Source organism: Entelurus aequoreus, linkage group LG24, assembly GCF_033978785.1.
Source record: "Entelurus aequoreus isolate RoL-2023_Sb linkage group LG24, RoL_Eaeq_v1.1, whole genome shotgun sequence".
Taxonomy (NCBI): domain Eukaryota; kingdom Metazoa; phylum Chordata; class Actinopteri; order Syngnathiformes; family Syngnathidae; genus Entelurus; species Entelurus aequoreus.
In genome coordinates, this window is record NC_084754.1 from 22,425,720 (window position 1) to 22,497,808 (window position 72,089).

Sequence of the window (72,089 nt, forward strand, 5' to 3'; positions counted from 1 at the left end):
GTGGTAATCTGACACAAGTAATCGCAGAAGTTTTAGTGATGTTTACATTTGCCATGTTTAACAACATGTTTAAAGGTCACAGGAGTGTCCAAACAGTGATGCATTGTAATGAGTTATAGAAAAATAAATACAATTGGAAAAATAGAGCATTAAGGCACATTGTAAAGACAACACGCTGAAATGTTGATATACTTAGAACAAAAAATAACACAAAGATTTGTCTTTAAATATGTACGATATAGATACAATATTATGTTGTTTTTTTTAGCCTTTTAATAAAAATATGCATCATAACAAAAAGGGTAATATTAAAAAAAATGGATGGATGTTGATAGTCCAACTCATACTGACTGGTATACACGAGCTATGGAGCTGATATCAGTAGAAAAAACTGCATTTAGTTTAGACAATAATTAGTCATATATTGGAATATGGGATCCATTATTTAAATTTGTTTTAACTACTAAATGAACGTAAAATCTTCTTTTATCTTTGTGGAACATATTGGACACAATGTGTTGTCAAATTTATGAGATGCGATGCAAGTGTAAGCCACTCTGACACTATTGTTCATTTTTTAAATGTTTTTATAATATAAATGAGGGATTTCTAATCACTGCTATGTTGGAGTTCTCATTAATATTGATACTGTTGTTGATATCATTGGTTTTTTGTTTGACTACTTTTGGATTGTTTTGTGTCATGTTTGTGTGTCCTCTCAATTGCTCTGTTGATTGCTATTCTGAATGTTGCTGGGATGGGTTTGGTTGTGGAATTGGAACTGTATTATTATGGTATTATTGTGTATTATTTTGTTGGACTGATAAATAAAAATGAAAAAATAAATAAAAAGATAAAAATAAAAATTTAATAAATACAGTAATATCTTATCGTGCGCCCTTAATTGGTTTTGTGATGGAGCTCTTAACTCAAAACACTTGTAACTCAAATTAACGTCTCATATTGAAATTAATTTAATTGGTGCTTGTCCCACCTTCCAATTTTTTTTAACATGTAACCTTTTGAAAATAAATCTAACTTTTTCATAAGAAATTAGCCACATGTTTGACCTGGTCTACTTTAATGTTTTACTGATACTTGTATTTTAACATCTCTTTACTTTTCTCTGTTCTTATGTTTATTAAGTACTATTATGTGTTTTTATATATGACAATGACAATTTCAGTGCCATCTGTCTCCTGTCTTGGTGAGCCAAAGACAATTTTCCCCTGCGGTGGACATTCATCCATCCATCCATTTTGTAACGCTTGTCCCTCCTCATTGCAGGGCCAATAAAGATTTATTCTTATCTATTCTAAATATTCTATGCAAAACAATATAATAGAACAATGGCTCTCCAAGTACCACCATAATGACCAACATTAAAATACAGTAGCGTAGTAGGCCCAAGTATTCATGAAAAACAAGGCAGAGGTTTTATTCAACAAGTATATTTAATGTTTTTGGCCACTTTAACGTTACCCAAAGTTTGAACAGTAACACTGTGTTTGAACTGGTCTACTTTAATGTTTTACTGATACTTTGCCCTTTGAGACATTTGTGAGTAAGGGAAACATAAGTAAACTTTGATTAAATGATTGATATTGGAAAATGAAAACACTAATCACTTAATTAAATGATTATTTGCCAAACCATTAGATGGACCCTGCGTACCACTACTGGTACCGTACCACAGTTTGAGAACCACTGCAATAGAATATACTACTAAAAACTACAGTAGTTGCGGCTCCAGACAGATTTTTTTTTTTGTATTTTTGGTCCAGTATGGCTCTTTCAACATTTTGGGTTGCGGACCCAAAATGTTTTTTTTGGTTAGATCCTATGGGTTTCACTGTGACATTTGTTACGCCAACTAAAGGCGGGTATGCTTGTAACTGAAATGTTTGCTTGTAACTTAAAGCATAACAGTTAGACAGAAGCAGCTCTTATTTCAAAACATCCTTAAGTTAAGGTATTACTGTATATCAAATTATCTAATATATGTGCCCCCCCCCCCGCATCCTTTAATGTTTCCGCATGTTATGTAACACATTTCTATAGTCAGAATCAGAATAGTTTTAGTCAATCAATCAATCAATGTTTATTTATATTGCCCTAAATCCCAAGTGTCTCAAAGGGCTGCACAAGCCCCAATGACATCCTCGGTTCAGATCCCACATCAGGGCAAGGAAAAACTCAACCCAGTGGGATGACAATGAGAAACCTTGGATAGGACCGCAGATGTGGGGGAATCATTTTTGGTGATTTAACCCCCAATTCCAGCCCTTGATGCTGAGTGTTAAGCAGGGAGGTAATAGGTCCCATTTTTATAGTCTTTGGTATGACTCGACCGGGGTTTGAACTCACGACCTACCGATCTCAGGGCATATTGCCCAATATGTGGCAGAAAATGAATAAAAACGTTAGTACCCTCATTAAAGACATTTTGCATGGTATTATTTGCATGTGTAAATACAGACTGTCCACATGTGTTTGATTCTACAGGTGGTCCTTGTTTCATGACTGTTGCGTTTCAGTGTTTGTCTGGACCCTGGGGTGCAGAAACATCGGGCAAGTGCAGAAAAGAAGCCCTTTTTATGAAGGAAAACAGATAACACACAAAAAACAATGATGTTCAGCTCTGGGGTGCACACAAAGGGCTGGCATAAAAAGGCATCCTTATTGGCAACGAGGGACAGGTGTGTCCTGATTGCCAATCAGGGACAGATGAGGAGGCCAGCGCTCAGACCACAGGGGTGGTGGCAAATGGAGGCAAACAGAAAGTGGAACGGAGAGTAAATAATACACAAAATACAAGAAACAAATTATAACTGTTAGGGCTGTGAATCTTTGGGTGTCCCACGATTCGATTCAATATCGACTATTGGGGTCACGATTCGATTCAAAATCGATTTTTTTTCAATTCAACACGATTCGCGATTCAAAAACGATTTTTCACCGATTCAAAACGATTCTCTATTCATTCAATACATAGGATTTCAGCAGGATCTACCCCAGTCTGCTGACATGCAAGCAGAGTAGTATAATTTTGTAAAAAGCTTTTATAATTGTAAAGGACAATGTTTTATCAACTGATTGCAATAATGTAAATTTGTTTTAACTATTAAATGAACCAATAATATGACTTATTTTATCTTTGTGAAAATATTGGACACAGTGTGTTGTCAAGCTTATGAGATGCGATGCAAGTGTAAGCCACTGTGACACTATTGTTCATTTTTTATTTTTTATAAATGTCTAATGATAATGTCAATGAGGGATTTTTAATCACTGCTATGTTGAAATTGTAACTAATATTGATACTGTTGTTGATAATATTCATTTTTGTTTCAATACTTTTGTTTTGTTCTGTGTCGTGTTTGTGTGTCCTCTCAATTGCTCTGTTTATTGCAGTTCTGAGTGTTGCTGGGTCGGGTTTGGTTTTGGAATCGGATTGCATTGTTATGGTATTGCTGTGTATTGTTTTGTTGGATTGATTAATTTAAAAAAATAAATATATATATATATATATATATATATATATATATATATATATATATATATATATATATATATATATATATATATATATATATATATATATATATATATATATATATATATATTTTAATAAATAAATAAATAGATTTTTTCAAAATGACAATCGATTCTGAATCGCACAACGTGAGAATCGCGATTCGAATTCGAATCGATTTTTTCCCACACCCCTAATAACTGTGTTGTGAAAACATGACAACAACGATCTGTAGATACAAACGCACTGTCAAAAAATATTTTTAAGTGTACAAAAATAAGAACAGAACTATTTACGTTGCCGTGACCAATGAATATCTAAGCAGAGTAATACATTGACTTAGACTTCCTTTTACTGTCATTCAAATGTGAACTTTACAGTACAGATAAGAACAACATTTTGTTGCATTAGCTCATTGTTGTGCAGGATAAAAGAGCAGTAAAGTGCAGATATACACTACCGTTCAAAAGTTTGGGGTCACCCAAACAATTTTGTGGAATAGCCTTCATTTCTAAGAACAAGAATAGACTGTCGAGTTTCAGATGAAAGTTCTCTTTTTCTGGACATTTTGAGCGTTTAATTGACCCCACAAATGTGATGCTCCAGAAACTCAATCTGCTCAAAGGAAGGTCAGTTTTGTAGCTTCTGTAACGAGCTAAACTGTTTTCAGATGTGTGAACATGATTGCACAAGGGTTTTCTAATCATCAATTAGCCTTCTGAGCCCATGAGCAAACACATTGTACCACTAGAACACTGGAGTGATAGTTGCTGGAAATGGGCCTCTATACACCTATGTAGATATTGCACCAAAAACCAGACATTTGCAGCTAGAATAGTCATTTACCACATTAGCAATGTATAGAGTGTATTTCTTTAAAGTTAAGACTAGTTTAAAGTTATCTTCATTGAAAAGTACAGTGCTTTTCCTTCAAAAATAAGGACATTTCAATGTGACCCCAAACTTTTGAACGGTAGTGTAAATAAATAGATAACTGTACAGATAAATACATTGCACTTTTGCATCTGCATCCACGTTAATGGATGTATGTTATATTATATTAAATTTTCCTGAGGGAACTCTCCCGAAGGAATCAATAAAGTACTATCTATCTATCTATCTATCTATCTATTGTCTTTATATTCAAGCGAGTTAATCCTTTTTTTGGGGGGGAATTGAGGGAATTATTTTGATGTGCTCTAGAGTCTTATGGCCTGAGGGAAGAAGCTGATACAGTAGGACTCATTTGTAAAAAGTCACTTTTGTTGTTTTTAATTGACTTTGTATCTCCAATGTTCTCCAAAGACTATCTGTATTTCATGAGTCATCTCCCACCTCCAAAGACATGCACCTGGGGATAGGTTGATTGGCAACACTAAATGGTCCCTAGTGTGTGAATGTGAGTGTGAATGTTGTCTGTCTATCTGCGTTGGCCCTGTGAAGAGGTGGCGAATTGTCCAGGGTGTACGCCGCATTCCGCCCGAATGCAGCTGAGATAGGCTCCAGCGCCCCCCGTGACCCCGAAAGGGACAAGCGGTAGACAATGGATGAATGGATGGATCTTAAACTACACAAGGCCACAGTCATGCCAATAACTTTGATCAAAGCAGGCTGATACAACTGACAATCAAGCCAACTGGTTGTGCAGGAGTTTATTTGAAACATGTACAGTATATCAACAGATGTACACCATATATACACCGTGGACCGTCACCATCTTTCAAGTTCAAATGTCCATGCTTCTCTTGTCACTGCACATCCCAGATCTCACAGAGAAGCGGTGTGAATTTGTGATCGTTCATCCTCCAGGATGTAAGCATTTTTGCATGATAGTGATTGAGCGTTCTCAGCTCGGTCAGCCGGCCCAGAAGACGTGCAAAGTACTGAGGCTCCTGCGGATGCTGCAGGACGCACAGCTTCTTCAGCACGTCCAGCATGGGCTCCTGTAGTCTTTCCACAGCCTGTTGATCCTTCACGTAAGGCCGATCTAGGGGAGGGTTTTAGGGTCTGTTTAGTTCAGGGGTGTCCAAACTACGGCCCGTGGGCCAAGTGCGGCCGTCACAAGTTTAATAAGGAATTTGGGAATGTGCCTCCAACTTCATTTTAAAATATCTGACACAATAAGTAGCACTATTTTGTGAACATCGTGAGTCATCCAGGTTAATGACCATTAATTGCAATTAGAAGTGCACACAGCACAGCATTTTTACATATGATGCAATCCTAAAAAACGTTCCCTCTCATGGTTTAAATAAACTAACACAAAAAGTCAATATGCATGGTCACACATAACACAACCTGCTCACTGAACTTTGTAGATGTTATAAATAGTGTGGAAATAGTGTCAAAGCGCTTTGAGTTCCTTAAAAAAAGGTAGAAAAGCGCTATACAAGTACAACCCATTTACCATTTACCATTTTAAAAATGTCCAATCCCAACACATAATTCAAAATGACACCCATTTAAATCCCCTACAATGCATGATGGGAAAATGCAAAACACTCTCTCGTCACTTATCCATGTTTGGTACATTTTAGCTGCTTGATATTTCTCAATTAGTACCGAACTTTAAGGAGGACGTCACAGAAGTTAACAAGGTATATACTTTTAATATCCAATTATATTAGTTATATGTCCATGATACTAATATATATATATATATATATATATATATATATATATATATATATATATATATATATATATATATATATATATATATATATATATATATATATATATATATATATATATATATATATATATATATATATATATATGTGTGTGTGTGTGTGTGTGTGTTTATCCCTACATCCCTACAAGCCTGTTTTGCAGGATTCTTTGCTCTTCAGGGGATTTTGTGCACTGTCTAGAGCAGGGGTTGGGAACCTTTTTAGCTGAGAGAGCCATGATAGCCAAATATTTTAAAATGTATTCCCGTGAGAGCCATATAATATTTTTCAACACTGAATACAACTAAATGCGTGCATTTTTAAGTAAGACCAACATTTTTAGAATATAATAAGTCACTTATTCTTTTTAATAACATTGTTATTCTGAAGCTACCCAATAATACATCAAATTCTTCTTACCATTAATGCGACTTTGTGAACTGGTGCGGTAGAAAACGGATGGATGGATTAAAATGCATGAGAATGTTTTATATTTTAAACGTTATTTTTAACAGTGTGATTACCAGCGGATTCATTCATTACTTATCGTGTTAAGCAATGTCAGCTACGATATATCTGAGAGACGGATTCAGTCATCAAAAGAGACACATCTGGCTTGAGTGCCATAGATTCCCTACCCCTGGTTTTAACGGACAAACCACCCGGCCAAATTTTTTTTAGCCCATTGCAGTTCCTAAGTCAAAAAGCTTGGACACCTTTGGTTTCGTTAGACATCTGAGCTCTGCAACACAAAAACAACTACGGTATGTGAATAGCAGCTCACCTGCTGTCAGGATGGTTATAGCGGTGAGGAGAGCCTTCTCCTCCTGCAGCATGTGGAGCTCACCGATGCTTTTGTAAAAGTTGAACATCGGTGTGATGAACTCCTCTGATATACCTGAAAGACAAAGGTACTATACTGTAAATGCAGCAGTGCAGAATTCTCTAAAGGGCGCAACAAAGATAAGAGGGAAAAAAGATTCATATTCATTTGAGCTTAAGGCGCACAGTATACAGTATGTGTGTCCTGGCATTGCATATGCACTTACCGTATTTTTCGGACTATAAGTCACAGTTTTTTTCATTGTTTGGCCGGGGGTGCGACTTATACTCAGGAGCGACTTATGTATAAAATTATTAAAACATTACCGTAAAATATCAAATAATATTATTTAGCTCATTCACGTAAGAGACTAGACGTATAAGATTTCATCGGATTTAGCGATTAGGAGTGACAGATTGTTTGGTAAACGTATAGCATGTTCTATATGTTATAGCTATTTGAATGACTCTTACCATAATATGTTACGTTAACATACCAGGCACGTTCTCAGTTGGTTATTTATGCCTCGTATAACGTACACTTATTCAGCCTGTTGTTCACTATTCTTTATTTATTTTAAATTGCCTTTCAAATGTCTATTCTTGGTGTTGGGTTTTATCAAATACATTTCCCCCAAAAATGCGACTAATACTCCAGTGCGACTTATATATGTTTTTTTTCCTTCTTTAGTATGCATTTTCTGCCGGTGCAACTTATACTCCGGAGCGACTTATACTCCGAAAAATACGGTATTTATGCATTTATTCATGAATATACTATTACAGTAAATTAAGAATGTATTGTTGTTGTTTAAGGAGGTTTAATTTCCATTTTGGCGTAGACTAAAATTCTAAACATTAAAATAACATATTGGGCACTAACTGTTTTATACCAAATGACTGTGTTAAATTTGATTGAGTGCAATGGTATAAACAAATATAATACAATAAGACTTGTATTATAAACAATTCCTTAGATAACATGAGCAAACAAAAATTGAGGAAGTTATTGAGTAATTTTTCCAAGCATCAATGTCATATTTTTTTTAATCAATTTCATATGACAGGCACCTCCTGTTTGACTGTAATAAATAAATTCCCGCAAAGTTTGAGTTTGAGTTTGAGTTTGAGTTTATTTCGAACATGCAAGCATACAACATGATACTTCACAATTTCCAGTTTCTCTTTTCAACATGTTCGAAAAGGAGTAGGAAGAAGCAGAGCTTATTTAATCCTACCCCTTTTCTTTACATAACAGTTGCAATACTTTTTGTTCACTTCCTGTTCACAATTTATTCACAATAAACTCCATAAGTAATCACAATAAAAATAAATAAATAAATAATAGTTAGAATTTAATAATAATAATTGGTGAAGTAAGTCATATTTCATATGATGAGATAAGTAAGATTACTTTAAGAATGAATGAATGAATTGAGAATGTTTGTCATGGTTCTTCTTCTTTGTACTTTGTAAACACTTTAAGTTTGAAGAGTTTCTTGAAGTGGATCATATTAGTACATTGTTTGATTGTTTTGCTTAATCCATTCCATAATTTAATTCCACATATTGATATACTGAAGGTCTTAAGTGTTGTACGTGCAAACAAATGTTTTAAATTACGTTTTTCTCTAAGATTATATTTGTCCTCTTTTTTTGAGAAGAATTGTTGTATATTCTTGGGTAGCAGGTTATAGTTTGCTTTGTGCATAATTTTAGCTGTTTGCAAATTCACTATGTCGTGGAATTTCAGTATTTTTGATTCAATAAATAAAGGGTTTGTATGTTCTCTATATCCAACATTATGTATTATTCTAACTGATCTTTTTTGTAACACCGTTAATGAATGAAGTGTACTTTTGTAATTATTTCCCCATATTTCTACACAGTAGCTCAGATATGGTAACACTAGTGAGCAGTAGAGAATATGAAGGGATTTTTGGTCTAGAACATGTTTTGCTTTATTCATTATTGACGTGTTTCTTGCAACTTTATGTTGTATATTTTTTACGTGAGATTTCCAGTTCAATTTATCATCAATCATTATACCTAGAAATTTGGTTTCATTTACTCTTTCAATTTCTATTCCGTCTATTTGTATTTGTGTTTGACTTTCTCTTCTACTGTTACCAAATAGCATTATTTTAGTTTTACTGAGATTCAAAGATAGTCTGTTTTTGGCAAACCATCTTTTTAATTTGTTAATTTCTTCTGTTATTATTTGTATTATCTATGGATTTAAAGTAGGAATCATTGATTATAAATAATAATTTATATGAATACAAAATATGAAAATGAATTTTAAAAAAACAAACATACATTTTATAGCTAGAGCATAGGAGACTGTTTACAACTCTCCAAAAATGTTTTTTCAACATTATGAAAGCCCTTCAGATATGAACTAACACCCTTTAGTCACCATTACACTCTTTAATCCATAATATAAGTTTTGTCTGAGGCTGAGCCAATCAGTAGCGATGATACTGAACAGGGACTGGGATGGTTTGGTCTCATCTAGTGCAGTGGTCCCCAACCACCGGGCCGATTGGTACCGGGCCGCACAAGAAATAATAATAATTATTTTTTTTTTTTTAATGAAATCAACATAAAAAACACAATATATACATTATATATCAATATAGATCAATACAGTCTGCAGGGATACAGTCCGTAAGCACACATGATTGTATTTATTTATGGAAAAATTTGTCCCACGGACCACCGGTCATTTTCAAGCGTTGACTGGTCCGCAGCTACAAAAAGGTTGGGGACCACTGATCTAGTGGCCAATACTACCGTAGTATTGATATTTTTAGTTCATGTCATACTTGAAAATTCTTAATTTAGGACCAAAAATTGTAGATTATGCTTAAAAAATTATATCCCAAAAAATTCTGCAATGCTGTGAACTTGCAATATTTAAAGCATGATGTGGCGAGTGACGACTTTATAGTACTTCTTTGTCTTAATGTATGATGAGTCACTTTTTTGTCTGTGCATTTTGATTCTAGTTGTTGTGTTTATTTTTGTATTCAGTTTGATCCATCACCAAGGCAGTAGTTCAGACATTTTCAACAAAAAGCTGAGGATGTTTGTCATCAAGCATTCCGAAATGCCAGTCAGGCCCCAGAGATAAAACATTGGACAATAGGACTCTTGATGTATTGATAAGAAACAATGGTTGTTCTAGACAGCTTTGCTTCTTTATTCTCCATGACTGGCCTTTAGTGTGAATATTTTTGCCCACCACCATTCAGAGCCGAGTAGTGTCGAGGGACCCGGTGAAGTACGGCGGCCATCACTGTCCGTCTAACTGTCCAATCTGGCTGGCATGAGGATTCTTTGCATAAATATTTAGTTATTGCATTTTCTTTCTTGTAGGAAATCTGTGACGACTGCATTAGGGCAAGCATTTGCTCACCACATGGAGACTTATGATATACATTAATATAACCTAATGTAGTTCTGATTTATTATTTTTACAGGGCTCATGCTTCTTTCTAATAACGGGTCTGGGATTGGCTTTACAACAAAGGCGGTCCTCATTTAAAATAAATATAAATATGAATATATATATATATATATGTATATATATATATATATATATATATATATATATATATATATATATATATATATACACACACACATATATACATACACACACACATACACACACACACACACACATATATATATATATATATATATATCTATATATATATATATATATATATATATATATATATATATATATATATATATATACCGTATATATATATATATATATATATATATATACCGTATATATATATATATATATATATATATATATATATATATATGTATATATATATATATATATATATATATATATATATATATATATATATATATATATATATATATATATATATATATATATATATATATATATATATATATATATATATATATATATATTTTTTCTTGATTAATCACAGGTTATTATTTGCTTGCATAAATAAAATTTGCTTAATACTCCAATATTTTGATACAAATGCAATTTGGTATTCAGAATGTCATAAAGGAAATTTTTGGTTTATTTGTTTACTGAACTGCAAGTCATTGATTTGTTAAAAACTTGGTGAGAGTAAGTATAGTAAGAAGTAAGTGTCTCTGTAATAATATAGCAAAATAGGTACAGATATTTTAATAAATAATGTAATAAATAAATACATTAACTTTACAAAATTCACCATTTACATCTACATTTACTCTTCCTTGGTTTATCCAGTTGTTTAAACAAATGTAAGCCATTTTTCATTTTGTTAGCGCAATTAGACGGGATGTGACGTGTCAGGCTGTTATTGTGAAGCCAAAAAGTGTGTGTGTGTGTGTGTGTGTGTGTGTGTGTGTGTGTGTGTGTGTGTGTGTGTGTGTGTGTGTGTGTGTGTGTGTGTGTGTGTGAGAGAGAGAAAAGGTGCTTTGATGAGAAGCCGGTGTGTTAAAGAGAGATGTGACGGTTGTCAATAAAGAACGTGGCTCTCAATTCCCTTGTTTATGGTCTGCCTTTTCTGCTGTGCTTCGTCTAATTCCAAACCCTCGATTACATGAACAAGCTAATTTACTATTTCAGATGACAGCGCTGATCTCTTTTTTGTACAAACTACCTCTCGTCTGTACGACGTTTGTTGGCAACATGAACGACATCTTGAAAAACAAGTTCCCTCTGTATTGAAGCTATTATCAAATATATCTGATTTATGACACCAAAAGACTTTCAAAGTTTTCGAATAAATAGATATGATCAAAATAGTATCAATCTCACCGAGATTCCCAAGCCATTTTGAGAAGATAATGAACAAGCCAGTCACATGATCCGTGACGTAGCAGGAATTACCACAGATCCCTTCCCCATCAACAACAATGCTAATCAAGCAGACTTTGTGAGAGCCAAAAACGATTACTTTGGCAAAAATTGTGATCCGAAACCTTATATTTTGGAGGCCGAATGCAAAGAGGATGAGCAATAAGTTTTATAAGCTGAATGCTACACGGATGCAGCTTTATTGTAACATTATAGCATCAGCAGCATTGCTAGGTGCTAAACATACAAACTAACCATAATGAATCACAAGCACAAATGAATCTGTACAGAAATACAAAAACATAAAAGGAAATAAATAAAAAACACTATTTGACACATGGGTAAGTATAGATAGTACAGGTGTAAAATACAATCTAAAACCTGTAAGTGTCTATTTCATGACTCTCATCTCTTGGCAGCAAGTTGACGTGTTATTAGGGAACCCGCCCACTTTTAACATTAGCGATCTATTAAATCACTGGTGTCCAAACTACGGCCCGTGGGCCAAATGCGGCCGCCTGCACCTTCAATTTGGCCCACGAGACGGCACAAGTTCAATGAACAATTTGTATACAGAATATATATAAATATCCAGGGATCTGATTTCTGCAATTTTGCCGCCAATATGGTGGCCAACAAAAGCTACTGTGGTCCTGCTGATTGAACTTTGTAGATATTATAAAAAAAAAAACGTCCACTCATCATAAAAAATCAAAATGACACCCATTTGTAACTCCATTACAATGGACGATGGGAAAAATGCAAAACACTCTCTGCACACTAGGGTTGTACGGTATACCGGTATTAGTATAGTACCGGTCCGCCACCTATATTAACACAAACACTTTCTTTTTGACACTCGGGCCGTGCCGTAGCGGGGGAACTTGGCTGCTACTGAGGAGCCACATGCGAGCAGAAATGGACAAAAGAAAGTATACCTCGTAGAAATGTCAGGTTCAAAGCCATGGCAAATTCTTCCGACAAGAAAGGACTATGTTTTTCCGAGAGAAGAGGCGACATCCCCGCAGCAAACACCAGCTGCGCGCGTCATTCTAGAGGTGGGTGGTGCTTCACTTCCGTGTTCAGATTACGGTTAAGGTGCATTGATAAGATTGATTAGATAGTTACTGTGACTGCTTTAGTAAGTAAGATGACATAAAAGCTCAACAGAAATGAAAGATGGTCGGCAGGATGTCGAAAGGAGACTTTTTTTTTTATTGCAAAAAGTCAATCCGACATTAAAACATGTCAAGACACTTTCTCAAAACAATCGCACACTTTTCCGGCTTCAAAATAAAAGTGCTACGGTATACATTTTTTTAAGCCCAATGCGGCCCCCCAGTCAAAAAGTTTGGACACCAAATCACTTTAAGTACATGATAACAAACATAACTAGAGATGTCCGATAATATCGGACTGCCGATATTATCGGCCGATAAATGCTTTAAAATGTAAAATCGGAAATTATCGGTATCGGTTTCAAAAAGTAACATTTATGACTTTTTAAAACGCCGCTGTACGGAGTGGTGCACGGACGTAGGGAGAAGTACAGAGCGCCAATAAACCTTAAAGGCACTGCCTTTGCGTGCCGACCCAATCACATAATATCTACGGCTTTTCACATACACAAGTGAATGCAAGACATACTTGGTCAACAGCCATACAGGTCACACTGAGGGTGGACGTATAAACAACTTTAACACTGTTACAAATATGCGCCACACTATGAACCCACACCAAACAAGAATGACAAACACATTTCCGGAGAACATCCGCAGCGTAACACAACATAAACACAACAAAACAAATACCCAGAACCCCTTGCAGCACTAACTCTTCCGGGACGCTACAATATTCACCCCCCGCCACCCCCCGCCCCCTCTTCAACCACGCACCCCGCCCACCTCAACGTCCTCATGCTCTCTCAGGGAGAGCATGTCCCAAATTCCGAGCTGCTGTTTTGAGGCATGTTAAAAAAAATAATTCACTTTGTGACTTCATGGCAGTGCCATGTTGGCACTTTTTTCCATAATTTAAGTTGAAGTTGTTCTCTTATTTTGGTAAACCTTGTTACATTGTCTGCGATGAGGTGGCGACTTGTCCAGGGTGTACCCCGCCTTCCGCCCGACTGTAGCTGAGATAGGCTCCAGCTCCCCCAGCGACCCCGAAGGGAACAAGCGGTAGGTAATGGATGGATGGATGGATTGTTACATTGTTTAATGCATCCAGCGGTGCATCACAACAAAATTAGGCATAATAATGTGTTAATTCTACGACTGTATATATCGATATCGGTTGATATCGGAATCTGTAATTAAGAGTTGGACAATATCGGAATATCGGATACCGGCAAAAAAGCCATTATCGGACATCTCTAAACATAACTAATGCACATGTGTGTGTTCCGTGGGTAATAGATTACATGCTTGGAGCAGGAAGGGGGCATAATATTGCAGCACGTCCCAGACATAGTGCCCTCTAAGCAGTCACCCATCTGCTGGAAACAGCCCCTTTAATCTATTTTCTAATTACTATTACAGCATTATCTGCAATTTTTTTCATCAAAAATGTTGATCACAGCGTGCAAATAACCTGCAAATATTATATCATTGAGGTTTGTATATCGTTACATTTTGTAACATTCCATAGCAACATCCATCCATCCATTTTTCTACCGCTTTTCCCTTTCGGGGTCGCAAGGGGGCCTGGAGCCTATCCCAGCCGCACTCGGGCGGAAGGCAGAGTACACCTTGGACAAGTCGCCGTCTCATCACAGGGCCAACCATTCACACTCACATTCACACACTAGGAATAATTTATGAAAAAAACAAATTGACGCCAATGAGAGAGCTGTCTCAATTTGCTGGCTGAAATAAAAAAACATGCATTCATTTGTTCATATAGTTACATATGTGTGTATGTTGTGTGTGTGTTTGTGTTTGGTATCTGTGTCCGTGCGTACGTGTCATGTCTGTTCATGTTTTTGTTTTGGCCATGTGTTTGTTTTTTGGACTCTTTTTAGTTCCTGGTTGCACTTCCTTGTTTGTTTGTTTCCATAGCAACTCATTAGTTTTCACCTGTCTTGTCACGCACCTGTTTCACGTTTCGAGTCACGCACCTGTTTTCACTGATCATGTCACTATTTAAATCTGTCTGTTTCTGGCGACCTCGCACTTTTTCATCCCTCTACTTCATGTCATGTTCACAGTTCTTTGCCAAGTAAGTTTTTGTTTATTAATGCCACAGTTTGTGTTTTTGTTTTATTGTTCATAGTTTCTGCCTTTGTGCAAGTTTTGTGTTTATACCCAAGTTTTGTATTTCCGCCTTTGTGCGCTCCTTTTGTTTGCTTCCCTTTTTATTGTTGTTTATTAGTGTTAAAATAAATAATGTATTTAAATTCACGCCTTGCCCGCGCCAATTTTCCGTTGCCTTCTGGAGAAACAAAACCCAAGAACCAAGTCCTGACAGTGCGTATGTGATACTGGGGGATATGGGTCATCGGGGTATTGGTTTTAACTTTGTAAAGCACTTTGCATTGCATTTCTTTTATATATGAAAAGCGCTTTATAAATAAAGTTTGATTGAATGATTGATCACTCTTTTACATCGCTTTTATACTGCCATTTTTTTAAGGGGCCCTATTATGCAAAATCTACTTTTCTAACCTGATAATACCTACTTAGATGAATTTGGGATTTGTGTAAGTCCCAAGAATGGGAAATCAAACCGTGGAGGCAATGCAGAAATATGAATGAAATGGTTTTGCCTTCCTTCATATTTCCGCCAAACGTTTGGTATTTGCCCAATTATGACATTTCCCATTTGTGATGTCAGCGAATTTTCCATATATGCTGGAAATTTCCCCAAACATCTTTGCGCGAGTCCGTCATTTTTAATTTATGGATGAGCGGTTGTAGTCCACATGTCCACGATTAATCTCAATGAATAAAAATGCTCTATTGTTGGTTGCTTTGACCAGCACAAGTCACTACACAAACTTTTAGCCCCATCTGATGTAAAAAGTGCCTTACTTTTAACTTGTATGATTCAAGCCACCGTGCCTTCAACTGTGAAGAAGTCGCTCCAATTGTGTGCAAAGCAAAACATTTCGAAGAGTGCTGCTTCACAAACGTGCTTCAGTATAAATATGGATTTTCCAAATAACTACTTTTAATAGCAGGCTTGGTGACTACTATTTGTGGCAATAGAAAAGACAATGAAACAGTAAGTAATAACAGTAGGTTAGAAATCTGTGAATGATACCCGGTAGCTAGCATGGCCTCCTCGGACAAAATAAAGAATGATTTTCCTAAAAAAAATATTTTTAGTTGGATCAGTGCCTACTGTGTTTGGCAATGGACAAGTAAATAATATGATCTGTTTTTACATTAGCAACGTTGCTTGTAGCGTAGCTTACTGTATAACCTTGAGCCTCTATTGTTCACGGGGGTCGAAGCAGCGGTGCAGTGGAGTTGTTAACATGATATAGAAGAGAAAAGCCTTTGGTTGTCAATATACTCATGTCTCCAGGATCTAGGAATGGAGAGATACAGACTCTGTAGAGGTTTAATCTGAGCCAGCGTATAGTACCAGACCTGCAGCAGGGCTTGCTTCCTCCTTTCCTTCCTTATCACCGATGTCGATAAGGTCCGTGCAAAATAAAAGCAAGAAAGCTAAAAACTACAAAACATGGCTGACGGGGTAAGGGGACAGACAAGGCGAGCGCAAAAATAACTTTCGTGGATGTGGCCATGCTGATTTCTGACCTCATAATTTGAACTGCGACTTCAAACTTCCGAGGTAAAAGGAATGCAGCATAGGCAACACCAAATTATGTTACACTTTGGGTCAAATTATTATTCACACAGAGACCAAATGATGATATACTGAAAAGATATTGTCACACTTCTGGCTGAATCCATAGGGACACCAGCTGCTATATCTTGTTGACAAAACATTGTTACTGCACACCTGCTGTCATGCTAGTTGTTAGTAGGGTAGTGTGAGAATGAGATATTTTTAAGTGTTCTTTTTAATCCATAGTCATGTTTAAAGTAGCTTGTTTTCTTCTATGTAGTGCAGGGGTGTCAAACTCAAATACAGAGTGGGCCAAAATTTAAAATTGAACAAAGCCGCGGGCCAAGGTTGAACAAATTAACCTTTTAATAGGGACCCAAACAAGTTTTGCATTGAATATTGAACAAGCAAGGCTTATATAACTTTATAGTGACATGCAAAATCGAGTTTCAAATAATAATAATAATAATAATTTAAAAATGTCAATGGCATATCAAATACAATTTAAATAAAAATGTAATGCCTCTTTTCTATTTGCAGCCTTCTGAGGTAAATATCAACATTAACTTTTTCCACAGGCTAATACATTTGAAAATAAAATAACAATGAATAAACCAACCATTCAGGACTTTAAACTGCTCAGTTTGCAACACACTGATCTAATCTGATGTGCCCAAGCCAGATACCTGACATCTTTTCTTGGATGCTAGTTCATTAATGTCGGGGCTCAGGTTTTGAGCTGAGGCAACCTTCATTATCGAACGAAGGTGTTCATCAGTCATTATATCTCGTAGTCCACCCGGACCACAGTCTTGGGGGCGTGCCTTAAAGGCACTGCCTTTAACGTCCTCTACGAGCTGTCGTCACGTCCGCTTTTCATCCATTCTAACAACGTGCCGGCTGTAGTGTGTCTTCTCGTGATCTCCATGCTTGTATCTTATGTCCGCAAGTAAACTCTGTGGTTCACCTTGAATGCTGGAATGTCTATTGGGAGTATAATGTACTCCCTTTTTTTGAAGGAGACCTTATCAGTTTAGAACAATAAGGCTGTATTTATTTCTGGGCGGGACGAGGCTGTTTTCATACTAAATAAGCTGACTCCGTTTGATTTTCAGACCGCTTCTTGATGCTGCTATTACCGCATTTGTAGGGACTGGTCTTCTAAAGCTTTAGTAAAACTTGATAATATTGCTATTCTGTCTTGGTGGTCCTTCTTACTCAACATATATCTCATTCGAAAGAATTTGGGATTGACCAGTATCTTTTATTACCTGAGAGGAAGACTGGTCCGACGCAACAGTAGCTTTTAGAATTGTCAATATTTATTTTTTGTCAAGATTCAACCAAAGTTAAAATTAGTATCTGTCAGGACTTTATGTAGATTGAACTATGTTGCCTGGTGTAGCATGTTAGCAACTGTCTATTAAAGCAAAATATGTTTCTATGCTAACAAAATGCATCCATGCAGGTGGATGTTATGCTAGCTATTAGCATTGTTAGCATTGTATTTTGTGTAGATTCTTCCAAAGTTAAAATAAGTAGCTTCCCGGACTATATGTACATAGTACCATCTTGCTAGGTGTAACATGTTGGCATCTGTCTATTGAAGCAATGGCTGTTCCTAAGCTAACACAATGGCATGCTAGCTATTAGCATTGTTAGCATTTCTGTATCATTAGCACACTGTCAAAGTTTGAATGGTTTAAAAGCCAAAAGCCACTGAGTCAGTCTCAAAGGGCAACGGGTACTGTAGCAGGCCCATTAAATTTGTTCTATTATTAGCAATTTCAAACTGACTAGTGAGTGACTGGCATATTTATTTTTTTTATTGAATTTTTCCCAGATGACTGTACTCTGAATTGGTTGCCAGTCATTCACAGGGCACATATACAAAACCCAAACCAGTGAAGTGGGCATGTTGTGTAATTCGTAAATAAAAACAGAATACAATGATTTGCAAATCCTTTTCAACCTATATTCAATTAAATAGACTGCAAAGACAAGATACTTAACGTTCGAACTGGAAAACTTTGTTATTTTTTGCAAATAATCATTAACTTAGAATTAAATGTCAGCAACACATTGCAAAAACGTTGGCACAGGGGCATTTTTACCACTGTGTTACATGGCCTTTCCTTTTAACAACACTCAGTAAACGTTTGGGAACTGAGGAGACCAATTTTTTGAAGCTTTTCAGGTGGAATTATTTCCCATTCTTGCTTGATGCACAGCTTAAGTTGTTCAACAGTCCGGGCTCTCCGTTGTGGTATTTTAGGATTCATAATGCGCCACACATTTTCAATTGGAGACAGGTCTGGACTACAGGCAGGCCAGTTTAGTACCTGCACTCTTTTACTATGAAGCCACGCTGTTGTAACACGTGGCTTGACATTGTCTTGCTGAAATAAGCAGGGGCGTCCATGATAACATTGCTTGGATGGCAACATATGTTGCTCCAAAACCTGTATGTACCTTTCAGCATTAATAGTGCCTTCACAGATGTGTAAGTTACCCATGTCTTGGGCACTAATACACCCCCATACCATCACAGATGCTGGCTTTTCAACTCTGCGCCTATAACAATCCGGATGGTTCTTTTCCTCTTTGTTCCAGAGGACAACAAGGTCCACAGTTTCCAAAAACAATTTGAAATGTGGACTCGTCAGACCACAGAACACTTTTCCACTTTGCATCAGTCCATTTTAGATGAGCTCGGGCCCAGCGAAGCAGGCGGAGTTTCTGGGTGTTGTTGATAAATGGCTTTCGCTTTGCATTGTAGAGTTTTAACTTGCACTTACAGATGTAGCGACCAACTGTAGTTACTGACAGTGGTTTTCTGAAGTGTTCCTGAGCCCATGTGGTGATCTCCTTTACAAACTGATGTCACTTTTTGATGCAGTACCGCCTGAGGGATTGAGGGTCACAGGCATTCAATGTTGGTTTTCAGCCTTGCTGTTTACGTGCAGGGATTTCTCCAGATTCTCTGAAACTTTTTATGATATTACGGACCGTAGATGGTAAAATCCCTAGATTCCTTGCAGTAGCTGGTTGAGAAATGTTGTTCTTAAACAATTTGTTCACGCATTTGATCACAAGGTGGTGACTCTCACACCATCCTTGTTTGTGAATGACTGAGCATTTCATGGAAGCTGCTTTTATACCCAATCATGGCACCCACCTGTTCCCAATTAGCCTGTTCACCTGTGGGATTTTCCAAAAAAGTGTTTAATGAGCATTCCTCTACTTTCTCAGGTTTTTTTGCCACTTGTGCCAGATTTTTTGAAACATGTTGCAGGCATCAAATTCCAAATGAGCTAATATTTGCAAAAAATAACAAAGTTTTCCAGTTCGAACATTAAGTATCTTGTCTTTGCAGTCTATTCAATTGAATATAGGTTGAAAAGGATTTGCAAATCATTGTATTTTGTTTTTATTTACGATTTACACAACGTGCCAACTTCCCTGTTTTTGGGTTTTGTCGACAAACCACCGTTTATACTCATAGTCACACCTAAAGTAGCAACAATTTAGAGAGAATCTCAAATGAACCTACCATGCATGTTTTCAGACTGTGCTGTAGAATGAAATGGAGTACTCAGAAAACACCTACTCAATCATGGGGTAACCATACAAACTCCACACAAAAATCCAAGCCAAATTTGGAACCCAGCTAAGAGCCAGATAATAGTCGTTTGTGTGGCAAAATGTTGCCGAAAACAGACTAAATCTTTACCTGTCATGAGTCCACACATGCCTAAATGAAACTGAACCTAGTAAGAGTTTGTGCTCCAACGTAATCTAAACCAGTCCTAAGATCAACAGGTCAACAACATGCACGTCTCTGCCGCAACCCAAAGAACAGACTGATAAATTATACATGGAGGACCTGACACCAGTAGTTGCAAATAACAAGGTGATGTGCCATAAGGTTGACGCTGCATCAAGGATAACAATTTGTTAGCGTTATTTTAGATGATCATTGTTGTTCAAGTCTACTTGTGGACTACTCCCCTATTTTAAAAATGTATTAAGACAACAACATTACTTAAGGTTACCCACCACTCTTGCGTATCCTCGCCTCCAAAACCTCTGTGTGCCCACTTGGCATCTTGCAGCAGAAAACCTGAGCAGAGCGTAGAAACATGGCTTCCACTGCCGAACCCTTCAGCAGAGCAATCTGATCTTCGTGATCCAGGGACAGAAATCCTGTTGGAAGCACCGTACACATGGACGTTAGCATTATACATGTGTACATTGTGCATGTTTGCAAAAGAAGAGGGGTTAAAAAAAAAACCTGGGATATTTTTTGTAAACTCCACCAGTACTTGGACTTGACTTGTTGCCATTTCTGTTAAGAGGAGGAAGTTTTCCTCAGCGCTGTATTGGTCTTGAAGCTAGCGATAAGAAAGCAACAACAAGCAGGAATGAATAAAAACGTGATCAGCTTGCAAAATATTTTCAGTGACAGAGCATCCTTGGGTTATGTGTGTTAAATTGTCACGTGTCGTTGTTCAATGTGTTTTTTTTTTAAAAAAAAGCACAAATGTAATGTACCAGTTTTTTGGTCACTTCTTGAGGAATTTGATGCCTGTCGTAAGCTTCTACAATAGCCTTCACAAATGTCTGCTGCTCTCTAGTAAGTTTTTCCTGGATAAGAAGATAGGGGGAAAAAAAGTGCCTTTGTAATTATTTCAAGCCAAGTTTACGCACAGTTTTAGTCAAAAACTCAGTCAAGCCGTGCTAGGCGCACCATTGTTTGCTAAAGTATGAAAGATTCCATGCATAAATCAATGAAATATATACATCTGTAAACTGTAGGGCTGTCTTTGACAAAGGATTTTCATAGTCAAATCTAATTTGTTAGATTTTGCTTATAGTCGACGATCAATCCTTTTTTTTACTTTTCCAGAGACAAAGAGATTGTAATGTTTTTTCCTTATTTAGGATTTTGCACATTAATAAACAATCTGCTGTTCATACTGTAAATGAGCTAAATTATAGCATTTTCATCTGTCGTCCACCTTATCAGCGTGGGCTGCACAGGGAGCAAGGTGGGTGAAGTGTCTTGCCCAAGGACACAATGGCAGTAACTAGGATTAATCATTCAATCAAGCTTTACTTATATAGCCCTTTTCGTACACAGGCAAGTGACAAGACAAAGTGCTTTACACCAAAAAAAAAGAAAGAGGAGAAGAAAACACATACGCACAAAAGTGTACACACAGCACTATTGACAATAACAAAATATGGCATGGCACTGAGGTTTGAGAACAAACGCCGCCTTAGAGGCATTAACACTAGAGAATAACTTAAAATTATGCCATCTAAAAATATTTTAAGAAAGATGTAAAAATAAAATATAAATAATAGACTAACAAATAAATAAAACATCACATTGAGTGAATAATAGTAGTAATAATAACAATAAATAAAATGGAAAATAAAAATCCAAATAAAAAACCTAAGAAGAGTTTAACATGATCAGTAAAAAGCCTGATTAAAAAGGTGTACCTTTAACCTTTTTATTTTATTTTTTTAAAAATATCAACTGTTTCTGCAGTCCTGAGGCTCTCCGTCGAGATGTTCCAGAGGTAGGAGTCATAGTGGCTAAATGGCGCTTCACTAGTGTGGGTCTTTGTTCCGGTATTTAGTAAAGATAAAAGTTTGTTGCAAGGGGACCTCAGGAGGGTTGATATGGAGCAGGCCATTAAGCTATTTATAAACTAATAATATAACTTTGAAATAAACCCTGAAGCGGATGGGGAACCAATGAAGCAAATTTAAAACTGGTGTAATGTGTGCCCGTCGTTTGGTCCCTGTCAGCACTGTGAAGCTGAGTTTTGTAATAATTTAAAATAATAGTTGAGAGTTGTAATATTATTTTTGGGGAGACAAAAGAGCAGGGTTTCACAATACTCTAAACGACAGGAAACTAAAACATGCATTAGCACCTCCGTGTTGGCTTGAAAGAGAAACGGGCAGACTCTGGCTATGTTCTTAAGATGATAAAAACCTATTTTTGTAATTTTTTGATATGTGGGATAAAAAAGTCAGCTTGGAGTCAAAAATCTCACCCAGATCTTTTATGGATTGCGTTGGTTTAAAATCTTGTAATTTTGGTAAAAGTTTCTCCTTCTGCCCTGTGAAAAAGGCTGGAGTCACAGCCGAAAATGTAAGCAGGTTAGAGTTAACTATTACTCTCGAAAAACAGTTTGTTTGCACACAAGAATCTTTTACTAATATTCAAAAAATTATGAACGCAAATTGATTTATCCTCCTAACACGACTGCTGTACGTGAGGGGCCTAAGCAGGTATTTGCCTCCCTTTGTGGTTGATTGTCGAATCAGACTCTTTTGAATCGAAACTATTCAAAGACAGCCCTAGAAAACTGTAATAATTTAGTAAGGAAATTTGAAAATATGTCTGAAAAAGATTTATTGGAGGAAATGATTGATACAAACATTTGATTTGGATTTGGTGTACGTAAAATACCTTTGACAGTTTGGTGGTAGACGTGACTTGTTTGTTGTCTACCCCCTCTGTCTCGTCTCCGGTCGACTGTCCTGGGGAGGCCTTGGTGTTTTTCCGCAACCTTTTGGATTTACATTGGATCTCTGTAAGCAGGCCTGCAGCCAACATTAAACGCAAAAATTAATCAGGTTACAGTTGTAGAGTTTGTAACATTTAAAATACGTCATTTTGATGGCTACCAAACATTTGACACTCACATTCTGCCAACATGCCCATCTCCTTGCATTTCCTTAGTCGGCATTCCTGGCATTTCCTCCGCATATACATGTCCATCTCACAGTTTCCGCCATTTTTGCACTTGTACACCGCATTCTTTGTTATGCTCCGTCTGAAGAAACCTTTCCCATGGTAGTCAAAAGAAGACAGTGTGGTAAAGGCATGCATGCATTTTGCAAAAACACAATACATAATAAACACCAATGTAACTGTTTAGTATGACTGCTTTTTAAAATGGGAATGTCATGTAAATTTTTAGTAAAGACTGGGCAACACAAACTTTACAATAAGGCAGTTGAGCAGGGGTGTCTAAATCTTTTCCAGCAAAAGCCGCATAAGGAAAAATTAAAAGGATGCTGGGTTGGCCACTTTGATATATTTTGCACATACATTTTTTTAAAACCAATCCAATGTACTGTAGGTCAATATATGGACAACTGTGGAGGTTGGATGCAGAGGATTTGCAGCCCGTTCCTTGGTCAGAGCCTTCAGCAGTTTGGGCTTCGATGGAGAGAGAAAGAGGAGAGCCATCCGCAGTACCACCGAAGCGGCGGAAAGGGCCTCGAGATGGTTGTGGCTCAAAAGAGGAGATCCTTGGAGTCATGGTAGCTAGCGAGCCATCTGGACACAAGCTGGGGGATTTGATCACCCCCGGTTGGGTCGCTTGGAGGAGGGCGTATGACCAGTTGAGAGACCCGAAACGCCCGGTGAATCCAAGAGGTCACTGAGGATGTGTCCAGACTAAGCATCAGTAGATGTATGTACACAGCGAATACCCTGAGCGATCAGTGACAGCCAGGAAAGACTGGATGACAACCATGAAGAGTGTGGTGACTACTGGAGAGTCAGTGACAGCCCGGAGAGACGGCAACCGGGGCAGAAAGGGTCGGCACCCCAATTTGCATCCTCTGTGAGGAGGAACCCAACCAAGCTACGATGAACCTAAAGGAAAAATACCCCCAGGGGAGCCCGAGAGGGGGGGAGGATGAGCACCCCAGTCGGACGGACTTAACGTTAACAGACCTAGGCAACGGACAAACGACTATGAGCGCGCAGTGTACATGCGGTAAAGTCTGCAAGAACATCCATGGCTTAAAGATCCACCAAGCGAGGAAGAAGTGCCTGATGGGAGCAGCAGCAACACAACGCACAGGTGTTACACCTGGTGAGACGCAGGAGGTGCCAGGCCCGGAGTCACCCCATAGTGCCCAGAACCTCCATGTGTTGCAAACTGCTCCCTCGAGCATCAAGTCTGAACGGAGGCGGATCAAGTGGCCTGCAGCTAGCATGACCTCACTCTGGAAGCAACTCGATGACGATGTCGACCAAATTCTGGAGGCAACGGCGAAGGGAGAAGCCGACGGGAAGCTGCAAGCTATGACAACAATCATTGTCAGCATTGCAGCTGAACGGTTCGGCGAGGAGGAGAAGAGAAGCTCCGGAACCACATACTCAAAGAACCACAGAGCTATAAGGATCCATAACATTAGGCAGGAGATGAAAGCGCTGAAGTTCCAGTACAAGGCGGCAGGACATGAGGAACGCACTGGCCTGGCCCAGCTGATGTGCATCCTTCGTAAAAAGATCAGAATTCTCCGTCGGGCAGAGTGGCATCGGAGGCGGCGACGCGAGAGGGCACGTAAACGTGCTGCTTTCATCGCTAACCCCTTCAAGTTCATGAAGGATTTGCTGGGACAGAAGCGCAGTGGCAAACTGGCCTCCTCGCAGGAAGACATAGATCAACATCTGAAGCAGACGTACAGTGACCCCGCAAGAGAGCAGGAGTTGGGAGAGTGTAACAACCTCATAGACCCCCCTGAACCACAATTGCAGTTTGATATGTCGGAGCTGCAGCTAAAGGAAGTCAGGGAGGTTGTCTGCAGAGCGAGGGCAAGCTCTGCACCGGTACCGAGCGGCACTTCATACAAAGTGTATAAGAACTGTCCCAAACTCCTGCAGCGTCTGTGGAAAATCCTGTGGGTCTTCTGGAGAAGGGGGAGGATCCCTGAGCAATGGCGAGTGGCGGAAGGGGTATGGATCCCAAAGGAGGAAAACTCCACTCAGCTGGACCAGTTCCGCATCATCTCCCTGCTGTGCATAGAGGCAAAGGTTTTCTTCAGCGCTGTTTCCAAACGACTGTGTACCTACCTGGCAAAGAACCCCTACATCGATACATCTGTCCAGAAAGGCGGCATTTCAGGAATGTCAGAATGTATGGAGCATACCGGTGTGGTGACGCAGCTCATTCATGAGGCTCGAGAGAACAAGGGCAACCTATCAGTACTGTGGCTTGACCTGGCAAACGCATTCGGCTCCATTCCGCACAAGCTCGTTCAACTCACTCTGATGAAACATCATGTACCCAGCAGGTGTAGAGACCGCATTGCTGATTACTACAGCAATTTCATGATGAGGGTCTCTTCCGGACCAACAACATCCAGTTGGCACATAGTGGAGATTGGTATTATCACAGGGTGTACTATCTCTGTGACACTGTTCTCACTAGCCATGAACATGCTCACCAAGTCTGCTGAGCCAGAGTGCAGAGGGCCCCGCACAAATTCCGGACAAAGGCAACCACCCATCAGGGCATTCATGGATGACCTCACAGTCATGACAGAATCAGTTCCAGGCTGCCATTGGATTCTGAAGGGACTTGAAAAGTTGATGGAGTGGGCCCGGATGCGTTTCAAACCCGCCAAATCCAGATCAATGGTGCTGAAGAAGGGGAAGGTGGAGGACAAGTTCCGGTTTAACATAACAGGCACGGCCATTCCAACTATCTCAGAGAAGCCAGTCAAGAGCTTGGGCAAGGTTTTTGACTGCTCTTTGAGAGACACAACCTCCATCCAGTCGACATGCGCTGAGTTGAATGGCTGGCTGAAATCCGTGGACAAGTCAGGCTTACCTGGGAAGTTTAAAGCCTGGATTTACCAGCATGGCATTCTTCCCAGGATCCTGTGGCCCCTCCTCATCTACTCGTTCCCCATCTCGACAGTTGAGATCCTAGAACGGAGGGTCAGCAACCACCTCCGGAGATGGCTGAGACTACCTAAGAGCCTGAGTAGCATTGCACTCTACGGGAACAGCAACAAACTGCAGTTGCCTTTCAAATCCTTGGAGGAGGAATTTAAGGTAACTAGAGCCAGAGAAGTGGTACAGTACAGGGACTCAAGTGATCCGAAGATGGCCAAAGCAGGGATCCAAGTGAGGACTGGCAGGAAATGGAGGGCAGAGGAAGCAGTTCAAGAGGCAGATGCAAGGCTGCGACACAGGAGCCTGGTTGGAGCAGTCACACGGGGTCGAGCTGGGCTAGGATCCTTTCCAACTCCCCAACTGAACACTAGGGGAAGGAAGGCCGACGTCTTGTTCAGGATGAGGTGAGAGCGGCAGTGGAGGAGACAAGAACCTGCAAGGCTGTTGGAATGAAGCAACAGGGAGCTTGGACAAGATGGGACAATGCGGTTGAGAGGAGAGTGACCTGGGCTGAGCTTTGGAAAGCAGAGCCGCAACGCATCAAATTTCTCATCCAGGCAGTGTATGATGTGCTCCCAAGCCCTTCAAACCTGCACACATGGGGCATAGCAGAGACACCAGCATGCCCACTGTGCTCCAAGCGAGGAACCCTGGAACACATCCTCAGTTGCTGTACAAGGGCACTTGGAGATGGAAGGTACAGGTGGAGGCATGACCAAGTCCTGAAGACCATCGCTGAAGCCATTAGCACAGGACTGGCATGGGCAAAACAGTTCCACCCCTCCAAGAAAACCATCGCCTTTGTCAGAGCTGGGGACACGCCAACTCCTGCTGGTAGAACATCAGCAGGCATCCTGACGTCTGCAAAAGACTGGCAGTTGTTGGTGGACCTTGAAAACCAGCTGAAGTTCCCCAGCCACATCGCAGTCACCACCCTGCGACCAGACATTGTCCTTGTGTCTGAGTCCACCAAACAAGCTGTGCTGCTGGACCTGACAGTCCCGTGGGAAGATCGCCTGGAAGAAGCCTTCGAGAGGAAGCTCTCCAAGTATGCGGGACTGGTCAGCGACTGTCAACAGGCTGGTTGGAGAGCAAGGTGTTTCCCTGTGGAGGTTGGATGCAGAGGATTTGCAGCCCGTTCCCTGGTTAGAGCCTTCAGCAGTTTGGGCATCGATGGAGAGAGAAAGAGGAGAGCCATCCGCAGTACCACCGAAGCGGCGGAAAGGGCCTCGAGATGGTTGTGGCTCAAAAGAGGAGATCCTTGGAGTCATGGTAGCTAGCGAGCCGTCTGGACACAAGCCGGGGGATTTGATCACCCCCGGTTGGGTCGCTTGGAGGAGGGCGTATGACCAGTTGAGAGACCCGAAACGCCCGGTGAATCCAAGAGGTCACTGAGGATGTGTCCAGACTAAGCATCAGTAGATGTATGTACACAGTATGCTTAGTTATCTCAACAGGACATTATCGTTGCAGCTTTTTGGTATAGATGACAAAACAAATCAGTGTAACATCTAATAATACATTGCATTAATAATGAATCAAATGTATTTTTACAATATGCCAAAAACCATGCAGAAGACATAACTTTGGACACACTTTTTCACTGTCAAAAAATGTAATGCAATAAATAAAAGGTTATGATTAAATAGAACACAAGATAAATATAGAAGATTATTGTACCAGTGTACAGTATCTACATTAAGGGCCTAAATAAAATGTGCTTAATAACGTGCAAAAAAATAAAACATTACCTGTACTATTAGGTCCTAATCTAGTAAAATCAAAATACCGCACTGTTAAAAATTGTGCTTGCTATTACTGGGGGTGTTGCGGAAAACCTCTTAAGACTGCATGTGCAACTGATAACTGGTGCATGTACTACTGGCTGTGGACATGGAAACACTCATTTACTGCACATCCATGTTATTATGCGATGTTGTTGACCGAGCAGCACAAATCTATAATATGTGCCACTTATTCTGCAATAAAGAATCGCTATCAAGAAGACAAAAACAATTTTTAGCTCATTGATGCGCCCTCCGCATTGTTGGGAAGGACCATCACAACATTGCAGCGCATTATCGGATCCGGAATGATACAAACCCAAGAAAATGGATAAAGTAAGAACTTTTCTCATATAGGAGATATATTATAAAAATAAATTTCCAAAAAAGAAAAAACTAACGGCATTTAAAAAATTACAAAAAATCTAGCAGACAACACCAAAACGCATCAATTTAATCAGCCTCAAGTCATCCAGCAGCTACAAAATTATACAATTATATTGCTGAATATACAATAGGTCTAATATTATAAACCCCAAAACCAGTGAAGTTGGCACGTTGTGTAAATCGTAAATAAAAACAGAATACAATGATTTGCAAATCCTTTTCAACCTATATTCAATTGAATAGACTGCAAAGACAAGATACTTAATGTTGGAACTCGAAAACTTTGTTCTTTTTTTGCAAATATTAGCTCATTTGGAATTTGATGCCTGCAACATGTTTCAAAAAAGCTGGCACAAGTGGCAAAAAAGACTGAGAAAGTTGAGGAATGCTCATCAAACACTTATTTGGAACATCCCAAAGGTGGACAGGCTCATTGGGAACAGGTGGGTGCCATGATTGGGTATAAAAGCAGCTCCCAGGAAATGCTCAGTCATTCACAAACAAGGATGGGGCGCAGGTCACCACTTTGTGAACAAATGCATGAGGAAATTGTTTAAGAACAACATTTCTCAACCAGCTATTGCAAGGAATTTAGGGATTTCACCATCTACGGTCCGTAATATCATCAAAAGGTTCAGAGAATCTGGAGAAATCACTGCACGTAACATTGAATGCCCGTGACCTTGGATCCCTCGGGCGGTACGGCATCAAAAAGTGACATCAGTGTGTAAAGGATATCACCACATGGGCTCAGGAACACTTCAGAAAACCAATGTCAGTAACTCCAGTTCGTCGCTACATCTGTAAATGCCAGTTAAAACTTTACTATGCAAAGCGAAAGCCACTTATCAACAACACCCTGAAACGCTACTGGCTTCGTCTAAGATGAACTGATGCAAAGTGGAAAAGTGTCCTGTGGTCTGACGAGTCCACATTTCAAATTGTTTTTGGAAACTGTGGACGTCGTGTCCTCTGGAACACAGAGGAAAAGAACCATCCGGATTGATATAGGTGCAAAGTGTAAAAGGCAGCATGTGTGATGGTATGGGGGTGTATTAGTGCCCAAGACATGGGTAACTTACACATCTGTGAAGGCACCATTAATGCTGAAAGGTGCATACAGGTTTTGGAGCAACATATGTTGCCATCCAAGCAACGTTATCATGGACGCCCCTGCTTATTTCAGCAAGACAATGCCAAGCCACGTGTTACAACAGCGTGGCTTCATAGTAAAAGAGTGCGGGTACTAGACTGGCCTGCCTGTAGTCCAGACCTGTCTCCCATTGAAAATGTGTGGCGCATTATGAAACCTAAAATACCACGATGGAGACCCCGGACTGTTGAACAATTTAAGCTGTACATCCACCAAGAATGGGAAAGAATTCCACCTGAACAGCTTCAAAAATTGGTCTCATCAGTTCCCAAACGTTTACTGAGTGTTGTTAAAAGGAAAGGCCATGTAACACAGTGGTAAAAATGCCCCTGTGACTACATGTTTGCAATGTGTTGCTGCCATTAAATTCTAAGTTAATGATTATTTGCAAAGAAAAAGAAAGTTTCTCAGTTCGACCATTAAATATCTTCTCTTTGCAGTCTATTCATTTGAATTTAAGTTGAAAAAAATTTGCGAATCATTGTATTCTATTTGTGTGTGTGTGTGTGTGTGTGTGTGGGTGTGTGAATGTGTGTGTGTATTTTTATTATAGTTCAAGTGGTTCAACTTTTTACAGGAAAATAGTCTAATGAAACTGGTCTGATCAAAAATGATAACCTAATATTTTGTTGCACAACCTTTTGGAGTGATTACTATATTGCAGTCATTGTTACCTTTTTTTAGATATTAAAATAAGTTTACCAAATACCTTGTAGGTGTATGGTGTTTAAGAACAATGATAATCAATTAAAAATACAGTACACAAACGAGGGAACATTATCATGTGAACGACTCCCCCTATTCTAATTATGTCCCTGCAACAATGTGAATCCCAATAGCACCTTTCCTGGCGGCCTTTTATGAGGGGCCGTTAGGGACATTATTCAGAATTACCTCTTACATACACTACTGAAATGCTCTCACATAAACAACTGAAATCTTTTTCTCTCACACACCCTACTGAAACACTCTTATAAACACTACTGAAATGCTCTTACATATACTACTGAAACACTCTTATAAACACTACTGAAACACTCTTATAAACACTACTGAAACACTCTTATAAACACTACTGAAATGCTCTTACATACACTACTGAAACACTCTTATAAACACTACTGAAACACTCTTATATACACTACTGAAACACTCTTATAAACACTACTGAAATGCTCTTACATACACTACTGAAATGCTCTTATAAACACTACTGAAACACTCTTATAAACACTACTGAAACACTCTTATAAACACTACTGAAACACTCTTACAAACACTACTGAAACACTCTTATAAACACTACTGAAACACTCTTATAAACACTACTGAAACATTCTTACATACACTACTGAAACACTCTTATAAACACTACTGAAATGTTTTTGTCTCAAGCACACACCTGGAATTATTTTTCACTAGTATGTATAAACGGATTTCACCTGTGTGTGTGTGTGCTTTTTACACGTGCGTGTGAGGGACAACAATTTCAGTAATATGTGTGCAAAGATTTCAGTTATGTGTATGAGCGCATCTTACCATTGTGTATACGAGCATTTTACCACTATGTGTAAGAGCATCTTACTAGTTTGTGTGAGCGATGTTGCATTCCGGTTCCGGTATAATCCCCGCCCCTTTTCAGACAAGTTTATTTTTATTTTTTTCAAAGCCAAGTTGCGGACAAAATGTCTGCCGATAAGTAGCTTAACCGAGGCGGGAGCTCCACTTCATAATTTGAGGGCTTCAGCGGAGAATATAAGAACACTTTCAATGCAACAAGGGTCGGGCTGCAGCCATGGGTCTCCCCCGCAGGACGCGGCACCTGAGCGGCCACACAGCGGTGCCTTTCTCCTCCCGACAGCCAAGCAGCCTGGAGCACTTGTTCCATTGCGAGTTTGCACCGCACACATGCAACGTTTCAGTTCATGGACATCGGGGAAAAAGGAGGAAAAGGTAATTAGACAATATTTATTTCTAAATGATTGTTGAATCACACGAAATGTAAGACAACATGGCATTGCCGCTCAGGCAAATCATATTGTCTACAAATGCATTTCCCTGTATGACATATATTGTCTTAACTGTTTTCATGTGATCTGATTGTTACATTCTTATTTCAGAGTCACCACACAGCTGCATGACCATTTCAACAAAGATGGAATAAACAACCTCTGGATTCATGGAACTTCTCTGCACACAAATATATTAATTGGAATATTCAATAAATTTCACATAAACATATTAAATATCCTTTTTTTTTTTTTTTTGCTCAAAAAAGTTTCCCTATGCCTTATTATTTATATACTTTTCAATGCTTCTTGCACACAAATATATTAATTGGAATATTCAATAAATTTCACATAGAAACATTGTGAATATTATTTTCAAGCAGTGTGTTGAAAACAACCTTTTTTGGCTCAGAATGGTTCCTTATGTCTCATTATTCATATACTTCCAATACTTGTCGGTGTGTAATTCCAGACATAGATGTAAACATTAATGAGACAACAATGAACATTTTTCAACAAGTGAACCCACTTGAAAATGATGGCAACTATGGAATAGACATTTTCACTTCAATTCTGCACTTTATTCAGTGGACAACATGGGAATTATAAGGTTTGTTAAAATGTTTTCTTCACTTGTGCAGTGTATTCTGTGAATTAACATTTTGTTTAAACATTTTGTAAAAAATAAATAAATAAGGAACCTGTTATACAGACCTGTATGAAGTTGCCCACTTTATTATTGCAAATATCAAAATAACACTGCAATATGTTTGTGCTGTGAACATTTATGTTTCTACGGTTGAGGTTTTTAAGTTATTTTATGTTCTGACTAGTAATGTCATTCAGCCCCCACCACCACACACACTTTGTCAAAATCTCCCCAAACTTGTCCCAAACACTTGTGATACACACTTTTTTTGTCTTATGATTATTTTATTTAGGTTAGGGGCTAGGTGTATAATTTTAGACAAACAATATCTAGTGTCTGACTACAAGAAGCATTGAAAAGTATATAAATAATAAGGCATAGGGAACCTTTTTTGAGCAAAAAAAAAAAAAGGATATTTAATATGTTTATGTGAAATTTATTGAATATTCCAATTAATATATTTGTGTGCAGAGAAGTTCCATGAATCCAGAGGTTGTTTATTCCGTCTTTGTTGAAATGGTCATGCAGCTGTGTGGTGACTCTGAAATAAGAATGTAACAATCAGATCACATGAAAACAGTTAAGACAATATATGTCATACAGGGAAATGCATTTGTAGACAATATGATTTGCCTGAGCGGCTAGGGGACACCAAAAAATGAATTAAAAAAGACAGATTGAAAATAATAATACAAAAAAAAAAATTGTTTACCAGCAGGCCGGATGTTGGACTTTGGCGGGCCGTAGTTTGGGGACCCCTTATCTAGTCGATAGAAAAGCGCTAAATAAATGTAATCCATTATCATTAGTATATGATTAGCTACTGACGTAACACGACGTGACTCACATTTCGACATGTTACCATTGTAGCTCACTACAATGCCATGTTGTCTTACATTTCGTGTGATTCAACAATCATTTAGAAATAAATAATGTCTAATTACCTTTTCCTCCTTTTGCCCCGATGTCCATGAACTGAAACGTTGCATGTGTGCGGTGCAAACTCGCAATGGAACGAGTGCTCCAGGCTGCTTGGCTGTCGGGAGGAGAAAGGCACCGCTGTGTGGCCGCTCAGGTGCCGCGTCCTGCGGGGGAGACCCATGGCTGCAGTCCGACCCTTGTTGCATTGAAAGTGTTCTTATATTTTCCGCTGAAGCCCTCAAATTATGAAGTGGAGCTCCCGCCTCGGTTAAGCTACTTGTCGGCAGACATTTTGTCCGCAACTTGGCTTTAAAAAAAATAAAAATAAACTTGTCTGAAAAGGGGCGGGGATTATACCGGAACCGGAATGCAACATCGCTCACACACACAAGTAAGATGCTCTTACACACAGTGGTAAAATGCTCGTATACACAATGGTAAGATGCGCTCATACACATAACTGAAATCTTTGCACACATACTACTGAAATTGTTGTCCCTCACATGCACGTGTAAAAAGCACACACACACACACACACACACAGGTGAAATCCGTTTATACATACTAGTGAAAAATAATTCCAGGTGTGTGTGTGTGTGTGCGTGTGACAAAAACATTTCAGTAGTGTTTCTAAGAGTGTTTCAGTAGTGTATGTAAGAATGTTTCAGTAGTGTTTATAAGAGTGTTTCCGTAGTGTTTATAAGAGTGTTTCAGTAGTGTTTATAAGAGTGTTTCAGTAGTGTTTATAAGAGTGTTTCAGTAGTGTTTATAAGAGTGTTTCAGTGGTGTTTATAAGAGTGTTTCAGTAGTGTTTATAAGAGAATTTCAGTAGTGTTTATAAGAGTGTTTCAGTAGTGTTTATAAGAGTGTTTCAGTAGTGTTTATAAGAGTGTTTCAGTAGTGTTTATAAGAGCATTTCAGTAGTGTTTATAAGAGTGTTTCAGTAGTGTTTATAAGAGTGTTTCAGTAGTGTTTATAAGAGTGTTTCAGTGGTGTTTATAAGAGTGTTTCAGTAGTGTTTATAAGAGCATTTCAGTAGTGTTTATAAGAGTGTTTCAGTAGTGTTTATAAGAGTGTTTCAGTAGTGTTTATAAGAGTGTTTCGGTAGTGTTTATAAGAGCATTTCAGTAGTGTTTATAAGAGTGTTTCAGTAGTGTATATAAGAGTGTTTCCGTAGTGTTTATAAGAGTGTTTCAGTAGTGTATGTAAGAGCATTTCAGTAGTGTTTATAAGAGTGTTTCAGTAGTGTATATAAGAGTGTTTCAGTAGTGTTTATAAGAGTGTTTCAGTAGTGTATGTAAGAGCATTTCAGTAGTGTTTATAAGAGTGTTTCAGTAGGGTGTGTGAGAGAAAAACATTTCAGTTGTTTATATGAGAGCATTTCAGTAGTGTATGTAAGAGCATTTCAGTAGTGTTTATAAGAGTGTTTCAGTAGTGTGTATAAAAGAAAAAGATTTCAGTTGTTTATGTGAGAGCATTTCAGTAGTGTATGTAAGAGGTAATTCTGAATAATGTCCCTAACGGCCCCTCATAGCCTTTACTCACTCACTCACTCACTCACTCACTCACTCACAAACACACACACACACGCACACGCACAGCAATAACTTTGAAACAGTTATTGGACATTGTGACATAGAACATTCGGAACAATGACATGCACTATTGCAATGGAGCTCATGTTACTCTTGTATTGTACCGCAGAAAGTTGAGAGGAAACCTAATCTATTCTATTCTATTCAACTTGACAGCAGCATCAGACAGAGACGAGGTACCTGAACCTATTCTTAGTCACATGGTAAGACAGGTAAGCTGCAGAGATCCTTCTATTGTCTGACATTGCAGTGTACAATTACCTTTACACATACAATCATTTATGCTGCAAATATTTCTGTTTTGTGTAAATAAGGTAAATAGTAGCTTAGTTTTCATTAGTAATTTTTTCCAAAAGGTCCGACAAAGGCCGAATCACATAAAACTTAAAGCAATTTTTCCCATAAGTAATAATCGAAATAATGTCAGGTTCTGTTGGTCTTGAACCGCAAGATGCATAGATGGCAGGCGTAGCACAGGTAAACATGACCTTAATGCCAAAAGGACATAGTGCAACTGGGAAGTGCACAAGCATGGAACATTGAAACAAGAAACAAATCATCGAGCCCAGGCTGAAGGGCGAGGCCGGCTTAAATAGCAAAGCCTGATTGGCAACTGCAACCAGGTGTGCCAGGCTGCCAGTCAGGGACAGGTGAGGGAAACGAGCGCTCAGGGAGACATGCAGGAAGTGGAACTAAAATAAAGGACAGACAGTAAACACAAACTAAGGAAACATAACAAGACGTGAATGTGACAGATCGTCACAAATAATCCTTTTGTGAAAATATTTATAATTTTACATGCAGAAATGTTTTTGAATATTTTAGGATTTAAATGGATAAATTAACAAAAAATATATTTCTTACTATCTTAAAGACTTGTTGGCAAAGACAGTGCTGAACGCCTGAGAGGAGAGAAAGGAGGGGAGGGCATAGCCACACGGACGCCACATTTGTACTTTGCAAGTTCTTCTTAAGTTTAATAGTGTTTCTTACCTTTTTTATCAAAGTGATCACACTTGCAACTCTCATTGGCCCTATGGTGGCTTATTTTGCAGCTGTGCTCAATAAAAAGTATAGAGTATAGATTCTTTGTTTGGGTGCTTGATAGAGATGTCCGATAATGGCTTTTTTGCCGATATCCGATATTCCGATATTGTCCAACTCTTAATTACCGATTCCGATATCAACCGATACCGATATACTGTATACAGTCATGGAATTAACACATTATTATGCCTAATTTTGTTGTGATGCCCCACTGGATGCATTAAACAATGTAACAAGGTTTTCCAAAATAAATCAACTCAAGTTATGGAAAAAAATGCCAACATGGCACTGCCATATTTATTATTGAAGTCACAAAGTGCATTATTTTTTTTTAACATGCCTCAAAACAGCAGCGTGGAATTTGGGACATGCTTTCCCTGAGAGAGCATGAGGAGGTTGAGGTGGGCGGGGTTGGGGGTGGCAGTCTGAGGTCGGGGGAGGGGGGTAGGGGGTTTGTATATTGTAGTGTCCCGGAAGAGTTAGTGCTGCAAGGGGTTCTGGGTATTTGTTCTGTTGTGTTTATGTTGTGTTACGGTGCGGATGTTCTCCCGAAATGTGTTTGTCATTCTTGTTTGGTGTGGGTTCACAGTGTGGCGCTTTTTTGTAACAGTGTTAAAGTTGTTTATACGGCTACCCTCAGTATGACCTGTATGGCTGTTGACCAAGTATGCTTTGCATTCGTGTGAAAAGCCGTGGATATTATGTGACTGGGCCGGCACGCAAAGGAAGTACCTTTAAGGTTTATTGGCGCTCTGTACTTCTCCCTACGCCCGTGTACATAGCGCCGTTTTAAAAAGTCACACATTTTTCTTTTTGAAACCGATACCGATAATTTCCGATAATCATTTTAAAGCATTTATTGGCCGATAATATCGACAGTCCGATATTATCGGACATCTCTAGTGCTTGATGGGTGGAATGATACAGACCAATTAGTTATGGGAAATGTTTGGCAGTACGATAACCAAGGATATGAAAACCGAGGCGAAACTTTTAGCGAAAATGTTTTATCAAAAGGTCCGGTGGCCATGGATGAAGTGCTGGCTGTCCAGAGTCGGGACCCGAGGTGGACCGCTCGCCTGTGCATCGGTTGGGGACATCTCTGCGCTGCTGACCCGTCTCCGCTCGGGATGGTCTCCTGCTGGCCCCACTATGGACTGGACTCTCACTATTATGTTAGATCCACTATGGACTGGACGTTCACAATATTATGCTAGACCCACTTGACGTCCATTGCACCAGTCTCCTAGAGAGAGAGAGAGGGGGGGGGGGGGGGGGGGGTCACCCTCATCTGCGGTCCTCTTCAATGACATCCCACTGGGTTGTGAGTTTTTCCTTTCCCTTATGTGGGCTCTGAACCGAGGATATCATTGTGGCTTGTGCAGCCCTTTGAGACACTTGTGATTTAGGGCTATATAAATAAACATTGAATGATTGATTGATTAACTGGTGGTCACACCGGAACACAGCTGGGCCAACCACACAGGAGGGAGACGTCGGTACCAACGCGGGAAGGAGCCTCAGAGGGCGAGTCACAGGAAAAAGCCAGTGGCGAAGAAGTACGTCCATCCATGAACAGGAGCACTAAGAATGATTAGCCGACGTCTCCCAGCTGCCACTACTCAGCTTAAATAGCCCTGATGTAGATAGTGGACGGTGTGCCCAAAATCAGTGCCACCTGTGGATCGTCAGACTGTTGGACGATAGAGACGCTTAATGGACGCCTCCTGGTGGCTTACCTGGCTTCTCTGGAAAACGGGGATAGAACTAAGAGAGTAGACGTGGGTCGAGGATAAGACACCTAGAGACCCACGAGGGCTCCTCAGGGCCGTACCCCTCCCAGTCGACCAGGAACTGGAATCCCCTGCCCCTCCTTCTCACATCCAAGATGGCCTTGACTGAGAATGCCACCTTGGCCCGCTCTATTGCAAAAGTCGCAGCTTGCAGCTCAAAGTGGATCTCGCACTGTGTGAGGAACTGCTGTACGTCATCGGTATCCCCCAAGAATCTCTCCGTTCGGGATAGCTGGGAGTAGCCGACCGGCGCTGCTGAAGCCTAGACCGGCGTCTGGGCCACACTGGAGACGGAATCAGCCCCAGGTTTAGGCTGAGTGCGAGCAAGCAGAGTGTTGAGGCGGTAGGTCAGGCTGACAACAAGCTATCCATACACTTGGGTAAAACAGAATCCATCCTGTTTGGGTCCCACATCAAACTTAAGAAAGTCAATGACTTCACCATAAAAGTAGGTGACATTGTTATCACCAGGAAAGATGAGGTCACCTACCTAGGTTCCATTCTAGAGGCTAACCTTTCCTGTGATAAAATGGCAACCAAGGTAATCAAAAAGGTTAACCAACTAACGAGATTTCTCTACAGAATTTCCTCTCTGGTCAACAAAAGCACCTTGAGGATTCTGGCGGGAACTCTCGTTTAACCCTTTTTCGATTACGCATGCACCTCCTGGTACCCTAGCACCTCCAAAACCCTCAAATCTAAACTCCAAACATCTCAGAACAAGCTAGTCAGGTTACTTCTAGACCTCCACCCCAGATCCCACCTCACTCCTACCCACTTCTCTAAATTGGGCTGGCTCAAGGTGGAGGACAGAGTTAAACAACTTGCACTGAGCCTAGTCTATAAAATCCGCTACACCTCCCTGATACCGAAGTACATGTCAAACTACTTCCTTAACGTAAATGACCGCCATAACCACAACACCAGGGGGTGCTCCACTAACCACGTTAAACCCAGATTCCGAACTAACAAAGGTCTTAACTCATTCTCTTTCTATGCCAAATCAATGTGGAATGCGCTCCCAACAGGTATAAAAGAAAGGGCATCTCTATCCTCCTTCAAAACCGCAATAAAAGTTCACCTCCAGGCAGCTACAACCCTAAACTAACACCCTCCCCGGATTGCTAATAATCAAATGTAAACAATCAAATGCAGATACTTTTTCTTTTTCTTATGCCTTCTGATCTCTCTCTCTCTCTCTCTCTCTCTCTCTCTCTCTCTCTCTCTCTCTCTCTCTCTCTCTCTCTCTCTCTCTCTCTCTCTCTCTCTCTCTCTCTCTCTCTGTCCTCTACTTGATGTCCATATCCCCCCCCCCTCCACACCCCTGATTGTAAATAATGTAAATAATTCAATGTGATTATCTTATGTGATGACTTTATTATGATGATAGTATATATGATAGTATATATCTGTATCATGAATCAATTTAAGTGGACCCCGACTTAAACAAGTTGAAAAACTTATTCGGGTGTTACCATTTAGTGGTCAATTGTACAGAATATGTACTTTCACTGTGCAACCTACTAACAAAAGTCTCAATCAATCAATCAATCAATTCCATAATGGCATCCTGCCACTCGGCAGGACCTTGTATACCCATGCCCATGTTCTTTAGCTGCTCCTCCTGCTCAGCCAGTCGTTGGGCTTGACAGCATAGAGCCATCTTGATGGGGTCTTTCTCTGCGGGTTCCATCTTTCTGGTCGGTTCCGACTGTTACGATCTCGTATTGTGCGGAACCCAAGATGCAGGAAAAGAGGCCAACGTGCAATTTACAGTCTTTATTCCAAGGAGGAATTAACAAAAAGCGATGGGGGTGAGGGAGGGAGCACACCATGGAAATAACCACCAACCAAGGAAACACAACCCGACGTGAATGTGACAGATCGTCCCAGATAAGAGCCAATACTGTAGCTGAATCTAACAGTGTATGACAGGAATGAAGATTTATTTTGCTATTTATGTAACGCGGTAGCTGTTTGAATAATATGTCAAAATAATACGCAATGGTTAAAAAGCATTGTTTCATAGTAGGAGGTGTTTTTGATACTGTGGTAGGTTCATAAGAGGGTGAAATACTTGATTTATCTGCGACTGTCAATGATCAATGCTGTAATATGCACTTTGCAGTGTTCATACTGAGGACTATACCAATATATAGCTTTCATTTTCACTTTCTAACAAATAAATATCTCAATTAAATATTACACTTGTGACAGTTTTAATGTCCATTTTTATTCATCAAAGCATGCAAACGGGCCTGACTGAATAGCTTATGAGTTCTAATGCCCTGTTTGATTTAAAGTCGCAGGTTTCCCTTCCCACTGTGAATGTGAGTGTGGATATTGTAATATGAAGTCTGCCTCTGTTCCAGGTTCTGGCTAATAAGCGGTATAGAAAATTAATAGTACATTGGCAGTGTATTTTAGAATAGGTAAAGGGGAAAGGGCACTGTAATCAGAAAAAATCATATTTCTCTATATAACTACAAGCTCTTATATCAGATCTTATTTGGTTGTGCAGGTGTAAACGACTTCAATCAACCAAACACGAAATAATGAGCACCATTGAGGCTAATTATTTTCCTCAATGCCTGTGATCTTCTCTTACCTTTACATCCCTCACAAGTGAGAGCATTATAGTGGTAGCCAGACGCCTTGTCTCCGCACACGACACATAGCTCCTCCCCTTTGATGCGTCCAGCCTGGGTCATGTGCCGGGTCCTCTTGCACACAGCAGGCACGACGGCGGACACCTCCTCCCTGTCACCGTCATAGCTGTCCTCCGGTGTGGTTTTCCTTAGTTCATATAGGCCAGTGTGAGAGTACCATTCTTCCCCACCGTACTGAGGATAGTAGTTCTGACTGCAGTAGTATGGCGTCGTGGACACAGTCGGCTCCATGTTTGAGTACTGCATGCCCGGGTAGCTGGTGAAAGGCAACATGTCAGGGTCCTGCAGCAGAGAACTGCTCTGATCAGCCAGAATATCTGAAAGAAAAAGAGAAGAAACAACATATACTGTAGATATGTTTAGGTGCATTATACGTTGGTCTTTGGACCATCCATCCATCTATCCATTTACTACCGTTTGTCCCTTTCGGAGTCGCGGGGGGTGCTGGAGCCTATCTCAGCTGCATTCAGACCAACTCTACATTATTTAATCAATGAGAGTATGGGCTAATAGACTCTGTGGGTAACTGTATGCATCCAACTTTATTTTCAAGCGAGTACTCACAATAGGCCATTAGTGGTGTATCGGCCTTTCCAAGCTTACCCAGGTTCTCAACCAAAGGCCGTGGGCTGAGCCAGGACAGGTGGTGCACTTTCATACGTACTTCCGACTACAACTTAAGTTTCTCAAAAAATAGCTTTATTTGCAAAAAAGGTTTTCTTTCCAACAGTCCATCCAAGGTTAACAAAAACAACTTTAACTACATACAAAGTTATAAACAAAACAAAGGCTCAAGTGTTGCATAAGAAGTGGTCAAAAACTGTTTTCACCACCAGTATCTCAACCCGACATTTGTCCAATCAGTTGCACCTGTGCACCCCTATATGCTTTAGTCACAGGTGCTGTAAATGACACACAATGTAAATGACACACAATGTAAATGACGCTTTCTAATTCAATAAATTAACTTAACAATAACAACTTAACAATATATCACAACATTTTCATGGCAATTCAAAAACAAATAATTTAACTTAATAAAACATGCACTACTAGAGAAATACAAAAAACAAAAAGTGGCTACCACAACCATAGTGAGAACATTTTAAGTACAGTAGCACAGTAGGCCTAAGTATTCATTAAACACAACCACAATGACCAACACCAAAGTGCAGTAGCGCAGTAGCAAGCAACAAATAATAAATTTAACTTAACAATATATGCAGGACTACAGAAATATAAATAAGACAAAAATGGCTACCACAAGTGGTATGCTAGTACTAATGCTACTGCAATATACCTGACTTTGTGGAGTATTTCATATTTCAAGCCGTGGCAGCTGACAATTACGCTGCCACACTCCACAGCCAGTTTCATAATAAAGCGGCTTCGTAACTCGGAGCTAACCACTGGAAATATGGAGGCGAGTCATCCAGACATGCCCGTGTTTCTCCTTCTTTCTGTACAGACGCTTGTAAAAATCACACATGAATACCTCAAAAGAAGAAAACGCGCGATTGCAGCTATTTTGGATACAACACATCTCAGACGGCAAGAGAACTTTCGAATGTCCAGGTCAGCTGTGATTCTACTTACCGAAAAACTTTGTCCATTTGTCGAAGGAGAGACAATGAGAATGCGGGCTTCCGTGGATGTGATAAAAAAAAGGTTTGATTGATTGATTGATTGAGACTTTTATTAGTAGGTTGCACAGTGAAGTACATATTCCGTACAATTGACCACTAAATGGTAACACCCGAATAAGTTTTTCAACTTGTTTAAGTCGGGGTCCACTTAAATTGATTCATGATACAGATATATACTATCATATATACTATCATCATAATACAGTCATCACATAAGATAATCACATTGAATTATTTACATTATTTACAATCAGGGGTGTGGAGGGGGGGGGAAGGATATGGACATCAAGTAGTGGACATAGAGAGAGAGAGAGAGAGAGAGAGAGAGAGAGAGAGAGAGAGAGAGAGAGAGAGAGAGAGAGATCAGAAGGCATAAGAAAAAGAAAAAGTATCTGCATTTGATTGTTTACATTTGATTATTAGCAATCCGGGGAGGGTGTTAGTTTAGGGTTGTAGCTGCCTGGAGGTGAACTAGCGCTAGGTGAACTAGTGCCTGGAGGTAGCGTGTGCTTTGTATTACCTGGCCGTCGAGGGAAGACTACGAAAAACGGGGAATGCTTTTGAACTGGCAAAGCAGACTGTATCAGTTATTGTCCGCCATGTATGTCACGGACTCAACGTCTCGGTCCAGAGTATATAAAGTCACCAAACACGAATGGACAATCAAGGTGAAGGCAAGAGAGTGAGGAATGTCTTGACCAGATATCTCGATCTCTAGATTGATGTAAAATGTTCTTTATCACATTGTTTACTTTCACATGGCCATTAAAGATTTGGTTAATTTATGATGGTTCAGGTGTGATTGACCCCACAGCACACTGGATTCCAGTTAATTGAAATACCACAACACTGGATATTGTGCAGATACGTTACATTTAAGAACTTGCACACAAAGTAACACTGGGGGTGACTATGGCGTGCGCATTTTCCGCGCATGCGTACTAGGTCGCGTTGCGCCGGCGGACGGAGGGGGTTAGGGGGTCTTAAACAACCATAGTGTGTGTGTGGACAAGGATAAGGTTAGGTGGGATTTACCCTGGATAACCTTAGTGTAGAAGGGGCCTTATATAATAGCTGTCTATTCTGAGGGTCTGGTGCAGGATCCAAAGTATTTATCCTTAACAATAGGGGACATGCTGTACTGTGGTGCAAAACAACAGTTATTAGGATACAAAACAGTGAAACTTCTGACAGCACAAAATACTTTTCAAAATGTATTTGAACAAAAACCTTAATTGTATTTTATTTATTCTGCATTATTAATATCTTAAGTGAGTTAAGCTCTTCATACTTAAAATGTAAAGCATTAAGCACCAAAAGCACACATCCACAAAACAAACAGTGTCATGTCAATCAACATATTGTAGCTGTCATTATATTAGATACACCCACACAATTTAATGAGCTCCAATGAAGAAATAGTATTAGAAAACATGCTTTTAAAGAGGCTGATATTGCACAGTGTCCATAATGTACTAGATATCGCTAATGCAACACAATTATTTTGGCCTCTTACCTAGAGAACCAGCTCAACAGTATTGTGTGTAAGCGTACAGTAAGTCCATGAATGATTAACTGCTGGCTTGCACAGAGCACACTGTGTCTTTGAAGTGATATGTATCTTGACTCCAAACAACTGTGGTGACCTGTGCAATCTGATACAACAAGGTTAACAATATCGCAACATGCTCACTTGGGATTCCCAAAGCAAGGACGACTTGATATCTTTCTTTCGAAAACTGAGAGTAAATCCTGTATTAGCTGTGATTAGATATTTTAGGTGTTGACATTTGGCATTAAAGAGAGAATAGCATAGTCTTTTGTGGAAAAATGTATAACACTGACCTCTTGAGGACTTGGTCCTGCCCATGGCCATGTCTGGGATGGCAAACACACAGATCATTCTGTGTGTACATACTGTCTGTGTCTCCAACGTGTCATCATGTAGTTGCTGCTAACAAGTCAGCTGTATCTCTTAGAGCAGAAGCTGCCGGTCAGGAACCAAAACAACTTGGAGCTTTCCTGAGACGTCCCAAGGGGCGCAAAGGTTGCTACAGCTACTCATTAACCAGACAAACCCATTTCTTCATTACAAGTAGCTGAATACAATATGAAGACATCGCCAGATCTGAGCATTGGAAGTAGCCGGCCGCTACCGTGTGGCGTGTGTGTGTTTACGAGCCAGCGAACTGGTTCTTTTGCCTAATAAACTCTGCCCTTCATCAATAACACCAGAAAAATCAAAAGTGACTTGATACAAGATTTGAATGAAGACTCTTGCAAAAGACAACAGATGCCTAATTTTGATTAGTACTCTTTACAAAATGTACCACATGCCTAGTTTTGATTAGTACCAAATCTGTTACCCCATTACTATTCATTGAAGTTTGCATTGGTGTAGAACTGCACTGCATTGGTTTGTTACCCCTTTAATGCATAACTAGTAAGACTGTCAAACGATTAGAATATTGCATCGTGATTAATCACATTGCTTACAGCTAAATCTAATTGATAGCAATTAATCACAGATAGATATAATTGTCATCATTAATAAGTGTACCCTAGACAGATAATTTTCAAGTTTTTATTACCATGTCTGGACAATTAGTTTTAATTAAATGATTTAAACATTATGCTTATTTAAACAGCTCAACTCAAAAAGGACTCAAACACGCTTTTAATGACAATAATAAAATAAATGACCTGCAGTGTGTTGGTGTCTTGCCAGATTTAGTATTTTGGAGGAATACAGAGTTTTTATTTCTGCTGTAGGAGCACTTGCATTCAGAGGAGAGGAGCTACACCATGTTTAGATATCAGTTTCACACATTAATAACACAAAAATGTTGATTGTTACGGTCATGGTTTTATTGTCAAAGATGTTTGCTAATGTAATTTGTGATATTTCTAACTGAATAAATACTTCGGATATTCTGTACATTACATGTTGTACAAGTTAATGCTCTTCATGTCGCTGTGTGACAATGTCCTAACCACGTCTATTTATTAACAAATTGTAATATTCAGCCAGCTAAACATTCTATCATTGAGGACTATCAACCAGAACATGTTATAAAAGAATATACACAACATTTCAGCTTGTCAAAACAATCCTCCCCTATTCCTTAACTGATGTACTAGCATTTATTTAAGTAGAAACATTACAAAACATATTTGACAAAGCATGATCGTAATGTAAGACATTTTTATTTTGTTACTGTAGTTAGACAGGATGTAAAGCGTAGCGCTTTTATTTTGAAGCCGGAAGTGTGTTATTGGTTTGAGAAGAGGTGTCTTGACATGTTTTGACATTATAGACGATGTTTTGCAATAAAAAAAAAACATGTTTTGTTATCAATGCACTTTCACTGTATTTCAAACACAGAATGGAAGCTCCACCCACCTCTCTGAATGCAAGCAGGCATTTGCTCCAGTGAAGACGGTTCACGGCGATAAATAGTCTTGTCTTGTTGGGAGAACGACTTGCCATGGCTTTGAATCTGGTATTTCCAAAAATTTAATTTTTTCTTTGTCCATTTCTGCTCGCTATTTTCCCGCCTGTGGCTCATCAGTAATCAGTGAATGCAGCCACATTGTCCCACATTATGGAACGGGCCGAGGGTCAGAAAGGACGCATGCACGTTAATCGTGCATTAAAAAAATGTGTGCGTTATTATCCCATTAACTTTGACAGCCCTGATAACTAGATATTGCAACAAAATATTGGAAACATCTAATACGATGCAGTGCTGTTCTACACAACTACAATTTTCAACATATTTGTGTCAGGAACTCATTTGCCGTTGTTGGCGTGACCGAAGGATACAGAGACAGAAGACAACATGCAGGTACAATGATAGTTTACTAAGTGCAAATGAGAACTTGTGCAGCTAGGAGGTACACAAAAAGATGAACACTTGTCGAAGTAGCAACAAACAATGATGATCCAGCCCTGTCCAGAGAACAGGTCAGGCATTAGAAACACTTTGCTTGGCATCAGGGACAGGTGTGTCCTGATTGTCAATCAGAGACGGGTAAAGGGAGGTAGCGCTCAGGCCAAAGGTGAAGTGGCAGGGAATGGAAGCACACAGGAAGTGAAAACAAGAAGACAAGAGCGCTGGAATGGAAATAATAGCAATCACAGGAAAATAATAAACATAAGTCCAAACTGTCATGAAGGATAATGACAATTTAATTGTAATTGTAAGCAATAGTGATTTTAGCTTTAATCAATAATTATTGATTAAGTTAACATTTTACCTATGAGTCATTTGTCTCAACTACAATATGATATGGAATATTTATCCCAATAAAGCACTTCTACTGTCTTTTGCTGCTGACAACCATCCTACTCTGCACTGGATATTTATTTTTGGTTTATTTATTTTGTTAGAGTTCCACATTTGAGTAAAACACAATTATGCAAAACACAAATGCTCACTGCAAAGGACGTAGGTTCTCGGGAGGGTAGGCAGAATAGGCGAAGTTGATAGAGTGGCTGTGCCAGCAATCGGAGTGTTGCTGGTTACTGGGGTTCAATTCCCACCTTCTACCTTCCTAGTCACGTCCGTTGTGTCCTTGGGCAAGACACTTCACCCTTTGCCTCTGATGGCTGCTGGTTAGCGCCTTGCATGGCAGCTCCCGCCATCAGTGTGTGAATGTGTGTGTGTGTGAATGGGTGAATGTGGAAATACTGTCAAAGCGCTTTGAGTACCTTGAAGGTAGAAAAGCGCTATACAAGTATAACCCATTTATCATTTATTTATTTATCATCTGTAAATGTACAGTGCGTGTAGCATAATATCAGGCTGTTTTTTTTTTGCCAATTTATACTCCAAGATTGTTTCCACCAACTACATGTACGAGCCCAGTTACAGACACGGATTGGTACACATGTCCAATATATGTAGCTGCCAATTCCATTGCAAAGTTTCCAGCTTAAGATGAAATGAAAGGATAAACTACAGTAATTAACACATTTAGGTGGCAAGACAAAACATGCAATATTGTTATTTTATAACCGGTCTGTTAATTGGAAGATTTTAAAATACTAGTCAAGCAAGTTGAAGCCACAAAGAGTAGTACAGTAGTGTCTCAATGTATGAGTTTAATTGGTTCTGTGACGGAATACTGAACCCAAAACATTTGTATCTCAAATCAACAGCTCCCTTCGAAATGAATTGAAATCTATTTAATTGGTGTTGGCACCACAAAAAAAAAGCAACATTTTAACATGTAACATGCCTTAATAAAAGAAAAACTAACTTTTGGATAAGAGATGTTGTATGAAAACAATATAATAGAATGTACTGCTAGCATCTACAGTAGCTTCATGAAGTAATGTAATAATAATGTACAGCATTCACCCTGGAGAGCGGACTCCTACGGTATCTCCTTCTAGCTATTTCTCCAACACACCATAGGCAGCTTTTTCACATTTTCACGGATAAATGTCCACGGTTTAAAGATTACTTTAACATTCTTGGCTGGTCTTAGACTAATTCTGCATCAGTATGGTGCAGACTAGCCGCCACACACTGCCAAGTTAGCGAGCTGCGCTCTACGTCACATTTTTGATTATTAGTTTTTTTAATTAATGATTGTCAGCCACTTCTCCTACTCAGCACTGTCCCTTCACACTCACTTTCCTCCTTTTCAAGATTAGAAAAACAAAGATATGTCCATCTCTAGCTATAAGCTAATGCAAACAGTAAGACCAGATGTTTTGGGCAGATCTTACGGGGTTCATTGTGACATTTGCTGCGCCAACTAATGGCAGGGATACTTGTAACTCAAATGTTTACATGCAAATTAAAAAAAATGGGACCTATTATGCAAAAGTAACTTTTCTCACCTATTGGTACCTGTTTTTGTGTATTTGGAATCAGTGGTGTGTTGTCAGGGCCAGCAAGGCCTTCTCTGCTGGCCCAACATAACCAGAAATCATGATCATAATTAGAGATAAAAACATTTTTTTATTTACTTTCCCTAAATATCTAAAACTATTCATATTCTCTTCATGTCATATTATGCTCTTTCCAGCGCTGTTGTTTTTAGGAGTTTTTATCCAATCAGAATTCAGCTAGATAATGTTGCCATGCTTTACGAAATCTGCCGGGCCTTCAGAATCAACAATGCAGGCGTCTGTGCACTGTAAGTGAACGGGCACATACAGTTGATTGATAATTGCAATAGCCAATCAGATCACGAGTTGTGGTCAGTAAAGCCTTCTAACTGGCCTAAGGTTGAATGTGACATTTACGCGTCCTGTGATTGGATACTCATTGGGACCGTTAGCAGGTCAATTTGAGAACACATAGAGTTGATAGACAGTTGCGATAGCCAATCAGATCACAAGTTTTTGACAGTAGCTTCTCTCAGTAGCCTGATGTTAACGAGACTGTGATTGGATATTCACTTGTCATTCCAAAGTGAGTATCCAATCACAAGTTGCAACTTAGCAGGAAGTAGGAAGTGTTGACCCACAAAGAATGAGAACAAAACGTTGATTAGGTGGCAGATACTGTATATATTGGTGTACAGCTCCACTAATGGACATTGGAGTGTTACTTTCAAAGGCAAAATTAAAGTATTGCTAGAAACATAATTTTATATGGGACTTTATTGTATTATATGTATAGTACATGTTCCAAAAAGAAAAAAGCATAAAACCCAGTATATTTAAATATACTAAATGTAAAAAAGGGAATAAATATTCAAAATAATCTAGTTTGGTTACGCCATCATGAGCGCAACACAAGGTTGTAAAAGTTTCAACTACAATTCTAAATAAGATGTCAAAAGCAAACTGAAATCAAATACACACAGCTTAAAGATTGATCAATACCTATTTAAATATAAATATAAAAGAAATATACCTGAACAGAACGCTCATGATGGCTACACCAAAAAGTAACGCTATGAATCGCGTTTTTGCAAGTTTTGGGGGCATTTTTATGCTATTTCCGAGCATCTCCTTTTTATTATCGTTGATTTTAAATGGTCAAACTAATGCATATTTTATATGCATGCCCTAGTAAACAAAAAAAAAGTCATATTTATTTTGATTGTTACATTTTGAAATACATTTGTGCAGGTGAGTGCGAATGTACCCATTACCAGAGCTGTACACATTGGGATGATATGAGCTAGGTAACATAAGAACTCCATGAACCAGCATGCCACAATAGTGAAGCGCATGCACACTTCACCCTTGCTCCTGATGGCTGCTGGTTAGCGCCTTGCATGGCAGCTCCCTCCATCAGTGTGTGAATGTGTGTGTGAATGGGTGAATGTGGAAATACTGTCAAAGCGCTTTGAGTACCTTGAAGGTAGAAAAGCGCTATACAAGTATAACCCATTTATATTATTTATGCGCAGTAGTCCCGTTTAGGTTTTTGAATGTAGCCATGAGCACGCTGTGGAATAAACTTTAAGAACTCAGCCAACACGCCTCGTCTGCATCTTTTATGATTAGACAAGACAACACATATATTTGCAAGGCCATTTTCAAGAAGGATATTTAAAGAGAAACTACATCTTGTGAAACGATGTCGGCCAACCCCGGAAGCTAGCTCAGCTGTTCCGGCGAGGAAATTGGGAAATGCTCGCCACTTCCACTCAAATCAATCGACTACGAGCGACACCACTGGCTTCGAATGGGTGCTACACTGCAAAAAGCCAGTGTTCAAAAACAAGGGAAAAAAATACAAAAATTAGGGGTATTTTATTTGAACTAAGCAAAATTATCTGTTAATAGAACAACAAAATTTGGCTTGTCAAGACTTTCCAAAACAAGTAAAATTAGCTAACCTCAATGAACCCAAAAATACCTTAAAATATGTATATTCTCACTAATAACAACTGTACTACTATAAGAGTACCTATTTTCTATTGTTTCATTGAAAATAAAACAGCAAAGTCCATTTGACTGTCATCTGTTTTAATATGAAACACAATTGTGTCAAAGTCATGATTTTTTTTTTCATGCTTGAAATAAGAAATTATTACTTTAAAAAAGTAGTTTTATACTTGTGAGTGTTGATGACACAGCTTTGCAACAGTTGATATTCTAGTTTCCAGCATGTTTTACTCAATATAGGTCATAAAATCTCAGCAACAAGCTGTAATATCTTACTGAGATAATTTAGGAGCAAAACACTTAAAACAAGTAAAACACTCTAACATAAAATCTGATTAGTGAGAAGAATTATCTTATCAGACAGAAAATAAGCAAATATCACCCTTATTTGAGATAATTAATCTTACTTAGATTTCAGTTTTTGCAGTGTACAAATTGTGAGTTCAAATATTTGATTTTTTCACAATTTTTGCAATTCTAATTTTGACAGTACCACATAAGATACAGGTATGTTTTAATTGCTGATGCGGGTTTATTGATTTCTAAATGTGCCAGAAAATAACTCGTTTTGTACACTGTTGGTGGTGATTCAATGCGTAAATGTGTTTCTGTATAGTATTTTCTCCAGCAATGGAAATTATGTGGTGACATAAATGAGAGGTAATCATTGAAGTCGGACATCACTGAAAGCCTAGGTGAGAAACGCACGGCCCGCCACTGTAAATGGTAAATGGGTTATACTTGTATAGCGCTTTTCTACCTTCAAGATACTCAAAACACTTTGACACTATTACCACATTCACCCATTCACACACATATTCACACACACATTTTCACACTGATGGCGGGAGCTGCCATGCAAGGCGCTAACCACGACTGCATAGTTCCCAAAGATTTGACATCAAACCATGGAGTCATGGCAGAGATATTTATAAAACAATCTTGCCTTCCTTCAAAATTCCGCTAATTGAGCCGTTTGGAATTTTACCTAATCGTGACGTTTTACCTAATTTTGACATTTTACTAAATTGTGATGTTAGCGGATATCACCAATTATGGCAGAAATTTACCCAAAGAGCTTTGCGCGGGTCCACCATTGCTGTAGTCAATAAACTCCTTTCTTCTTTATCGTCTAGTTATGGGGCAGACTGGCTTGTACATGCACATGCATCTTCGCTGTGCTGTTGCCATTTCTAACATGAAGGCGTGTAAAGTTTGAACTAATATCTGTCAGTAGACTTGCTATGGAAGTATTTAAAACTACAACATGGCTGACGAGGTGAAGATGCCGTCGAAGTGAGGCACGTAAATAAGACCTCCCACACTCTGAAGAGACGGTCTGTAAAAAATAATTTATGCAAAATTTTGACCAAAGAACCACCATGTTATGTAGACCACAAATAAGTGTTTTAAATTTAGAAAAAAAAATCATTATATGACCCATTTAAGACATAACAATAAGCTGAGTGACACTCTTAAGGTGAGGTGCCACTGTATATGAAATTAGATGTGCGTGTCAAAATGAGTGTGGTCCCGAATCCATTGCCCTTATTCAGATATGATAGACTCAGGTTTTAACAAACTCCTGAAGAGGATATGTTTTAGAAATGGGTGCATGGGTGTGGTTCAGGTGAAAGGTCTATTAGGCTGACAAGACCGCATCAAAACACAAATGAAAGCTGACTGCTTCATGTCAAGCAGACTTACCGAATAAATGGGAGCTCTCCGTGATGGAGAACTCATCGGCGTGTGGGATTTGCAGTGGTCCCACCACATTGATGTCGGGGCCCGCCCACTCATTCATGAAGGAAGCTTGTCAAGCCAAAGTGGGCCGCACAGAAGTTTGCGTCTGTTACCTGCAGTAACGAGAGTGACATGATAATAGATCGGTGCTACATTCTCCTGGGTCTGCAGCAGCCTGTGACACTGCAAAGTAATTACAGTAAGTATGAGCCCGTGAGTCTTCACATCAACACGCCTGTCAAGCTTTAGCTGTTACTCATGGCATTGTTGGCACTTTCTTGACATAGAGTACACTAACGCTACTCCTCCCTTTGAAATTGTATTCTGAGACTTGTATGTCAAATATGTGTGCTATTATAGCTCTTAGTGTAGGTAACGTTAAAAACGCACAATTTAGTGAGATTTAGTACAAGACACTGTCATATTTTACATTGTAGTTGTGTCATCCCCATTACATATTTTTGTTAATCTGCTTAGAAATGAAAAACATTTAATATAATTACATTTTTCTATATGGTAAATGGGTTATACTTGTATAGCACTTTTCTACCTTGAAGGAACTCAAAGCGCTTTGACACTAGTGTTGTCCCGATACCAATATTTTGGTACCGGTACAGGTACCAAAATTATTTCGATACTTTTCGGTACTTTTCGATACTTTTTTAAATAAAGGGGATCACACAAAATTGCATTATTGGCTTTATTTTAACAAAAAATCTTAGGGTTCATTAAACATATGTTTCTTATTGCAAGTTTGTCCTTAGATAAAATAGTAAATATACAAGACAACTTGTCTTTTATTAGTAAGTAAACAAACAAAAGCTCCTAATTAGTCTGCTGACGTATGCAGTAACATATTGTGTCATTTATCATTCTGTTATTTTGTCAACATTATGAGGGACAAACTGTAAAAATTGGTTATTAATCTACTTGTTCATTTACTGTTAATATCTGCTTCCTTTCTCTTTTAACATGTTCTATCTACACTTCTGTTAAAATTTAATAATCACTTATTCTTCTGTTGTTTGAATGCTTTACATTAGTTTTGGATGATACCACAAATTTGGGTAACAATCCGATACCAAGTCATTACAGAATCATACATTGGTCATAATCAAAGTCCTCATGTGTCATGGGACATATTTCCTGAGTTTATAAACATAATATAGGAGGGCCGGTACTCTTCAGAGGCAGTATAGTACCAAATATGATTCATTACTATCATGGTATTATACTAATACCGGTATACCGTACAACCCTATTTGGCTCTATTTCCACATTCACAAACATATTCACACACTGATGGCAGGAGCTGCCATGCAAGGCCCTAACCACGACCCATCAGAGGCAAGGGTGAAATGTCTTGCTCAAGGACACAACAGACATGAATAGGATGGCGGAAGCTTGGGATTGAACCAGGAACCCTGAAGTTGCTGGTATGACCACTCTACCAAGCAAGCCATATATAAACCCTATATAAATCTAAGGCTCCATAAACATAAATACATACGCAAAATAATCCTAGCCACATAAATAAACACAACAACCCAAAATAATGTACACAGTCTAGGCACGCGTGTTACAAGGTAAAATCAACAACATCGTTCTGCCTACCAGTCCTCAATTATAACCTTGTAAATCAATACAACAACTCCAAACTAGAACATTGCCCACTGAATTTTATCGCTGTTAAAGACAGACTTTGCAACTTTTGCTCTGCCTTTGAATTTCTAAAAAAAAAAAAAAAAAACGGAAATGCTAACAATGCTGTAAGCAAGCAAGCTAACAGCTAGGAGGCTATATTGTGACGATATTAGAATCTATCTTGCTTCAACGGATGGTTGTCTGCCACTGCACATGTACATAATGTCCTAATTATATTTGAACTTCCCCCCAAAATTAAATCCGAACCGCTTTTGAGAATGATTCTGTGACTTTTGAGTTTTGCCCCTCAAACATTTTTTTAACTCTCAGAGTATATTGGAGACTTTTTCGTCCTTTGAGATAAACGTTTGCTCTACTTTGGTTGTGTTACTCTGAAAGTCTTAGGCTGTTGGAACCGTTCAAATCGCGAAAAGGATCAAAGTTTCGTCAAGAGTTCCTCGAGAGGTAACCAAGAAGAGCGAAAGAGTGCAACATTATACAAAATGACGCACAAGTTTGCAATGATCACTTTGTTAAAGGTTTCTTTGATATACTTTTAACATTTGGTATTTTCCATTTAAACATTATTTTGATATTATTAGTATTTTATCTTGTTTGGGATTTCTTAAAACACATTTTTGCCAAGAGTGTTTTGAAAACCACCAACTCGGCTAGTCTGAATAAAAGAAAGCAAATGTAAGCAAGACTTAGATGAGTTTCAAAGCCAGCAATCATAAATGAAGCTTTCAGCACATACACAATTTTGACATCTAAAGTTATATTTTGATAAAGACGGAGCAACCCACGCATACTTGTAATAAAGTGTGCAACAACAACAAGGAAACATGGCCGATACTTAAGCAGTTACAGTAAGCTGTGATCACATCTCTGTCTTCTTTCACAACCAGCCAGGCTTCTGATTATCTTTGTGAGTGGTTAACGTAATGGTAAAATGAAAAACAGTCAATCAAGGTTATCGATGTCACGTGCGGATCGCATCTTACTGCGGGGTCGTTCTCCCGGGGTGTAGAGGGACAACTTCGGACGAAAGCATGAGGTAGGAGATGATTTATTGTCCATAAATCATACAAAACACAAGAATACAGAAAAGCGTTCCGAAAGCATGGGAGCTATGGCAAAGCTTAGCACATGAACTAGAAACAAGAAACATAGAAGTACTCAACGTAACTGTTGCTTGCAGCAAACAATGACGCCAGGCCGACTGACCGGCAAAGGCAGGCTTAAATAGTCCCTCTGATTAGTGCTCGGGAAACAGGTGAGCGTCCCGAGCACCAATCAGAGACAGGTGGAAACAATAAGCACCCATGGTAACAAACAAGGGTGCACAAAAACAGGAACTACGGGAGTCCAAAACTAACAGAACATAACAAAAACATGATCCAGACCACGGACATGACAATTGAGTGCTACTCGCAGTTTGTTTACAAGAACGACTTCTCGCAAGAAGCTAAGTTAAATCATGAAATGCAACCTTACCCGAGCAAAAAACAATGCACGATTTATCTGGGAGAGTCTTGATACCAATTTTCTTGAACAAGCCACCCACAAAGAATATGTAGACCTCCATGCTTTTCCAAATTTTCCTCTGTTTTGTAGTGTAGAATGACATCTGGAGCACCAGATAGTTCGACATGTCTGGCAAGACGACCAACGGATAATCCTTGAGATCGCTCTGCCAAACTTTTTTGATAACGTATAGGGATCAATTCTATTGCATAGTTACATTTTTTGCTCATATCTGCTTTTAGCGGTAAGATCTAGGCCCCTTGCGTACTCAGATAGTTTGCACGCTGTTTGCTGCACGGTAGCCGTATTGGTTTGAATGACCACCACTTAGTTCACCGGAAGTAAACAGGTTAGAAAAAGTCACTTGACTGAATACAACCTATAGCCGTGACTGGCTGCATTGTTCCGCAAGCACGCCCATAGTAATCCCACAAGTCAGGAAAGTTGCAGTAATGCAATGTTATTAAGGGATTGATAAGTGAATGTTTTTTTTAAACTGTGCAGTTGTTTGTGTGGATATGCAGACCACAATATTTCTACTTTGGGGGAGGTCTGCACTCTACCGTTACTTTTCTAGCTATCTAATTACGCACATGGTGCAAGTATGTTGGGGCTGGTGAGAGGATGTAAAGCATAACATTTTGTAAAATATAATTATTAGAATTTCACTTCATTTAGAAATATTGCTTACTGCAATACTGCAGCCTATCAACGCTAATCTACTGTATATAGTCCTAATAGTGGCTGAGTGACATGTTTGTTCGGATACATATGATATAGTGAGTTGTATTTATCACAATGGTCCTCAAAGTATTCATCTGTTTCCTCCGTATTTCCACAGAATTAATGAGGGTATTTTAAACAGTAATTTCAAGTTATTTTTATTGCCATCATTGTTTTTCCACTCATTTGATTCCAAATTATAGGACTGCTCTGCCCAGATCACAAACATGATTTATTATGTAGTCACAGGATCTTGGAAGACGATTTACTAAGCGTTTAGTCAGATTTATTTATCATTATTTACCATTTATTACTCTGATGTCATTCACATGCTATTTACATACATCACACTGAATTAAATTGCTGAAAGGTCAAGTGTCACACATCCAGAAACAACAATATATTTACTTTCAGGCTACTTTACACAGCTGCTGCCTCTTGTAAATGACTTTACTTTATATTACTTTCAGTAATATAAAGTAGATGACATTTTGTAAACAACAATCTTTCAGCATTTACTTTTTTTAATTGTGATCTTAAATACCGTAATTTCTGGACTATAAGCCGCACCTGACTATAAGCCGCACCAGCTAAATTTAGGGGAAAATACAGATTGCTCCATATATAAGCCACACCCGACTATAAGCCGCAGGGTTTTGATGTGTAATTACCGTAGTATATAGGGGTTCCTGCTACCACGGAGGGGATTGTCGGGACAGAGATGACTGTTTGGGAACGCAAAGCGTCCCATTTATTAACAATAAATCTTTCAATCATTCAATCAAACTTTCACATCTTTGACATGGCGAACAGCATTCATGCAGAGTACAAATAATACAACGGTGCAAAGTAATACAAAGTGCTCGCCTGTACGTTATCAAAATAACCAGCCTACCGGTACATGAAAAGTCAGTCTTTAATCATTGTGTCATCGTCTTCCTCCTGTGTACTAAAACCACCGAAATCCTCTTCGTCGGTGTCAGAGAAGAACAGGCTGTATATAAGCCGCACCCTTGTATAAGCCGCAGGGACCAGAACGAGGGGAAAAAGTAGCGGCTTATAGTCCGGATATTACGGTAACCCAATAAAACAAGATGTTTCAGAACGTGACTACAATCAACGCTACAGTTATTTGACAACAGCTGTTTCTACCAAAGTGATAAAAAAAATATTTTAGCTGTGAGACACGTGTTTCTAAGGTTTTGGTAACGCTTGAATTTTTTTCCTTAACATTTTTATGTTCATTGTTTATTTTAATTATTTTTTTAATTGGTATATGAACAATATGCACTATACATTATTGACAAAGAATCAATGGGCGAACTATATTTAGCCATCAGTTAATTCTCATTCTGGTCGTGTTCGAAGTGTTTGTAAATGAGTCTGCTGTAGCAACACCATTTACCAACTTTTTTGATTAACTGATTTTGGAGGCCTTATTGTGTGTTTAAGCCCCCCCCCAATCCCCCATCCTGCACACACATTGACATACTCATCACCATAAAATATACACTATGATGGTTCTTACCTTCTCCTGTTTGGATGGTTCCACTAGTTGAATACGTGTATTCCCATTCAGCCTTGTTTCGGATGCCCAGCCTGTGAGTTATACATCAATATATGCTAATATTTGCTAATGCACCAAGTTTGTCTGTGGGCTCCGACTAAAGCATGCGTGACCAGCTAAGGTCAGGGAGAAATGGATGGTGGTTATTAATTAAACGCTCTATCCTTGTCCACAAACCCCCCCCAACCCCAAACCCAGCTTAAACACACTCTCCCCCCTAAAAAAAATCTTTATCTACAAAAGTCTTGAATTTTCTGGTAATGAGAGATCCCACCCTCTAACACAAACACCACACACATGCAGGGGGCGTACATACACTGATTAGCATTGCTATGATTGGGAGTAAAACCAGCAGTATAAACATCATCATTTTTAACATGCCATCTTTTTTTTTCCTTAAATGAACTCAAGTCATCATAAGTAAATTCGGAATCTTTGACAATTGGGGAACTGTACATGAAATGCAAAATGTTTTATGAAGCTTCTTCATTTAAAGTGGAATTGCTATACTTGAATCACACCCTAATTATTTTATTTTATTTCGAATCCGTGTTCATGGTGAGTGTGAAGGCAAAATCGTAAATCTGGACCGAACTGTTTGTTTACCGTTCTCTCATTTCTTTGTACTAATTTCATCCGTATTTTGTCCATAAACAATAGTTTAATCATTGATGGGCTCTTGCTCCATTCAATGAGGCCAATCTGAGTCAACAGACAGTCACTCTGGAATAAACAGAACCTTTGCCATTGGCTGCTGGACTCTGTGGTTTGTGCTTAAGTGCTGCCAGAGATGTATATGGTGGTCACATTAATGAAGCTATTTTAAGCTTTATGCAGCCATCCATTCTTTTTATACACCGACTGTTATAATCAGGGTCACAGGTCAACACCATGGGCCAAGTTACCGGTCAATCAAAGAAGACACAGGGCCTGATTAACGAAAGCTTTGTGTGTACTAGTGTTGTAACGATACCAATAATTTGGTACCGGTACTAAAATTATTTTGATACTTTTCGGTACTTTTCTAAATAAAGAGGACCATGAAAATTGCATTATTTGCTTTATTTTAACCAAAAATCTTAGGGTACATTAAACATATGTTTCTTATTGCAGTTAAGTCCTTAAATAAAATAGTGAACATACAAGACAACTTGTCTTTTAGTAGTAAGTAAACAAACAAAGGCTCCCAATTTAGTCTGCTGACGTATGCAGTAACATACTGTGTCATTTAACAGTCTATTATTTTGTCAACATTATTAAGGACAAGTGGTAGAAAATTAATTATTAATCTACGCGTTCATTCACTGTTAATATCTGCTTACTTTCTCTTTTAACATGTTCTATCTACACTTCTGTTAAAATGTAATAATCGCTTATTCTTCTGTTGTTTGACAGTTTACATTAGTTTTGTATGATACCACAAATTTGGGTATCAATCTGATACCAAGTAGTTACAGGATCATACATTGGTCATATTCAAAGTCCTCATGTGTCCAGGGATGTATTTACTGAGTTTATAAACATAATATACATTTAAAAAAAAAACAAAAGAAGATGTTGTGATGCCAAAAAATATTGACGTAATCATGAAGTATCGACTAGATACGTGCCTGTACTTGATATCATTACAGTGGATGTCAGGTGTAGATCCACTAATGGCGTTTGTTTACATTTTGACGCCGGTGAGCTACGGTGTGTAGTGAAGCATGTTTAGCTATTCCTCGTCCAGCAGGAATAGCTAAACATGATAATAGGATTAGTGATTTAGAAGTAGCTAAAACACTGCCGATGGCGGGTGGACGTTAGCCGCTAGCTAGCTAGCCATGTCTTAAAGTACCTCTTCCTGAGGGCGTTTCAGTGTTATAACTTCACCTTTGTCGTTAGTTTTTAAGCCAAAATGCGTCCGTTCTCCCTTTTCTATCTACACACTGTGTCTGCTTGTAAGTACTCCGTGATTGTGTGCCGCCGAACATGCTCGTCTGCTCGTAAACCAGCAATGACACGAAGTGACTTTGACACGCAGGCGTGGGTGGGGGGTGCGGGACCGGTACGTTTTAGAGACGGTATCGTACCGAAAACGATTCATTAGTATCATGGTACTATACTAATACCGGTATATCGTACAACCTTAGTGTGTACTAAAACACGTTCAAATTTGATAGCAATAGCAAAGCTGATCTACTAAACGTGTGCAAAGTAGATTGCGTCTGTCAAGTGAGCAGAATAAGGCGTGCAATCCACTTTGAGTCTCTCTCTTCATTAATGTGCAAAATATATGCTGATCATCAAAACACCCACAACACTGGGAGGAGAAAATGCAAATATATTATAGAGCAAACGCAATGTGATTTATCACCACCGTTTTGGGAGCTCTATTTTGCTTTTTATTCAGAATGTTTGAAAAGGACGTGCAAACTGACACGGTTACGCACACGGCTGTGAGCGAGTAGTGCTCGCTGCTGCAAAAACACACGATGGACAGAGAATCTTCCGTCATACATTTTTTTCAACATATTTGCATGGTCCGTCAGAAATAATAAGTATTAGACATATCTTCTTTTCAACAACATCCTTTTATAATTTCATAGCTGCCAGATGATTGAAGAGGCTGATTACATTCAATTCATGCGTTTTGGTGTAATTTAATATTTTTTTAATGACGTTTGTTTTTTCGCGTAGAATATAAATTACTAAGATATATCCCATATGATAAGAAACTTCTTGAAGTATGCATTTTTTATGTCTTTAGCACATAAGTACAGCCTCTCTACCATGCACCTTCAGCAGTAAAAAAAAAAGAAAAAAAGAAAAAAAAATGTTGTCAATGTAGATGTACCGCTTGACTGCTAAAATGCCCATAAAAAGTAGTAAATGTCTTCTGCTTTTTTGAAAGTAGTAAATGAGAGTCCTCCTGGTGACGCCCTGTATAGCACATGCAAAGTCCTCATTTAAATAAGGCGGTCTGCACCACTTTTCAATTGCACATGCAGTGTTAGTAGATCACACGCAACACGCCCATTAATAGTACACACTATTTTATAGATTGCACGTGCTGTTTAACGCTTGTTATTTAGATTTTTGTAAATCTACAATGACCTTGATGAATGATAACGTCCATATATACAGAAAAAATATATGATGATTTGTTGGTGTTCTTTAGATAAATCACACGGCACACTGCCAAAGCTTAACCTATTGTCACTATAACAATCTACAAGGTTAACATAGTTGGCTTCGCTTTCTTTCCCTCCATTTATCTGCTTTCTTTTGTATTTCATGTTATCATTACATATACAGTATCTATTGTGGCATTTGAACAATTGTATTGTTGATAATAGAGGTAATTATTGTTATTATTCATCATCAATAGTGCTATTTCTATTGGTATTTGTATTGCTCCATTTGTAGTGTAATCATGTTCATTGTCATTTCTGTATTTTTATTTATTTCACTAACTGCTTCTTTGCTATCACTTTTTCTATCCTTTTTGTACATATCCTATTTGCTGATGTTGTTCTGTTGTTGTTGTTGTTGTTGTTGTTGTTGTTATTGTTATTGTTGTGTTTGCTGTTGTTGTTGTTGTCTCTCTGTCTTATCCCCCTCTTACCCCCGCAATTTCCCCCTCTGTCTTCCTTTTTATATCCCCTCCTGCTCTGGCCCGGCTGCACCAAATAATAATATAAATCCATTTAATAAAGTCTAATACAAATAAGGCAACAAGAGAAGTATCCCACACTTCTCTTTTGTAAAGTAAATTTGTACAGCCGACATGGACATCTACATCAACAATATAATTGGCCTAAGTAGCTGGACAGGACAAAAAAACAAACCAAAAAATCAGGCGATAGGGGCGAACGGGTTGGTCGTCAAAAACAACAAATTAAATAAATCACAAAATCATTCACTGATCATGAAAATAACCAAATAGAAAGTATCCGTACCGGTATTAGCAATACTGGCCCTTTTTTCCTTGGTATCGGGAAGAAGGTTTAGTATTTCCTAACCACTACATCAGTCTTCAAAACAGTCTTAAGTTGAAAATGAGGTGAGCTCAAGTACTTCAGCACAACATTAATAATTCTACACACTTCATTTTAGTAATTACCATGAGTGTGTACCATTTACACTTATGTCATACTCACACTGTTGAAGACTACCCATTAATTATGTTCCATGGTGAGAATGAAACGATGTTGGACGAAGGCAGATAAGACAAAGGATGTTTACTACACTGTGATGGGAAACAGAACCATCCTGGGCCTTGAAAAAAAAGTAAACGTCTAATTTGAGCCCACTCGTCTAAACACGCAGTTATTTAGGACAGTAACGGTATATTTTGTCAATTATTTGTTTGGACCGAACATGAAACTAAAAATTATACTTTTCATACCTTCATTATTTCTTTATGTTAAATATTTTGGTGTAAAGTTTGTTATTGGTGTCTCATAAAGATAAAGTGCAAGGGCAGCTATTTAAAACATTGCAGTTGTCTGTAGGCCCTACTCCAGTTTTTTGGTTGGATATACATCTGTGCTTTGACATACATGTTTACTTTGTTCTGTGTGTAACCCGAAATTCTTGAGTTCTCCATTCAAAGAGAATCAAATGTCATTAATCCGTTCTGGGCCACCCTCAAACACAACCATTTTAACAATTAACATGCTTTATAATAAAAAAAAAAAACCTGACTACATTAATGAAGATTGTACTGTACAAAAACAATACAATGGAATGTACTACAAATGACAACAGTAGTTTTAGTTTTATTACCGTGGATAGCGGACTTCTACGGTTTCTCCTGCAAGCTGTTTCTCCATATTGTTATGGACTAATGTCCGCCGTTAAAAAATGATTTTAACACCCATGGCTGATGTTATTGTGGCCTTTTTTTTGACACCTTCTGCTTCAGTATAGTGTCAGTTATACAAAACCCAAAACCAGTGAAGTTGGCACATTGTGTAAATCGTAAATAAAAACAGAATACAATGATTAGCAAATCCTTTTCAATCTATATTCAATTGAATAGACTGCAAAGACAAGATACTTAAAGGCCTACTGAAACCCACTACTACCGACCATGCAGTCTGATAGTTTATATATCAATGATGAAATCTTAACATTGCAACACATGCCAATATGGCCGGGTTAACTTATAAAGTGCAATTTTAAATTTCCCGGGGAACTTCCGGTTCGAAACGCCTCTGAGGATGACGTATGCGCGTGACGTAGCCAGTAGAACACAGGTATGGCTTCCACATTGAAGCCAATACGAAATAGCTGTTTTCATTTCATTCTGGATGTATTCTGGACATCTGTGTTGGTGAATCTGTTGCAATTATGTTCATTGCATTATGGAGAAAGAAGCTGAGCAAGCAAAGAAGAAAGTTCTCGGTGCAAAGCGGACGTATTTTGCGAAGGAAGTCAGCAGCAACACAACACAGCCAGTGTTTCATTGTTTACATTCCCGAAAGATGCAGTCAAGATCGAAGAACTCGGATAACAGAGACTCTAACCAGGAGGACTTTTGATTTCGATACACAGACGCCTGTAGAGAACTGGGACAACACAGACTCTTACCAGGATTACTTTGATTTGGATGACAAAGACGCAGACGTGCTACCGTGAGTATGCAGCTTTGGCTTCCAAACATTTGATCGCTTGCCAGTACGTGCGCGTCACGTACGTAACTTTGTTTAAATATATAAGCTTTATGAACCTTGGGTTAGGTGAACGGTCTTTTGGGCTGAGTGATTGTGTGTGTTGATCAGGTGTTTGAATTGTATTGGCGTGTTCTATGGAGCTAGGAGCTAGCAGAGGAGCTAGGAGCTAGCATAACAAAAACCTAGGTGTTTTTATGCAGGATTAATTTGTGGCATATTAAATATAAGCCTGGTTGTGTTGTGGCTAATAAAGTCTTGTGTTTATTTACTGTTTTAGTTATTCCCAGCTGAATATCAGGTACCGTGAGTAGCAGCTGCGCTTCCAAACATTTGATCGCTTGCCAGTACGTGCGCGTCACGTACGTTACTTTGTTTAAATATATAAGCTTTATGAACCTTGGGTTAGGTGAACGGTCTTTTGGGCTGAGTGATTGTGTGTGTTGTGCAGGTGTTTGAATTGGATTGGCGGCTTATATGGAGCTAGGAGCTAGCATAGGTGCTAGGAGCTAGCATAACAAACACTTAGGTGTTTTTATGCAGGATTAATTTGTGGCATATTAAATATAAGCCTGGTTGTGTTGTGGCTAATAGAGTATATATATGTCTTGTGTTTATTTACTGTTGTAGTCATTCGCAGCTGAATATCAGGTCACCCCCGGCTCTCACAGCATCTTCCCTATCTGAATAGCTTCCACTCCCCACTAGTCCTTCACTTGCACTTTACTCATCCACAAATCTTTCATCCTCGCTCAAATTAATGGGGAAATTGTCGCTTTCTCTGTCCGAATCTCTCTCACTTCATGCGGCCATCATTGTAAACAATAGGGAACTTTGCGTATATGTTCAATTGACTACGTCACTCTACTTCCGGTAGGGGCAAGCCTTTTTTTATCAGATACCAAAAGTTGCGATCTTTATCGTCGTTGTTCTATACTAAATCCTTTCAGCAAAAATATGGCAATATCGCGAAATGATCAAGTATGACACATAGAATAGATCTGCTATCCCCGTTTAAATAAAAAAAATTCATTTCAGTAGGCCTCTAATGTTCGAACTGAGAAACTTTGTTATTTTTTGCAAATGTTAGCTAATTTGGTGTAATGGTTTACTAGGGGAGGTGACGGCAAACATACACCAGGGGAAAGTATATACAAATATTTATTATATATATATAGACAATATAGATATATAGATATAATAATAATAAACAATACAACTAAACTAAGGAAATGGAGTGTGAACTAGAATACAAGAGTGTGTGGTGTAAGACTATGTGTGTAGTTAGCTGAAGTGTGTGTGTTACCAAGTGTTGAACGAGAGATGAGGAAGTCCAGGGGTAGAGGGGAGCCAAGCGAGGGAAGTCAAGGATCGAGGGAGGCAGTCAGTGTCCAGAGGGAGATCCGGGGAAATGTGAGACGCACAGCTCACTGTCCAGGCGACGGAGGGTACTGCTGAGACACGGGAGAAGACAGGGGGTCAAGGCACGGAGAGGAAACAAGGAGAGAGAGCTAAAGCTTTGCTTACGGTTCACCATGAGAAAACTAAGTTCCCGCGCCGATCCTTGGGTCCACCCTGCCTTTATCCGGCACGCCCTCATCAGGATCAGGTGTGCAGATAGCCGGTGAGTGTTTGCAGCTGGTGGCTGCTGCAGGGCGGAGACGTGTGCGGCGCGTCCCTGGATGTGCGCACCCGTGGGCGTGTCCCAAGGTGCGCACAGACGGCAGGGGTCTGAGCCGTAACAGTATCCCCCCCTATGGACAGATTAGGGGGCGGCGTGGCGAAGTTGGTAGAGTGGCCGTGCCAGCAATCGGAGGGTTGCTGGTTACTGGGGTTCAATCCCCACCTTCTACCATCCTAGTCACGTCCGTTGTGTCCTTGGGCAAGACACTTCACCCTTGCTCCTGATGGCTGCTGGTTAGCGCCTTGCATGGCAGCTCCCGCCATCAGTGTGTGAATGCGTGTGTGAATGGGTGAATGTGGAAATACTGTCAAAGCGCTTTGAGTACCTTGAAGGTAGAAAAGCGCTATACAAGTATAACCCCTTTATCATTTATCATTCCAGATGTCCTGGAAGTAGAACCCCCCAAACAGGAACAACAGACAGGGGAGGGCGGAGGGGCGAACTGGTGGTGGGTCGCCGGCCCAAGTGTCCCCGAATCCACCGGGGACGAGTCTGGTGGCGGCGGCGAGTAGAACGCCGCTGAGGCCGGCGGGGCGGGCGACCCAGGAATGGCCACCATCTTGGCCGTCGGGAAGGCAGACACGAGTGGCGCCATGGTGCGTCTCGCCGGAAACGAGGACGTGACGCCTGAGGCGAAGAGGATGAAGTCGGCGGCGTGGAAGAAGCGGACGTCATCGGCGGCATGGAAGCAGCGGACGTCATCGGCAGCGTGGAAGCCGCGGGCGTCATCGGCGGCGTGGAAGCAGCGGACGTCATCGGCGGCGTGGAAGCAGCGGACGTCATCGGCGGCGTGGAAGCAGCGGAAGCAGCGGACGTCTTCGGCGGCGTGGAAGCAGCGGACGTCATCGGCGGCGTGGAAGCAGCGGACGTCATCGGCGGCGTGGAAGCAGCGGACGTCATCGGCGGCGTGGAAGCCGCGGACGTCATCGGCGGCGTGGAAGCCGCGGGCGTCATCGGTGGCGTGGAAGCCGCGGGCGTCATCGGCGGCGTGGAAGCCGCGGGCGTCATCGGCGGCGTGGAAGCAGCGGGCGTCATCGGCGATGCAGGCGTGGAAGCAGCGGACGTCATCGGCGATGCAGGCGTGGAAGCAGCGGACGTCATCGGCGATGCAGGCGTGGAAGCAGCGGACGTCATCGGCGATGCAGGCGTGGAAGCAGCGGATGTAGGCGGCGCCGGAGACGAGGGGGACGGCTGAGGATCAGGCCGAGGCGCTGGGGTGGGCGCTGCTGGCCGAGGTGCAGAGGTCGGCGCTGCAGGCCGAGGTGCAGAGGTCGGCGCTGCAGGCCGAGGTGCAGAGGTCGGCGCTGCAGGACGAGGGGCGAAGGTCAGGGCCAGCCTGGGAGCTGGTGGAGACGTGGGGGCTCTCCTGGGGACTGGTGCTAGCTCGGAGGCTAGCGCTAGCTCAGAGGCTAGTCGAGGGGCTGGTGCTAGCTCAGGGGCTAGCCGAGGGGCTGGTGCTAGCTCGGAGGCTAGTCGAAGGGCTGGTGCTAGCACGGAGGCTAGTCGAGGGGCTGGGGCTAGCTCGGAGGCTAGTAGAGGAGCTGGGGCTAGCTCGGAGGCTAGCCGAGGGGCTGGTGCTAGCTCAGGGGCTAGCCGAGGGGCTGGTGCTAGCTCAGGGGCTAGCCGAGGGGCTGGTGCTAGCTCAAGGGCTAGCCGAGGGTCTGGTGCTAGCTCAGGGGCTAGCCGAGGGTCTGGTGCTAGCTCAGGGGCTAGCCAGGGGGCTGGTGCTAGCTCAGGGGCTAGCCAGGGGGCTGGTGGCTGTGGCTGGGAAAAACAAAAAATAGGTGGAATAAGTCTGGCCGAGGGAAGTCTGTCTGGTTGCAGCTGCGCCCTCACACCAGCACAGCCACCAGTACCACCCCCCCCCCTCCGAAAGCGGATGCCAGACGCTTCCAGCTGACTGAGGGACAGTCACTAAGGGTGGGAGGTGGGTGGCCAGGCGGCGGGTAAATTCCTCTATTCCTACAGCACTGCTAAACAGTCCAAGATTTTGCTGAGGTGGGCTAGAAAAATTGTCCAGGGTGGATTGAAAAGAAAAATACATAATGAGAAGGGGGGGAAAAAAAGGAGGAACAAAAAAAAAATGTCACCGGGGGCGGAGCTAAAGTCACTGGGGGACAAGCTAAAGAAAAACTGTGCCGTCAGGTCCTTATATATAATTTGGCGGGAACTTACTGTAATGGTTTACTAGGGGAGGTGACGGCAAACATACACCAGGGGGAAGTATATACAAATATTTATTATATATATATAGACAATATAGATATATAGATATAATAATAATAAACAATACAACTAAACTAAGGAAATGGAGTGTGAACTAGAATACAAGAGTGTGTGGTGTAAGACTATGTGTGTAGTTAGCTGAAGTGTGTGTGTTACCAAGTGTTGAACGAGAGATGAGGAAGTCCAGGGGTAGAGGGGAGCCAAGCGAGGGAAGTCAAGGATCGAGGGAGGCAGTCAGTGTCCAGAGGGAGATCCGGGGAAATGTGAGACGCACAGCTCACTGTCCAGGCGACGGAGGGTACTGCGGGGACACGGGAGAAGACAGGGGGTCAAGGCACGGAGAGGAAACAAGGAGAGAGAGCTAAAGCTTCGCTTACGGTTCACCATGAGAAAACTAAGTTCCCGCGCCGATCCTTGGGTCCACCCTGCCTTTATCCGGCACGCCCTCATCAGGATCAGGTGTGCAGATAACCGGTGAGTGTTTGCAGCTGGTGGCTGCTGCAGGGCGGAGACGCGCGCGGCGCTTCCCTGGATGTGCGCACCCGTGGGCGTGTCCCGAGGTGCGCACAGACGGCAGGGGTCTGAGCCGTAACATTTGGAATTTGATGCCTGCAACATGTTTCAAAAAAGCTGGCACAAGTGGCAAAAAAGTCTGAGAAAGTTGAGGAATGCTCATCAAACACTTATTTGGAACATCCCACAGGTGAACAGGTGGGTGCCATGATTGGGTACAAAAGCAGCTTCCATGAAATGCACAGTCATTCACAAACAAGAATGGGGCGAGGGTCACAACTTTGTAAACAAATGCGTGAGCAAATTGTCCAACAGTTAAAGAACAACATTTCTCAACCAGCTATTGCAAGGAATTTAGGGATTTCACCATCTACGGTCCGTAATATCATCAAAAGGTTCAGATAATCTGGAGAAATCACTGCCCGTGACCTTCGATCCCTCAGGCGGTACTTCATCAAAATCCGACATCAGTGTGTAAAGGATATCCCCACATGGGCTCAGGAACACTTCAGAAAACCACTGTCAGTTACTACAGTTGGTCGCTACATCTGTAAGTGCAAGTTAAAACTCAACTTTTTTGCAATTTGTTGCTGCCATTAAATTCCAAGTTAATGATTATTTGCACACAAAAAAAAGTTTCTCAGTTTGAACATTAAGTATCATGTCTTTGCAGTCTATTCAATTGAATATAAGTTCAAAAGGATTTGCAAATCATTGTAATCTGTTTTTATTTACGATTTACACAACGTGCCAACTTCACTGGTTTTGGGTTTTGTAGTGGATTGTATTGCAGCAGCACTACGCTATTAACTCTACTGCCTACTAGTTGGATACACACTAGGGTTGCCAATCGTTCAAAACAGTAACAAAACAGTGAATAAATAAATAATGAATAAATACTATACCATAGTAAGTAAACAAATATTAAATACATAGATGATCTTTATCTTAAAAATAAATTAAAAATAATAATAATAATAAAAAAAGTGTTCAAGATGTTCATCATAATTATTAGTGACACTACACTTTATGATAGTGACACTCCCAACTAGTAATACAGTAACTCATCAAAGGGTCAAATTACATTTTCTGCAACTCTTCAAAGTTTAACATGATGCGTCTTTTAATGACAAATATAGCATGAATAAACAATGGGTGATTTATTTAAATGTAGCCAGTCGTATAAAAAAAGACATATCTCACCTTTTCTTTCTTTTTGTCAACGTGGTTCTCATACTGATGAAAGTTGGAGACTCCTATCATAAAGCTGCACACTACATGTATACTGTTAGGCAGGAGAGATGTCTGTTTGAGTAAAATGTTTATTTTTATTCTGTTAGGTTAAGAAGGAAAGATTTCTATTGAGGAAAATGTTTTTATTTTATTCTGTTCATTTTGTTATTTTGCATAAAACATTGATTATTAAACAATTACTTTCCCATGTGTTTGTATAAGTCCAAAACCTGCACATCTAATAAAATTTTGGTTGGAGTCAAATAGTATGAAAACATGGGTGTGTAGATTGTCAGTCATCAGGTCATATAATCCAAAAAGGTATAATTGATGCAAATGGACTCTTTCGAATAGTAGTCCAGCCGCCTCCATACAGACTAGAGACAGTATTTATGGATTTTTGAAGGGAGCCGTATCTTGAGCAGCTGTTCCTTTCAAGGAGCTGTCCAAAAGACTGGCTCGTTATTGTAGTTTCTTATTTTACTGTTTTAAAAAAAAAAAAATGTATTCTTATTTTTTTAATCAAAGAAACAATCACTGGGAACAGTCATAAAAACACACGTGGACCAGAATAATTCTAACCTATACAAATGTTTGTCTTTTGGTGGGAATTCTTCTGAAATAGACAAAAAAAATATTTTTGTTGTTTGTTGTTTTCACTGTAAACATTCCAAAAGGTGGTGCAATATCACTATGCTTTGACAGGGACATCTGGAGTTTACATTTTCACTCATCAAAAAATACTTTGTAACACAAGAGCTATTTAACAAAATACATGAATAATAAGCAAGAATAAAGTAATAACATACTTTAACTACTTTAGAACAGTTTATACTGTTAGTTTTTTCTTTTTTATAGTGTATTCAATAAGTATTGTATTCATATGTCTTCTCAATTGCTTTGTAAATGTTTGTCCTAAGTATTGTAAAGCTTGAGATTGGGTTGGAGTTGGGGTTGCTCCATTTTATTTTGATAGGTTGACTAACATTCTGTGTTTTTTGTAAATATCCATCCATTCATTTTCTACCGCTTGTCCCTTGTTTTTAAAAAGAAGTTTGTTCAGGCCACCATTGTGTGTATAAGTCATACGTCAGCAGCCAAGAGGAGCATTTGTAACCTGTTTTGAAAATATTTTATTATAATTTCCATCCATCCATCCATTTTCTACCGCTTGTCCCTTTCGGGGTTGCGGGGGGTGCTGGAGCCTATCTCAGCTGCATTCGGGCGGAAGGCGGGGTACACCCTGGACAAGTCGCCACCGCAGATAGACAGACAACATTCACACTCACATTCACACACTAGGGCCAATTTAGTGTTGCCAATCAACCTATCCCCAGGTGCATTTCTTTGGAGGTGGGAGGAAGCCGAAGTACCCGGAGGGAACCCACACAGTCTTGGGGAGAACATGCAAACTCCACACGGAAAGATCCAGAGCCCGGGCTTGAACTCAGGACTACTCAGGATCTTTGTATTGTGAGGCACATGCACTAACCCCTGTGCCACCCTTATTATAATTTGTATACCATATAATATTTTACAAGAATTGTGTTTAATTGAGAATCCACCCCAAGAAATCCATCAAAGAGATTCCCACCTTTAGCGGCCATTGTTATTGTTTTTAATTCTCCCACACAAGCTGCTGCAGAGAAGACACACTTGAGAACCAAAAATAGTTTAGAAAATGTGAATGAATAAATAACAGAGCACTTTATGTAAAAAATGTTTCTAAAAATGCATTACCTCCCTTCATGCCCTGTCAACATTAGGACGATATAAAAAAAACTATTTCACCTCCATGATGCATCAAACTGTTGTGGTTTTGCGGTTTACGACTTGTCATTGAGACCAGTAGGACGCAGGTTCAAATCTTATATAGTTTTAAGTAAAATAGTATGAGTAGTGGAAAAAAACAATAGTTTACTATATTGTTTAATTAGTCATTTAGCACATAAAAAAAAGTTTCTGTTCATGCATAATCATCTTGTTCCTTAACAATCTTTCCACTTACTTCTGAAATGAAGGCTACACCCCACATGGGAAGAGTCCAAACAAGTTTGGATGATAATCATTATGTTTCATTAAAGCATGATAATTTAAAGGTGTAATCCAGTGGTTATTGTTTGCCCTAAAGGGGAACTGCACTTTTTTTGGAATTTAACCTATCGTTCACAATAATCTTTTTTTTGCTTTCTGACAAAGAAAAATCGTCTCGTTCTTGGTGGCTAGCAATGCAGCTAGTGGGAGCAATCAATTCTACCACTAAATCACTTTAAAAATACATTTAAAAACGGTCAACAATACTTCATTTCAGTCCATGACCTGTATAATAACCAAGAGCGAACACTGAGGAATTCTTTTTCTAGCGTATTAACACATTGACGTGCTACGGTATTAGCCGTAGAAGCTAACTACGGCAGAAGATAAGCTAAAACACAGCACAAAAAAACGTTTGAGTTTGTAATGTACAACACTGCGATACGACACCAATCTGTACTGACTGAAAAACACGAACAATCAAATTACAGTATCTGTAAAGTATTAGTCCACATTTCATGTTTTGTTTGTACACAGCTAGCCACTATTCTGTCTGTCAGGATACACAAATGACATGCTGCATGTATAATGATCAATATAAAGTGTGACTCACTCGATGGACAGTTGTCTGTTTGGTCCAGCTGGCTTGGATGTTTTTTCCAGGTAATTATGGGTAAGCACTCCATTTATGTCGAAATAGCTTGGCTTCAAGTTTCACATTTTGCAGCTTCAATTCACTTTCACCTCACTCTCTCAGCTTCGGTCTGCTACAACATTTCCTTTTCCTTCGTGCTCGCTTCTAGAAGCAGTAGCTCATCCTCCATAAATTCAGATTTAACAAGATAAGATTGTGAATCATAAATAGTCGTCTTCATTGTTTGTTACCGAATTTGCCATGATTAGAACACACTCGCGTGTTTGTATCCGGAAGGGGTTGTTGCCAGAAGTCAGACGTGCGCTGCTAAGGAAACGGAAATAAATGCGCCAAATAATTAGTTCCGGCAATGATTTCAATGACCAAAATAAGGTAAATATTGTACATATTACATATTGTTATGAACGTGTCTGTTACTACATTATATATATATATATATATATATATATATATATATATATATATATATATATATATATATATATATATATATATATATATATATATATATATATATATATATATATATATATATATATACACTTGCAGTGTGTATACAAAATGTTGATGGAGGGTTTTGAAGTGGTTTTAGAGGCCTTTGAAGGCTACAACAGTGACTCCCACTAGCAGCATCTTTCAAGGGTTTTTCATCATCTTTAAAAATCCCCCCCGCAAAAAAAAAAGACATGTGAGTTATTGTCTTTTTATAATGATAGTGAACAATAGGCACAATTACAAAAAAGTGCAGTTCCCCTTTGAGGTGGACAGAATCTGAAAATTTAGATGTTGTATCATTAATTAAAAAAATAAAATAAAAAAAACACACATTTTTTTTCAATTGCTAAAAATGGGATGTTCTTCCATCCTAAATCCGCCCCTAGCATTATCCACGCCAACTAGCAGTGGGTATGTGAATAAAATAAAATGTTTGTATTTATTTTAATCTGTCCTTTCTAATCCATTTTCTACC

The 72,089-nt window shown here is 39.5% G+C and overlaps 2 protein-coding genes across 2 annotated transcripts in view; one reads left to right on the forward strand and one right to left on the reverse strand.

Annotated features, from left to right (window-relative positions):
- c1qtnf13 (C1q and TNF related 13) overlaps positions 1–2,435 on the forward strand; it is a 9,294-nt gene extending 6,859 nt beyond the window's left edge. The window contains 1 exon segment of the mRNA XM_062035205.1: positions 1–2,435. This exon segment is cut by the window's left edge and continues 1,148 nt beyond it. The gene's annotated coding sequence lies outside the window, so the exon portion shown is untranslated.
- Positions 2,436–5,183: 2,748 nt separating this feature from the next.
- Positions 5,184–57,295, reverse strand: nr1h4 (nuclear receptor subfamily 1, group H, member 4). Its single transcript, XM_062035511.1, has 10 exons — positions 57,079–57,295; positions 51,621–51,769; positions 40,346–40,723; positions 23,405–23,545; positions 23,169–23,302; positions 21,230–21,322; positions 20,970–21,069; positions 20,735–20,881; positions 6,992–7,105; positions 5,184–5,522 (listed from the first exon to the last, which is right to left on the reverse strand). Exons 2-10 carry the CDS (start codon positions 51,715–51,717, stop codon positions 5,284–5,286), a joined length of 1,443 nt encoding a protein of 480 aa, XP_061891495.1. The 5' UTR covers positions 51,718–51,769; positions 57,079–57,295; the 3' UTR covers positions 5,184–5,283.
- Between the last annotated feature and the right edge of the window lie 14,794 nt (positions 57,296–72,089).

What these genes read in the sequence shown, in the direction of transcription:
- nr1h4 (XM_062035511.1), bottom strand. Translation starts at nt 51,717, where the DNA reads ATGAATGAGTGGGCGGGCCCCGACATCAATGTGGTGGGACCACTGCAA. An exon ending in GTTTACAAAAAATATCCCAG is followed by an intron (nt 20,882 to 20,969) that starts GTTTTTTTTTTA and finishes TGCTTCCAACAG; the next exon opens with GATTTCTGTCCCTGGATCAC. An exon ending in TATAACCATCCTGACAGCAG is followed by an intron (nt 5,523 to 6,991) that starts GTGAGCTGCTAT and finishes ACCCTCCCCTAG; the next exon opens with ATCGGCCTTACGTGAAGGAT.